General features: G+C 40.5%; 1 long non-coding RNA gene across 1 annotated transcript; it reads right to left on the reverse strand.

Annotated features, from left to right (window-relative positions):
• Window positions 1-4,396: 4,396 nt before the first annotated feature.
• On the reverse strand, window positions 4,397-32,057 carry LOC115271259. Its single transcript, XR_003899869.1, has 6 exons — window positions 31,976-32,057; window positions 26,009-26,104; window positions 17,951-18,023; window positions 10,975-11,041; window positions 7,592-7,709; window positions 4,397-5,254 (listed from the first exon to the last, which is right to left on the reverse strand). It is a non-coding gene; the product is annotated as an uncharacterized LOC115271259 (long non-coding RNA).
• Between the last annotated feature and the right edge of the window lie 40,032 nt (window positions 32,058-72,089).

Below are 72,089 nucleotides of genomic sequence, written 5' to 3' on the forward strand. Positions count from 1 at the left end.
ATCATTAATATTTACTAAATGTATGTTACTGTGTTCAGCATTGTTGGTGTATGTGAAGATTTGGAAAAGTCCATGGAATCTCCATATGAATCCATGGAATCTCTAGATGCATATCCTAAAATATAATGCCTTAGTGTTCCCTTTCTGATGATTGTGGGGAGGATATACCATAATATGGCTGGATCAGGCATATAATGTGGCAGGGTCTTCAGCAGCCTACTCTTAAGCGATTCTTGAAACACAAAGAAACAGGAACAGAGACTTATGGGGAAGATGAGAGAAGTTCCTGTCGAGTCAGTCTGGCTTGATGTAGTGAGAGAAAGAAGAAAACTACAGCTGTGGATTTTAACCATTACAAGCACTTAACCTTTGCAATCCAGCCTCGTCTGGCAAGGATCTGTACAATCCCTGTTTAGATAAGAGTAGAGTTTATGCTCTTTTTTCTTAGTTTTATCAGTTTCTTCTCTCTCCTATACAAACAGTATCTGGTTTAAATGCAACTGTCATTGGGATCAGACTGGTGAATTTGACATAATGGGCTCAAGTTTCATCTCTGTTTCAGAGATATCACTAGAGACAGCCATGCAGCCACACACAGACTCTCCCCAGTTCACTATCAGTTAACCCAAGAGGAACCAGGAAACTCATTGCTTCCTCTGATGTTAAATTCTCACTACACAATTGTAAAATAGGTGAAGTCTGTACCTGTGTTATTGAAATGGTGAGAGGAGTGGGGCAGCCACATTGATGGATGCTCCTCCTCAGGGGATGTGGATACTTTTGCAGCTGTGGAGCTGAAGCACATGGAACTGTAGGGAGGTCCCTGCTTATTTTTACCTAGGATTGGATCCACAGGGAAAGTTAGCTCCTTATATGACAACTTGAAAAATGAACTATATTGCAAAGCATTGCTGTCAACTTTATTTATTTTATCCTTCAAAATGTAATATGGATTTTGTTAACTATGCCTCTAACGTGCCATGGTATTTATTAAACACAATTTTCCAAATATAGGTAAAAATCACTTCTTGGAGAGTGGAAAGAGTTACCATATTAGTATAAACTCTGATCATGCAAAGAACATAATCTATAGAGTTTATTTAATATAATCTAGGAGTCTACAGTTATGAACACATTATTCACCATTAGGTGCAATTAAATACCAGCCTAGTGGCTACCTCTATATCAGTATGAACATTTCTACACCATATGAATTACACTGGAGAATTGAATGAGATTGTCTCTTTTCTCCCAGCTTTATTGCCATGGTCACAAAAACTCTTGCAGCAATGATTAGAGCAGAGCATATTGCTTAACAATGGTATAACAACTGGGGATATTCCTAATATAATATCACTATGTGCTGATGATATTTTGAAATCTATTTTCAAGGTCAGCCAGATTTTGGATAAAACATTGGATACAATTAAGGGACCTGGTTATTTACCTTGACTGTTTATTAGCTGCTCCAAATGGAAAGTATTTCCTTTAACTAATGTTATAGTGGAGAATGTCACCTTTATCTTCTAGAGGAGTCACAGGATACCAATTAAATATTTAGGGATTAAGATGCAGTGTAATGAACACGATGGGTAAGAATAGAATGTATTCGGTTAGCAAAGAAAATAAGAATTTTGGATCAAATCCAGTTTCACTAATCAGTAGGTCTAGTTTAATAAAAAAATTGAGAATTCTGTCTAAAATTTTATACCTTTTCATACCTTATACGAATGTTTAGTACCTCTTTTGCTTGAACAAAAAAGATTGAATACTATACGAAGCATGTTATGTTTCCATGCACAGAGAGAGAAAAACATGTACTTGCAGTTATTAATTATTATTATTTATGTTTTGGATTTCAATAGCACTGAAGAGCCCGTTATGTTAGGCATCTAAAGTGACTTATCTGAGATTAAAATAGACAACAATCAGAAAGAACAAAAGTAAAGTCTCAAGGAGAGAGCACAGTATCTCTATCTTCTGTTGCAGGCTGTCTTGAGAAGAAAGCTCTCTCTCCAAGAGGGAGAGGGATAGTCTCCATTTAGACATGCAGTGTACCTTTTCATTGCTACATATTTTACAAAGCAGACCCAATTTATGTTGTAAGGATATCCTCAGATTAAGTTTGCTCTGTAGCAAAGAGGGTGTTTGCCTTCATGAAGTTTAGAACATATTTTGGCTAGCCAAATGAAACATGCTATATAACAATGTGACATAATGTCACTGTCACACTGTCTAGAGTGGTTCATGACTGTGAATGCCAACCTTAAGGCAGATTGTCAGGAAGCAGGGCAGACACCCCAAACTGGTGGTATGTTCTATGATTAGATTTCACCAATCCCATAACAAATGTGAACTCCTGAAGCACTATAACAGTCTTACCATGGAGTCACAAAAGTCCCCTTGGGCATTCCAGTCTATCTTGCCAGCTGGACTTAGTGATAGCTGGTTGCTATATATACTAAAGATCACAAAATATTCAGGTTGCTTTCAGTCCCAAGAGACCAGTCATTTACCCCAAGTCAATCTGTATCTTGGATTTCTCACCAAAAACAACATTTGTAGCAAACCTCTAATAAATTAACTAAAGATTTATTAACCAGGAAAAAGAAATTTGAGTTTTATTATACGGTTAAAGCAGGCAAACGTATATACACAACTGAGTTACAGTCTGTGGTTTTAAAGGGTGACAGAATTGTAGTAATCTGTCCGCTCTGAATATCTTTTAGGGCTAACACAGGTTCTGCTTCTGTTTCATAAATCCAGCCCTAAGAGAGTCCAAACAGCAAAAGAGATGAACATTTTTATTGTCAGTTATTTTTATTTCCTTCTTCCAGGATTCAAGTTGATGGGACAAGCACTTTTGCATGTAGTCTCTTCATGGGTGTGAAAGGGCAATTCAAGTCTTTGTATTATGATGTCCCACAATGGCCCATTTAGTTTTGATATGCCTTCTTGAGGGTTAGGAGATGATCCCTCCTGACTGGGTTCACAATTTCAGAGCAAACATTTTTTTTACAGTCATAAAGCAAAAACTTAAATATTACCTTGTAGCATGTGATAAAGATATAAGTGAGATTAATGCATGCAGCAACTTACAAGCATTTCATAAACACTAAACACGTTGTTATAAGCTCAATACCCATCTTAACCATAATAACACAGAGATGAAATAGACTGGTTTACAGCAATGAATTGGTAAATGCTCAGCTGAGGCACTTGGCAAGAGCTGGCACCTGGTCTGCCAGCATGAGAGTCACTACAGATAGGCAAACAGGTTCAGTGGAAATAGGAACTGATCTGAGTCTTTTCCCATCCCTCAAAACGAACTGAATCAAACCCTTGTTGACATTCCAGTTATATTACTTCCTGCTTCATCCTACTCAGGGGTGTGCTAGTCAAAAAGGGAAGAAATAGTCCATTGTCACCTTCTGCTGGATTGTGGACTTGTCATATGAGGAGGCAGAAGTGTGGGCATAGGGAAGGGCAGTCTTCCTCAAGAGTAGGAGTGCTGATAGAAGCAGGGCATGGTCCTTTTCCAAGATACATGGCAATCTAGAGGTAGGGTGCAATTTAGAAGCATCCCCCAATTTGGAGCAGGGAGAAGGCTGAGAAGGCTTCTGACTAGAGGAGTGGAACCGGAGGATGTGGGGGCAGGCCTCTCCCCCAAATACAGTATTGATGATGCCCAGCTTCCCTTGAAGAATTCTGCTGCTGCTGCCACAGGGAAAGAGGAAGCCATGCCCACAAATATAGGTGAGGTCAGCTCCACCAAAGGTTCACTTAGGCCAGGTCTACACTACCGCGGTAGTTCGATGGCTGGCAATCGAAGTTCCGGGTTCGATTTATCGCGTCTGGTCTGGACGCGATAAATCGAACCAAGAAGTGCTCGCCGTCGACTGCAGTACTCCAGCTCAACGAGAGGAGTACCGCGGAGACGACGGGGGAGCCTGCCTGCCGCGTGTGGACCGCGTCTGAACCGCGGTAAGTTCGAACTAAGGTATGTCGACTTCAGCTACGTTATTCACGTAGCTGAAGTTGCGTACCTTAGTTCGAATTGGGGGGTAAGTGTAGACCAGGCCTTAGTTTGGATAAGCTTCAGATAATCAAAACTATAAAGCTTTGTAAGTTCCTTCCTTACTAATAACAATCTCAGTACATTTAATATATAAACATTAGACCTGGTTTGAAAAAAAACAACAACAAAATTCCATTTTTTTCAAAATATTGACAACTTATTTTGAAAAGTGCAATATTCCCATTGGCTTTAATACAAATAAAATAAGAACTGACATCCTGCAGTAATGCATCTTTTTATCCCTATGGGAAAGTGTTTGATTGGAAGGGTACCAGCTTCTCTATGATTATAAGTGTATTTATCATTTATTGAAGATTATTGAATAGCTAAAGATGAATCATCTGTGTGTGTATCACTGATGCCGATATAGGTTAATCCTCATCTCCCAATGAGTTTGAGAAGGCAGAAATTGAGATTTAACCAGATGAACTCTCATGATCCAAGAGTAGTATATTAATAACCTATTGTGTCCTCTCTCTAACAGCATATTAGAAATATTGTATTAAAAAATTAAGAAAGACTTGCCACAAAAACTGTATTAATACAAATCTTTCAGAGAATGACAGGTGGGAAATGTGTAGTTTGTGCCCAGAATTGAGAAATAACTAATTAGATTTATAAGTGAGGGGATTCTCCCTACTAATTGGGCAATGCAATAAGCTTTACAAGAGAAGAGTAATTCCACTGAAGTCATTAGGACTCCTCATGAGAGAAAGGACAATACTTTATTTGTATGCGTAAGAGCTGCAGATTGGATTTGAAGGGTTAGATCCTGGTCTGCAAGTCAACGGAGCTACAGCAGTTTAGACCTGCTATGGATCTGGCCCTTACATTTATATGGAAACTAAAAGTGGGCCTAAATTAGAACACCCTAGCTAAATAACCTCTGGGTAAATTCAAAGTTAGAGTAGATTCCATATCCAAACGTCACAAATCAGATCTTGAGGACAGATTGGCAGTTAAAGAGTAGCATTGGAAGTCAGCAGATGTGGGTTCTGTACCCAGTTCTGCCTCAAACTTTCTGTGTGACCTCAAGTGAGCCATTTAACAATCCGTGCTTCTGTTTCCCAACCTACAAAATGAGGATAGTAATACATGTTACTTACCTCGGGGAATGCAATAAAGGTTCATTAATTGATACTTGTAACATGTTTTGAGATCTTCAGATGGCAGGTACTATAGAAGTACAAAGCATTAATAGAAACATGATTTTAAAAGTTGTAAAACTAACAGCTTGATCCTACTATGATTAAAACTGTGGGGAAAATTCTCGATTTCACTAGATGCAGAATTTGGCCCAATATGAGGCAGGATCACAGGCTTAATTGCAAAAAATAAATCCCAGATCTCCATATATACAAACATACATAAAGCATTGTAATACAGTAGGTACAGAGTATACACTAAAAATGCAAATAAACATGACTTCTAAATGACACCCTTATTTAAAGTGGTGCCCCTAGATGTCATATAAATATTGTTACTTTTCTGCATACTGTTAGGAATGCACTTATACATAAAGTTTTTGGAATGCTGTGGTTAATAATTTTGGTTTATTACCAAAATGAGTATTGATTTATCGCTTTGAAATTTGGTTTATTACAAATTAGTACTAAAAAAAAAAGATGTTGAATGTTCTATTTTCCCTGCTTTTCTGTGGTAAGCTTGTACTTTGTGATATTAACAAATACATTTAAAATGTTAAAATTCACACCATTCAAACTGCAGGTATGAATAGGTACAGCTTTAAATCTTTTCCTTGATCATTACTGACATTAATTTCTCTTGTAAAAGATAATGAACTCCAGGTTTTTTTTTTTTGGTCATCATATTCCAGTTATAATTTAACGTAGTGCCCTAATGATTGGCTTGAAGCAGGCTGCAGAGTCCCCCCAAGCAGAGACTTATTTCTCAGTAAGTATGCTTATATATGAAGAATTTTAGGCAAATTAATTTTCTATGTAGAACTGCAATCCAAAAGGTCTACTTAGTGGAAAATGAGGATCAATAATTCTAAGCAGAAGCAAATTGGTTTATGGCACCACTTCAATTTTCTAATGGTTCTAATGTAATAGCTGAATAACAAAGTTGTTTCATATTGTGTATTGCTGTATGTTCTCATTACAGTGCACTGTTCATGTTTTTGCACCATTGATTGCTGACATCAATTCCAGGGGACATGTTACACCAAAAAAAAAAAAAAAAAAAAAAAAAAGGTCATGTGATAACTTCTCATACATTTTACCAACATTTCAGGAGGGATGAAGATCCATTATGCTAACTGAATTTATGCCCTGAATTTAAACTGATGCAAACTGATAGTAACAACAACACCTATTACCATGCACTTCATTGGTGTTATTGCCATTCTATTAATACTATTCTGCAGCATTGTGTGGTGACAGGAATGTATTGGGGTCAGCACTGTAGTTATCATGAGCTCTTTCAGAAGACTTCTCTATGTATATATAAGCAGAGCATAATTTTTCAAAGAATTCTCTTAATATTTTACTATGTTGAGTATGAATAATTTAAAATTTAAAAATACATTTCCTTTTGTTATTATCAAATTATCCAGTAAAAGTTTTTAATTTTGTTCTTAATAGTTTTCATGGTTTAGGAATTTAATTTAATCAAACGTTCATTAAAACAATAATTACAGCAAGGTTCATCAGCCAACACATAGGTGCTGCCGAATCATCAGTGTGCTGTTCCTTCAAAATAGTTATGCTTCAAATTATGATGCAGACATTTCTCCAGAACATCCCATATTTTCTATAAATCTGCATTTATTGGTCTGTCAGTCACAGATGCAATGGAAAATTATTTAAACATCTCTATCATTTTAACTATATTTTAAATTTTAGCTCTTTTAAAAATGGGTTAGAAGTTTCAACAGATTGATCTTTTGGTTATTAATTCATCCACAAACAGTCAGTTCCTCACAGAATTAACTGAAAGGACATTCTTGTTATCAGTGGGTCATCTCTATTGCCTAGAGAAGAAAGATGGTCCTGTGGTTAAGGCACTGGGCTAAGATACAGGGGAATTAGTTCAAAACTCTGCCACAACTTCCTGTATAACCATGGGCAAGTCATTTTATCTCTCTGTACCTCAGGTCTCCATTTGTAAAATGGGGGTAATAGTACTTGCCTTCTCCCACAGATTGTCTGTCTTGTCTATTTATATTGTAAATTCTTTTGGGCAGGGACCATTTGTACTGTGCCAGCACAATGTGACCCCAATCTTGGTTGAGACCTCTAAGTTGCTAACATAATAGTAAGAAAGAAAAATAAATAACTAGTAATCTGACAAGAGAGACTGTAATTTGCTTTGGATAATTGAAAAACTACCGACTGGATATTCAGTGCTCAAATCAGAGGGGTGAAGAAAGACAATAAAGTTCAAATTCATTCTTGCTGAAACTCCAAGGATAAAATTGGTCCCATAACTGCCAGCTCATTTTATATCCCCACTTCCCAAATGCTCAAGACTTATGGGAACATGTCTCACCCATGTTGTTGTATCGTAAAGCATAGCCCAGGGTGCTCTGGGACATCTCTCAGCCCCAGCATTAGAGGAGTCGTGGTATTAGAGTACGTTGGGAGCAGGATTCTTTCATTTCCTGCAGCTGCAGAAAGTGGGTACAAACAGGCTGTTCATAACCTGGCAGATACCAGAGCTGGCCTTAACATACTTGCCTAGACATTCCAGAGAAGAAGGAGACCCCCCTGGAGGCCTCTGAAGAACCCAGGAGGGCATATTTAGCGACACTTGGGTCTCCCCCTGAGAAGACAGCTCAAGTCAAGTGGGGAAGAGGGATGGAGTATCTGGGCACTGGGTACATTAAACTTTCAAATTCAAATTTCAAAGTGAAGCTGGGGATTGTGAAACCCAGTATAGCAAATTTGTCTGTATTAATCACTAATACTCATCCAAGGAAAACCCAGTGTGTTTGGTGTAAACCTCCGTTGCACCTCCAGAGTACTGCACTGGCAGGTCTGTCAGTATTTAAAATACCATCTCCTTTCAGGGTTTTCTAACAGCACTATTTTAAATAGTAAAGTAGAAACTTCACACACTAGTTTTCTTTAGCTCATCCCTTGTCAAGATACCTTGACCAGATACACGGCAAACCATGCATTGAAGCACCACAATGTAAGAGAAACTTGCACTACCCAGACACCACATAGAGACATTCTTTGGCTCTATGTTTTTTGTTTTTGTTGCTATGAGTCAGAACCACTAATTAACAGCAGTTTTTACTATTTGAGATGTTTTACAGTGTTGCAATGCTGTTTTTCATCTTGGACTTAGTGTAGTACAGTGCCAGCCAAGAATAACAATTTGCTACTTAACATGTCCAGTTCTTATTTGAACTGGAATGTTATATCCGTTTTTCAAACAATGGTGACAACACCTCTATTAAAAATTGGGGCCCAAATCAGTAAAAAGGGTCACAGGCATCAGCAGTAAGTCAACTCACTAAGTCTTTCCCTTTTAGTACACTCCTAATACCATTCCGCTACCTATACTGAACAAGGTGCCAGAGTTCAGGTGTACCCCTGGGAAGTGTGCCCATTTACACTCACAACAGCTATGGTATAGAAGGAGGAATCTCTCTCTCTCTTTGAAAAGCCACATGAAAATTCATGACCACAGCGTTACGGAGATATTACTCATTGTTTTAAAAACAAACACAGAAGAATAAGCTGCCATTTCAGAGCTTTGAAAGGCTGGATAATGGCCACAAATATTAGGTATCATTAATTAGGTTATCAGAGGGGTATCTATTCTTTCAGTACTGCAGAAGAATTAAATTTAGCTGTTCTTCCCTCTTTGTGTACAGGATTAGCACATGCAACTCCCACTGGCATTAACAGGAATTATCAAAGTCATGGGTTAACCATCAGCTTTCACTGGACTTTTCTTTCTGTATATGCATTGTGTAGCAAATGTATGGATCAGATGTACAAAATATCATCCGACTTTTAGTTGGGAGTGCAGGAGGAGAGATGGGGGCAGGAGAGGGGCCAGGTAGGAAAGTGAGAAGTTGAGGTTTTCATTTTTCTAAATTGCAATACCATGGATAGAGAATAGCATAGAGCAGAGCCTTAGGCCTTCATATTTCTGTAACCCTGTAACGTGTCAGATGAGTCAGTCCCCACTAAATGAGATACAACCAAAGGAAGCTGAGCCTGCTTAATTCAGCTTCCAAAAAACACACAGAAGACTAAAGGCAGAATGGTTTTCTGAAGGGGAAAAAAATCTTCACTGCTATGCTTTACTGGATCGTGCGCTTTCTGACAAGTGAAGCTCACACTGTTTGTAATATCAGAACAGAAGAAGTATAGCTCTTCCTGTCCCATCCCCTTGGAGACCACAAAAAACCCCACAAACCCCACTATGAGTTGCTCAGTAACTTCTTTTATATGGTTCAGGAGCACCTGGTGGCCAGTCACTGACTAAAGATCATTAGCGGGTACTTTTTCACCTGTTCCTCTTGCATGTCCTGAAAATTTCAGCTTGTCCAATTACAACATTCTTACCTATCCCCTACAGGCAGAGCATAATGCAACACCCCCTTCCATTGGGGAATTAACCCTTGAGTCACTAGTTTTTTCAGGCTATGTCTTGGAAAGCACTAGATTACTAATAAAATGATATTTCCTTCAATTTTTGTTCAGATTGCATTAACCTCCCATGTGATCAAGATGGCTCCCTTTCCTAGTGGAAAGAAGACATGCAGGGGAGAGAGGGCAAGCAAGAATATGGGAGAGGGGAAGGCCACAGAAAAAAACCTAATAAATAATCTTCACCTCCAAGAGGCAAAATTCCAGGTGTCTTCTGAAAACAACCTTCCAAGAATGAACTCAGCTATTTTGCGGTATATTGTTTTGAAAGAAAGGGCAATTTCTGGGAAATAGGTAAATGCAGGGAATTTGGGGAAAGGCACTGGAAATAGTGTGTATGTGTGGGCCACAGAGAGAGAGAGTGACTGTATAGCCCAGTGGTTAGGGCACTCATGTAGGCTGGGGAGAGTCAGATTCCTGCTCTAATAAGTATTTAATTATTTAGACCAAGTGGAACAACTTCAACAGGAGAAATTGAGACAGTCTCTCCCCACAGTAGCCTGTAGCCCAGTGGTTAGAACACTCCCCAGGGGCATAAAAGACCTGGGTTCAAGTGCTTGCTTCAAATCAGGCACAGTGGGGATTTGAACCTAGGAGGAGCAAAGAGGAGTGTAGAAGGGGACAAGCTTGAGATGAAGTGGGAGTGAAATTTTTCTAGGGTCTTGAACACAACAGGGCCTTGAATTTGATGTGGTAAAAATACCCCAGGAGGCTAATAAAGGGATTCAAGGAGAGTCTTGATGTCACTGGAGAGACAGCGCAGAAGATGACTGCAGTGGTGTCCTGTATAGAAAGGAAGTTGGGAGAAGAGGGGAGGAAATTATAGCAATCAAGAGGTGGCGAGAGCATGGGCAAAGGGTTTAGCAGCTGCAATACAGAGATGAAGATGGATGTAGCTGACATTATACAGGTTGAAACAGCAGCAAATAGATCAAATCTTCCAAAGACCCTGTGTGAAAGGGAAACAATGAAGCAAAGCAAAATACAGCAGCATTAGCCTCTTCTTTAGTCGCTATTCACCCGTTTCATTCTGAGAAGAGAGTTCATTTACTACATTCACCAGTATCTGCTCAAGGGATGAAAGTGATGTTTCTTTAAGAAGGCTTTGTGGGCATGTAGGTAGCATCAGTGCACTGCTCCCCTTGAAAAGGAAGGATTTAGTGAATAGCACAGAGGCAAATCCTGTGTAGGCTTAATCTTCCAGTTTTTTGCTCCCCCCCCCCCCCCCCGTTCCAGGGAACAGGAAAGAAAATAAATACATACTTGCTTGAGGCAGGAATGCCACTTCTTGAGCCAATTCCTTTCTTATTGTCCTCAATATTCATCCAAGCTGTTTATGTTGATGAAGAAGTTGGATAAAATGGTCAAGGGATTTAGACAAGAGAAAACCTGCTTAACACATAATTTTATACTGCATAATGTTTTTCCATAATCACTGTGCTACAGGGGGAAAAAGGGTTGAGATGGCATCTATGAATCATAACCACTGTACAGCAAAACCTACATGTTCACAGGGCTTGGAGTTTTGAAATTGTTGACTCCAGCTCTAATTCCCCCCCACTCCTTTGTCAAAAAGATATATATCTGGATCTGGTACTCATGAAAGGGGCCAGGCTAACAGGGAGGAGAGCAAAGTCCTTCATTTATCTACAGGACAGGAACAACACAGGCAGCAGCAATAAAAGCTTCCCTCACTGCCTTGCCAATATGCTCCAAGCTCCAAGTGAAGGAATAACCTGTTGTGGTCATAGGCTAGTTCTCTATGATGGTCCGTGGCCTCTGTGCTGAGACGGTAAAGGCGATAATAAGTGCCAGTTGCTGCGGTGGTATCTTGTAAAGAGAACAGTTGTGCACTGGGAAAGAGATTGCTATTTAAGCTGCAAAATGTAACCTCTTTATAGCACTTGCTATACAAGTCTCCAAGCATCTTTATTTTTATGAAATATGCGACAATTATTTTATGGAAAGGAAATGCGTGAGGGAAGAAAATGGCAGAGACATGCTAGAAACAAAAACATTTGTGTTACCAATATTTTTTGCAGTAGTTTTTTTTTTAAATGCCAAACACGGTGACATTATGTTCACATCAAGCCTGTGCTGTAAAATTGTACTTGTTCGAGTATTTCATTTGGCAGGAGTGCAGAGGAGGTGATACTGAGCCAAGAAATATTTTTCTCCTTTATAAAATAGAGAGCTCACGAATAAGTGCTGTGGCAGTCTGTTCATTCTGCTATAGTCACTATGTGAGAGACTGCCAGTGTTTCCAATATAAACCCCTATTTTTCAGATGGTTTTATCTTAGCTATGGGCATTTTATTAGGGTTGCTTAGGCATTTTTAAAAAAATGGTCATTTTCTAGTTCTATGAATCCAAGACCAAACCCCCTGAGGATACAGCCGTGCTTCCAGTAGTGCACTGCTACCCACAGGTTTTGTGGACTAGACTAGTGTCTGTGTGTGTAGTTAAACCTAATCACAAATCTGGAGGTGAATCTTGATCCACGCTACTTAGATTGTAATTTCTCTGGGGCAGGAGCCATCTTTTTTGTTCTGCATTTGTACAGCACCTAGCACAATGAGGCTCACTAGGGCTCTTAAGTACTATGGTAATACAAATAAATAAATAATAGCTTTCAGAACATGTGACAAATAACTTGTGAAACCCCAGGATAGATCAATGTATCACATGTCTTTGACTGCCTTACCTGCTCTCTGTACATTAATCCATTTCATATACCTGAGCAGCTTCGTGGTTGCCTTTCTTTCCAGAATGGGAAAGATTCAGTCTTGGATACAGTGATAGCTTTTGAGTATAAAGCAGTGACACTAACTTTGAAGTCTGATATCCTGCGGTGCTGCAAGGCTAGTAATGTTTATACAGTCTGACACTCCTGCATTCTAACGGGACACACAACACAAATGGTAGCTGCTTAGCAGGGGGACTTCCTGCAAGCACCAGGGAGTCTCTACTCCTGCTTTGCTTCCTACCCAGATCCTACCAGCGTACTCTAGCTGTCTAGCAAGGGCCCTGCTGCAAGCTTTACCTTCACAACATTTTTCTCACACTGGTGTTTTGTTTTGTAATCTAGCCGATCTGCCATTCACCCATGGCTAGCCCTCTCTCCATCTCCATGGACACCTCTACACCTCTTGTACCACTATTCCTAACCTTACACTATCCTTTTCCTTCCCCCCCATCTCCCTTCCCTTGCTATCTCTGAAACACCCACTCCATCTCTAATAAGACCACAGCCATGCATGACCCCTCATATCTCACTCTCCAGAGCTCCTAGCCCTCACAGAAGTCTGGATCCCTTTATCTGACACGGCCTCTGCAGCTGCCCTCTCTTACGATGGGCTCTCCTCTCATATCCCCCATCTTGGATCAGACCATGGTGAGGTCATTGGGCTTCTCCTCTGCTGTTCCTGGCTCTTCCAACCCCTCCTTCCTTCCCCCTCTTTGTAACAGCATTGCACTTGACTCATCTCTTTTCTCCTCTCCTTTTCCCCTCCATGTTGCTGTCTACTATCAACCCAACTTCTCCCCATCAGCTTTCTTTTCTGATTTTGACTCCTGTTTCTCTCTCTTCCTCTCCTCACAATCTCCCACACTTGTCCTCGGTGATTTCAGCTTCCATGTTGATGACCCATCTCACCTGCACATTTCCTCTCCCTTTCTCCAATAGGGCTGTTCACTTGATTTGGTCTTGGCCAAGCACTGCTTTTCCTAATCTGTGTTGCTGAGTTCCCCCTCTCTGCCCATCACCTGGTCTCTGCCAGCATCACCCATCAGCTTCCTTTTTCGTGTCCTGTCACTCAGTCTTTTTGTAACTTTCAATCCCTCAGCCTTCATCTACTCTCAGCTCTCTCTTCCCTTTCTTTCACTGACATAGTTGTTGATTCTTTCTATGCTTTACTCTCCCCCACCCTTGACTCTTTTTCTCCTCTCTCTCACTTGGGAGATCCTCTCTGATGACTCCCAGCCCTGGCTCATGCCAAACATTTGTTTTGCTCCTGCTCACATGCTGCAGAGCATCTCTGCTGAAAATCCCATGACCAGGTTGACTCCCTCCACTACAGATTTGTTCTCTCCCCTTTCACTTCTGACAACTTCCTTGCTAAACAATTCTACTTCTCCAACTTAATTGAACCCCATGTCTTCAGTCCCAGACAACCCTTTGCCTCCTCAAATCCTCCCCTTTTCCAGCCTCCATTTCTCTCTCCACACAGGACCTTACCAATTTCTTCCAAGAGAAAAATTGACATAATACTTTATCTTCCCCCTCCCTTGGCTCTTCCTTCAGCTCTGTCCTTCTTCTCCCCTGTCACAGACACAGAATTTTGCCTTCTTTCCTCCTCTAACCCCTCTCATCCCATCCCATCCCATCCTCACATTTACTTTGCACCCACTATTATCCCTCTGCTTTACTCTTCTCAACTCTTACTTTTCTCTGGCTTTCCACCCCCCACCCCCCACAATACAAACATGATTTAGTCTCTTCCATCTTAAAGAAACCCATTCTTGACCTCACTTGCTTCTTCAACTACTGCCCCATCTCCATTCTCCTTTTCATCTCTGAGATCATTGCCCTGTTCAGAATCACTGTCTGGAATTCCTCTCCTCCAATACCATTCTAGACTCTCCCCAACCCAGCTTCTGCCCCTTGCATTCCACTGAAACCAATCGTACAAAGTCTCTAATGACTTCTTCCTAGCCCAAGTTCAGAACTAGTTCTCCCTCCTCATCCTCACTGAAACGTCACACTGCCTTCGACACAATGACCTTTTTCTTTTTCTTGAAACCTGCTACTCCCTTGGCTTCCATATCTGTATCTTCTCTTGGTTCTCCTGCTATCTCTGTAATCGCTCCTTCAGCATGTCCTTTGGAAGATCCCCTTCTCTTTTCCCTCTATACCTCATCACTACACAATCTCATCCAGAAACACAAATCTAACTGCCATTGCTATGCTGATGACTCTCAGATCTTCCTCTCTACTCCTGACCTGTCTCCTGTCTAAACTAACGTCTCAGCCTGTCTCTCTGACATCTTCTTGTGGATGTCTAGCCCTCAGCTAATGCTCAACACAGCTAAAACAGAGCTCTTAATTTCCCCCCAAGCTCTCCCTGCTACCTCCTTTCTTGATCACTGTGCACAACACCAACATCCTGACTGTCATTCAGGTATATTCCGGGCATCATCTTCAACGTGGACCTCTCTCTAGGTTCATACATCCAGGCTATATTTAAATCTTTCCAATTCTTTCTGTATAACATCTCCAAGATACAGCCTTTCCTATCCATCTACACAGCTAAAACTCCCATCATCTTGACTTGCGCAACACCCTTCTCTCTGGCCTTGACAGTGCAATCTTGCCTCATTTATATACATTCATAATATCATGGCAAACATCGTTTTCCTACCTGCTGTGAAAATTGGGTTGTATGGAAGCCAGCTCACTGGTCACTTAGAACACCCAGGGCACTGGATGTGTTGAAGACAGAAGGGACAATTTATACCTGCTAGTAGCCTAATGAGTTAATAATTAGCTTACCATCTGGAGACCCAGGAGGGAAAGTAGACAGTATAAAAAGCTCTCCCAGGGAGCAGAAAGGGGCTGCTTGTGATGTTGTATATGGTTGTATTGTATCTGGAGCTTAAGGAGGCGATGAACAATAAACACATGTGGTGAAGGTAAGTTGGTGTATCTGTGTGCTGTTTAATTCACCAAGAGGGCTTACCAGCCAGGGGTTTCCTGGAGAGGAAGGGGGAGGTGTTCACACTGTCCTTTTGAACATACCACCATTCTCCTTGTATCCCTCCACTGGCTCCCCACTTCCTATCACATCAAACAAAAGGTGCTTGTCTTCAATTTTAAGGCCCTTTATTAATCTTTCCATTATGCTTAAAAAACTTCATAATGGTTAGGCCATTGGTCTGCTGAGAACACTAACTAGTGTGTAGATCAATATTGTCTCATTGTTTCCATGTACTATATCCATTTGTTGTCTTTTGTTTGATACTTGGATAGTAAGTTGTCTAGGGCAGGGACTGACTTTTTGTTCTTTATCTGTACAGTGCCTGGCACAATGGGATCCTGGACCATGACTAGGCTCCTAGGCACCACTGGAATACAACAATACATAATAATAATTCTAGACTTGGAAGTTCCCAAGATGGTGACATTTTTGTACATAGAAAACCTCTTTAGATCATTTTTAGAGGTTTTGCTAGCTCCATCTGAGCCTTGTTCCATTGGATTAAGGGTAACTAAGGCTTCTGGTTTTATAGTCAAAGGGATATGAACAATAGACTAAAAATTTTAAAACTCTCTGACATATCTAAAATGACACGTGGCCAATCCGGCACACATGATGATGGGGTGTGGTAGAAAGGTTAAACTGGCACTCACTTGGGATGAGCTATGTAACATGCTTGTGGCTTCATCACTCATGAGTAATGCACCCACCCCTCATGCTCATAAAAGAGTGAAATTCTGACTCTTTTGAAGTTAATGGTGGTTTTTGGTCGTTCTACTACCCCACACCATCATGTACTACCTCCGTGAAAATAACCAAATTACTTTACATAGAAATTCTGCCACTTTCCATTGTCAACAGTTATTTCACAAAAATGACAGAAGTATTCCATCACCCAGGCTTCCATATGGGGTGTACACAATAGCACTGACCACAACATAGGGGTTTGATCTTGTGCTTCTTACTGGAAAAAAAAAAAAGGAAAATCCTGCCCCTGGAGATAATTCTCACCCCTACTCCATGCCCTTGATGTAATAAACACCTCGATACTGACATGAATAATCTGGCTGTCAGAGAGGCATGAAGTAAGACAATGGGTACATCTCCCTGCTCATTCATGTGGTTCGTTTTGCACCATTCACTGACCTCAATCTTCTAGTTTACTGCTTAGGACGTAAACTGTTGAGCAGGCTGCCTGCATTGTGAATATGCCTTATACAGCACACATTAGTTACAAATCCCAACTGAGCCACACATACTCCACAAAGGAGCCCAGGATTGTTTATGATTGCTATTGTATTCATTATACCTATTTATAACTATCATCATAGTAACTGGGCATAGTTGACGTGGGTTTAAAGTTAGGCCAGTAAACATTTCCAAAGCAGTGAGGGCAAGTTAGGTATGTGTGGGTATGTGTACATGTACACACGAGGGGGTCCACTGGTTTAGTCAGAGTACTCTACACTGTCAAGTCTGTTATCTACAGTACCAGGATCTAAGTGATTGTTCTGTGGAGAAGGTGCATTTCCCCCCTCTAATTTTAAATGAAGTCTGGCTCTTGCTTACATGCTCAGGAGCTGTTGTGAGTTCATTGTGTTCAAGGCATATTCAAGCAGGCCTGATTTTCAGAGATGCTGAGCACCTATAACTCCCACTGCAGTCACTGGGAACCAGAGGCATAGCGAGCGCCCTCCGTACCCTCCGACCGGAAGGGGGCCCCTAAAAGTGGCAAAATAAATACCGCATTCCAGTTTCTGCATTGTAAGGGGCCCCGCCCAGACATATGTTCGGAGGGGGCCACCGTTCAGAGGGGGCCACGTTCTTTGTTGCTACGGCCCTGATGGGAACTGCAAGTGCTCGGCACCTCTGAAAAATGTGCCCACTTCTATAGGAGTTAGGTATATGGGGAAGGACTGCAGGATCAGGTCCTTATTTACTAGAGCTGGGCAGAAAATGGTAATTCTGTTTCATGGAAGATTTTTAGATTTTGAAATTTGGTTTCAGTTCAGAATGAAAACTAAGTTTCCAAATTCTTTGTGAAATGTAATTACTATTCTCCATCCATCGCTACTGGCAGCCCCAGCAGGCTTCCCCAGAGCCAAGGACTTTGCAAGGGTCTGGGAGCTCAGGTTGATGAGGAGCCATGAATCAGGTAACCAGGGGCTCTGTAGCTCTCAGCTCCCTGTCATCCTGCCAGGCAGGCTATGGAGAAGTCAGGAGGACAAGCTGGCAGGAAACCAGGCATGTTTCAAAAACTACTTGGCAGGCAGGGTTCCATCAGAAACCTGCCTGGTTTCATTGGAATTTCATTGAAATTGACATGGTCCTGTAGAGCATTTTGATTTTGACGAATCAGAACATTCTGACAAAAATGTGTCCTAGAAATTTCATGGGACAGCTCTAATATTTACAATTTTGGGGGCATTGGGCCTGACACTTCAAGACTCATTGGTTTGCATTGCATGCTTAATGATACTTACCTTTAGCTCCTTCTGTGTGAGATTTAAACACCTTTGCAGTTTTCCAGATATTTTGTACGGAAGATTACAGCACCTGAGCAATAAAATCACAGTAATAGTTTCTCACTGGCCTAGAAGAAACATATTACTGTTAAAAAACAAAAGTAACAGTTAAACTGCTTCTATCCTATCTAGCAACACAGGCTCATTATAAATAAAGACAAACAAGTGCAACATAAAATAGCCCCCAAACATTTATTCTTTTAAAATTGATTTTAAGTCTGTTTCTAAAATTGTTGACAAATCTAATAAAATTAAATTAAATGAAAAGAAATGTCAAGAAGGAAACAAATTTAAAAGTTAACAAAGCCCAATATAAATTTGCAATTGCATGTCCATTAAAGGTCTTAAATAGGGTTAATTTTAGCATGGAAAGAATTAACACTATTGGAGCTTTAGCAAGAGCAATTATTATCATTGCAAATTACTTAAACTATTAAACTGAGAATAATTCAGAAATATCATTAGCAGTCAAATTACTTAAAAATCCTTGTTTTCCTTCTCCTTTGTTTAATTTAAACGTAATGTCTGCTTATTCTCACACAACCAGAAAATGCTGATAAATAATTCCAGAGCATGCCTAAACATCTCCCTTCACAGCAAGCTTCTAATTTGATCTCGGGAGACCCTTTCTTGGTAGCTGAATAAAATATTTTCATTTATTCTAGGAGAGGCTACATCACCATTCGTTTCTAATCTCATGTTGCTTGGTAATGCCACTAGATGAGGTCCTTAGCAAATCATTAAACTTGTTCAATAACAATGTTACAAAACACAAGAGATTTGCCGTTAGTGAAACAAAGAAAATTTTCAAATGGGGGATAGATGGGGGGGGAGCCTTTAATAAGCTAACTTGAGTTTCTAGGGCAGTTTCAGAGATTATTTAACATTTTAAACTTTCTAGCATGCACAGTGCAGGATCAAAGACTTCAGTGCATATGTCAGAATAGTTTGAAAGGGCCATACTTTCATATTATGGAAGAATACATTGCTTTGCTGCTAGAATCAAGTGTCAGCTCGCTGTGCCATTACATGCTCCCTGCATTTGAACAAAATGTGGCCTTTTGAAATATTCAAAAATTTAATTTAGCAATATTCATCTTTTAATAAATATCTATATTACCTAATGATCAGATAAAGTAAATGACTTTGCCATGAGATTCATGAATCATCAAGACCAGATTTGATGAGAGGAAATTAAACACTTGATACAATTAATCTTTCTTATTAGGCTAGAAATTCACGATTTGCACTCCTAATAAATATGATGTTAGATTGCACATGAATTAATCACGTGAGATTAGTATCTTTTATATAGCAAATAATATTGGACTTAATTGACCTAGACTCTGGCTTTTCTGCTCTAGCAGGGGGTAGGAGGTTGTGGAAGTGGAACACTGTCCTAGGGGATGAAAGACTCACATTGCTCGACACTCATCATTCTTGTTTTGTTGGTTGATCACATTTCTTCTATATCTATCGAACAGTTTGCTCTCTGAAAAAAGTTTGTTGGGTCAGATGTTTAGAATCAAATCTAAGACCCCCTCATGCAATAGTAGGTAATAAGACTGCAAAGAGGTCAAAACTGGAAGTAGGCACTTGCATTAATTCCAGTCTGCTAAGCATTTTAATGCCTTTGAGTTCAGGAGAATGTTTAATTGAACCTTGCAATTTTTGCATTTCATAACACACTGGGAAAGGAGAGCTTCATTTGAGGTTTTCAGTATTTCATATACTAACTTTCTTGCTATAAAATAATGTTTTTCACATTTGTACTCAAGCAAAGAATGCAGCTGATTAGAAATGTTCTTGCTGCTGCAAATCCATCTTCTGCACTGATAGTCTTAATCTTGAGCCATTCTTCCTAGAGAGTCTTTGCCCTGAGCACTTCTTGTCTCTCCACCACTCAGCATGCAATTCCTGAAAGATCTTAAACTGCATTAAAGAAAATGGTCAGCACAGATGTAGCTCATATAAAGGAGATCTTCTGCTAGGGTGAGTGGGTGTTATTAGCCCATACTCTGCAATCATCTCAATAATTACCATATGAAGCTGGAGAGTAGCTGACATGCCATGTATGTATTTGGAGTTTTCTGCTAAGCAGGCAATGCAGCTTTTGTGGCTATTTTTTCACTGAATATTGAAACCAAATTTAATAGGTGATCATATATAAATAGTGAAACACATACCTGGCTGATTACTGTATAAAATATTATTTGATTAATTTTTCCATTGTTTGCTGAATAACATATTCAATGGATAGTATGATGGGGTATACAAACTCCACATGGGGCAACACGGTTATTGTGAGCTCAGCCAGCCCCACCTCACCTGTGAGAAACATCAGACCTGAGTGAGGAGCTTAAAAAGGGAAAACATCTCACAGTTGGAGCCCAACCAAAGAGGAGAGCACCCCACTAGTCTTCAGCTCCTGGAGAGATGGATGGCTGAAGGCAAGAGATCCTTGGATGACTTCTGCCTGACAGCACCTCCCTGAAGGAAGGGAGGGCCCTTACCTTTATTGGGACTATTTTTTTTATATTAGCCTGTGAGCCCAGTTGGGGCCACAATTTAACAGAAGTCCTCTGAAGAAAGAGATCCTTAGCTCATGTAAAGGACAATTAATTTGTGTTCATTTCTTTTTTATATTTGTTGGCAAACCAGGGATGGGTTGACTGTTCAGGGCTCAGCCAGAGGGCTGAACCTTTTGCAACTGGACAGACATGGTGGAACACCCAGATATTGTACAACAGAGGCTTGGGTGAGTGCAGGATCTAGGGGATAAACCTGTGGAAGGAACGTGGTGACATGTATTCAACTAGCTTGTGTGTGTCTGTGTGAATGCACGCATGTGTTCATTTGAGCGATGCTTTCATTTTGAAGGCAAATATCACCCCAGGCTGTTGTCTCATCAGATTTTACAAGCCAAGCATAGTTGAATCTGGTCAGTAGTGGGTGACTTCCAAGGAAAACCTAATATGCTGCAGCAGGTGGCATTGGCAATTCATTAGTGTTGCTTCTTCCTCAGAGTCAGAAATCAACTAATGTAGCAGGATAGTGCTAAGGGACACATTGTTATTGAAAGTACTGATGTGAGGATGAAACATAAAATGGAAGCCCTGATAAGTTGTAGTAATTAAAGACTGTATTGCACATTTTACCATCCCAGCCTGGGTAATTACAGTCTTACCTACTGAAATGAAATCCCTGTTTCATCAATTGGATAAGGTTTCTTCTTCTACTCTCTTGTGTACTGTTGCTGATGCAATCATCTGAGTGCCACAACCCACTCCATGTCCATTTCAGTGGTTGTGAAGAAATGTTATTCTCCTATTTAATCATTGCAATTCTGTAAATGATTTGAAGCTTGTGAAAGGTGCAATATACAACATTACATTATAATCATTGCATTTCAAAATTTTCAAGTGAAGCAGGTGTCAAAGCTTTTTTTGCCAAGTAGGCAGGTAATGGAATATTAGGATTGCCATTGGGCAGTTATATAGGACAGTGCTGATTTCACACAGGTCATCCCACATCCTGCCATGAGGCATGCTACAAGTCCAGCTCTCTTCAGCATTTATAAATCACAGAAATCATGAATTGTTGGAGCAGATTTGATTATCTGATATATTTTTTTAATTGAACGGGTAACAGAACTGATTCACTGCAATATGTCCCTTGCACAGAAGACATATGGAATTACCTTAGTTTTGATCAAGAGAGTCTACAGATAGATGGTATAGCCACAATTATTTGTGATTAAAATGTACCAGAGAGAGAGAGAGAGATCTGCTCAAGATAGTGATAATTGAAATCATATTTCCCTTTGAAATGTACATGCAAGTCTTTGAAGCTCCTATACTAACTGCACACTGATTGTTACTGTCATCTGCCAGAAGTGTCTCTTCTTGTTTTACTCAAACAATTAACTAGGTTTCATTCTTAGGATCTTGGATTATCACCTGTCTCCCCACCCCTTCTGAAAAAATGGAGGGAGCAAATGTGTAAGGAAAAATAGTATTCTGTATACTTCCGTGGCTAATCAACTGCGAGAAGCATCTCTGCACAAATTACTTTTATTATTGTGGTAGCACCAAGGAGTCATGAACAGAACTCAGTTGTGCTGGGCACTTTACAAAACAGATAACAAAAAGATTGATCCTGTCCCAAGAAGCTTACAATATAAGACAGGAGACAACAGGTAGATACAGACTGAAGGGGGAACACAAGGAAACAATGAGACTAGACTGGCCAACATGACAGGCAATGCTCCATGGACACCAGCTGTCTAACTGTTGTCAAGTTTTTTTGTAGGCATCACAACAAAGGAAATTTTGAAGGAGGAACTTGAACATGGCTTTGCAGCTGTTGGGACATCCTGCCTTGGGAGCTCCAGTACAGTTCTGGGGCCTGGCTGGACTTTGGAGAAGTCTCTACACATGGCAGACATGAAAATTCCAGAGCAAGTTGCTTTTACAACACAGCATTTCTCCACCATAGGATTTTCAGGTTTGGTACTTGGTTTTCCTGCAAATTACTGACCTACTACCAATTCATCTTTCAGGAGGCCACTAATAATACATCTCCGGGGGAACAACTGATGCAAGTACATCATTTTTTTGTATAATATTTTGTGGGAGTTTTTTTTTTCCAGGGGAAAGGAAGATCTGTGCCCTAGTGTTTAGGACCTTTGATTTTAGTCTGAATCTGAGGGCATAATTTGTCCATTAATGGAAACACATTGTACCCTGTAACTTTTGAAGATAACTGACACCAAGAGCTCAACCAGTGGTATACTGAATGGGACTTGCACACTGGTCATTGTGTTCCTTGTACTTTGTTTGATATAGCTATAAGAGTATGTGGAGATGGTATTTATTGAGCTGCTAATACCCTTTTCTTTGTGAACTGATTAGCTATGTCCTTTCTGGTTTCTTTTATATGTAAAGAGTAATCTGAAACTGCTTTACAGCAGTTCTGCTCTTTATAGAGCCATTACTATCTACTATTTAAAATAAACCTGGCTAGTTAAGCTTTAGTTCAGGCCCACGTATCTTTTACACTCTCTTTTAAATTAAAGCAAATCCTGAGAAGTAAAAGTGATGAGGGCATATAGATGGAGATTCCCTGTAGTTAACCTGGCAGTTCTGCTGAGCTTTAGCTACAAGGCATAGTACAACACTTTGGGTGGGTTCTTTTTTGAGACACTGCCTATAACACTGCCTGCCAAACAGAAGTTTCAGACAAGGGGGTGGGCACCTAGCAACTTTCATCTTGGAGGTGCGAATGCAGAGGCTGCTAATTAGTGAATACTTTGTATCAACTACATGTAGAATTCCATATCTTGCAGTTTGAAAAGTGTACATTTCCTTTGTGCCAAATTGGACTCCATATGAGCATTGGGTAAATCCAATTAATGTCATATAACCTTGCATATTGTTTTTGTACATACTATAGCATGATATGCTTAAATTAGGCCTCTTTTTCAGGAGATGTGCTCAAGTTTAAATGGGGGTGAGATAACCCACATGCTTTTCATCTGAACCAGATTGAAGCCTTATTTTATTCTAAACTAGATTATTCAATAAGGATATCACATGACCTCAGCTGGCTTCTTACCTCCTTTATGATTCACACATTCCCCTCCAATCTCAGTCACCCCTGGTTCCCTCTGCTCACTACCTAGCTGTGACAGCTTTCTGGCTACCTGCTACCTTAAAATGCCTTGTGAGGTTCACTTGCTTCATTGCAATGAAATGGCCTTAGATATGCCATTTCAGCTGAAGGTGAAGTAGATGAGCTGCTCCTAAAAAGCTCAGCTAAGCACTCAACTTCTTGACTTTTAGCTGAAGTAAACTACACACCCAAATATTGTGAGGTTCTCATTACTAGTCACAGGTGAAGGGAATTGTTTTTTTTTTTATCAAAAGACAGGCATCACCAGGCAGAGATTAAGACATTCAGTTCATCAGTCAGAAAACATCAAACATTATGGTGCCAGCAAGGGTGCAGATGCTCAGTTTCTAAAGGAGACATGATAGAATAACTTCAGCAAACTTGGGATGAAAGCTGGTAGCAAAGTGGATTGATGTGAACAGGTTAATCACATGCAGAGATTTTGGTTCAGATTTGGAGGGTTACTAATTGTTTAAGGAATGCTATGTACATACAGAGATTTACAGACACTCGTGCATGGTATCTACCCAAAGGCACTGTTACTCTTATTCAGACAGACAAATATGATACATAGGAAAACAGTGCAGACAGAATATAGCAAGGGAATGTAATATTAGAAGGCTTCATAAAATAATAGGATTTCAGCAAGGAGAGAGGGGACACTTGGAAATGAAGAGGAAAACTGTTGCAAACATTATGTGTGGTATGAAATAAGGCCCAAAGATGAGTGTGGGAAGGAGAATGAGGGAGTATTAGAGAGGACTTGGAGGATTACAGGAAGTGCACAAGAGAAAGTCGTAGGAAGCTAAGAGAGATATGGCTGGGGGGAAATTCTAAAGAGCTATGAAGTAGTAAAAGATGGGAAGCCAATGGAATTCAAGAAGGAGGAGCAGGTGATGTGGCTGTTGAGGAGATGATGTGGTTAGAATAATAGCCCAGGAAGATAATTTTAGCATCAACAGTTTGGAGAGATTGGAGAGAGATGTGATATACAGGAAGGCCAGAAAGGAGGAGGTTATGGTAGTCAGGGTGAGAGAGGACCAATGGAAAAAAAAGATCAGGACTGCAGGTCCTGCAGCTCAGGACTGAAGAGCACAGCAGGAAATTCCAACAGTACGTGTCCACCTTCATCTTTGGGTAGACCACCGGTATGGGAAATGGAAAATTAATTCTCCTGTGCTACTGCTCCTGCTGCCTGACTCTTACCTCTTGACCCCTGACTCTGTGTGCCCTCTGGCCTGCCTCAGATTCTGCTCTCCTGATATCCAGACTGGGCCTGCCTCCTCACTCCCAACTCCTGCTATGACCACTAGATCAGACTGCCCACATCCACGTCATGACAGTCACAAAGCTGCTTCACATGATGTGGCAGCTGTAGGTCTAAGCATTCAGACACAATACATTTATGGGGGTTGGGGGGATTACCCCACATGAATGTACCCATCAATGAACCATTACTAGCAATCTGATCCAGTTCCCACTGAAGTCAATGGAAAGCACTCATTGGTACCAATGGGAGCTGGATCAAGTCCTAAGTCTCCTAAATCTGTGTGACTGGAGAGTGCTTGAGCAGACATTAACCCATCTGGAAAGCTGCACTTAGTTCTCACTTTTGACTTTCCAGTTTATATAGAGGTTACCAGTGGGTACAAGAGTCATCTCTGGTTTATACGGTTCACAAGCAGGCAGGAGGGGATGTTATATGTACAATGAGCTGGGGAAGGGACTTGGTGAAAGATGGGAAGCTGATGTGGTGGGCAGGAGAAAGAACAAGCTTCTGAATATCCTTCTTTGTGTAATTCCTGTAAAAAGCTGAGCCCTTGTTTACCACGCCGAATACAACAAGCGGGTGTTTAATGAATGTTCCCTGGGCCATATACATGCTATTATTCTAGATATCCATACTACAGTTTATGAACAAAGAACACCGGATGGGGTTAAAGTAACCAACGCTTGAGCTGAACATATTTCAAGTAATTCAATAATTAAAAAGGAAAGACTATGAATTTGGTAATTCCATAGTCCTTGTGATTTATCTAACAGTTCAGGTATTTTAATATTTATGCATATATCTCAAGTTGTTAAAAATAAACCCCTCTATTCATATCCTTAGAAAAAAAATCAAGTCAGATAGGTCAGGTCTGTTTCTGTTTATCATGATTTATCTATCTTTCAGTGAGCCCTTCGGTAGTTCTGACAATAATCCATTATCTCTACACCTTTCTGAACATCTGAAGTCATGAAGTGACTGAAATTTGAAAAACGAGCACAGGGAAGCATGCGACTTCCATCCTGCATGAACCTTAAATCACTATATATGCCATATAAAGTGATGGTACTTACCTTAAATGCTGTGTTCAGTGTTGGTCATCGCATCTCAGAAGGATATAGCAGTAGAAGAAACGGTCCAGAGAAGGGCAGCTAAAAGGAAGTCTTTTCCTTATGAGAAGAGATTAAAAGGATTATGATTCCTTAGTTTAAAAGAGGAGGTTAATAAGAAGAGACATGATAGAGATATATAATTTAATAATGAAGAATAATACAAAGGGTGCTAATATTACCAATTTACATCTTGGTCTTTATTCTACAATTCTTCTTAACAAGCTGCCATGTGTATGATAGGAATACAAAATGCCAGCCAATTTTCTTCTCCAAAAGTGACTATGTTAGCAACTGGTGAAATGATCCCTGTATACACAGCAAATCTGATTTTAAAAGTTTCTACCCACTTTTATCCCTTCTACCTGTAGTCCCCATTTTACGTGTATGGGATATTTCTCTCACCGACAGAATCATTATAAACGGAAGGAACTTTAAAGGCATGACACTATATAATTCTATAAAGGATTTCTGGATCTTTTGGTGATAAGTTATTATATACATTGCTGCTGGCTTTATTTTATTATTATGGGCCAAATTTCTCAGCAAACTAAATTCACTGACTTCAGTGAGATGTGTGCCTGGTTGGGAACTATGGCCCTAGTTCAGCAAGATACAGGAGATATGAACATTCTTAACTACCAGGATCTGCCAGATGTGGCATTTGTGGGGTGAAATCTTGGCCATGTTGAAGTTAACAAGAAAACTCCCTCTGACTTCAGTGGAGTCAAAATTTCATTCCAGGTGCTTTTAAAACCCATCTGAAACAAGTCTTCCTTAAATGGCATTACTTTATTAATAACTTGTTCAATCTGTCTTTTCCTATGGCTAATCTTAGTTTGATTATTAATCAGAGCTATTCTGGGAAAGAGCGATCATCTTCACTGTTTGTGGCAGCAAGAGTATATTCAGGTAGATTATGAAAGCTGCGTCTATATTTCATAAAGTGAATTGAAATTCTGTAGAGGTTAAAGATTTTGTTTCTTTGTCCTTTACAGTTACAAAATTGAACATGTTCCATACATTTGTGCTATAACACTCTTGGGTATGAGTCCTGATTTTTCACGGCTTTACATCTTGTGTATTCTATAACACACATAAAGAATGCAGTGTGAGTATAAAATGCTACTATTCTAATTTGCACCCACTGCATATGTGCATAGGTGCAAAGACAGTGGAGAATCAGGCCCTTGTCTTGTTAATTTACTACAGTAGTTTGGTATACTAACTGAATGATTAATATAGATCGGCACTTCAGCATTTCAATATAACTGCAGGTCTTTTAAGCTTCTTGGCAGTGCTGTGATTCATCTATTAAAGGACTTATTTCAAGAACGACAACACTGAATATTTTGTTATAAAATCATATCAGATTATAGAGAGGGCTACTGGGACATCAAGTTTTTTAGGATAATCAAATTGCTTGTCTCTGAAATCCTCATTAACACTTTTTTTTGTAAATATGAGTGATGTGTTTCTCTCCTGGACTTGACCCACGGTTCAAGAAAAGAAAAATAAACAAACTTGGAACCAACAAAACACTCATGCTAAATTTTACAACTCAGTCTGTTATCTTTTGTTTCAGATCATCTCATCATTCCACTATACTTCAGCTATTTAGGATGTAAAACTCTTCAGGACAAGGATTTTTCTGCTTACATTCTGTAAATCACTGGTGTGTGTGTGTGTGTGTGTGTTTGTGTTCTTTTCTGGTGGAAAAAATTGATCAAAATTAGGGTTTTCCTCTTTTTTTCTTCATTTTGGGGGGGTTTTCCTTTTAAAAGAATTGTTGTTTCAAATGGAAAAGAATGGTTGTGTTTTGAGATGAAAACCTGAATATTTTTTTGACAAAAATGGTAGTCTCTCGCAGATTTCCCATTTTGTCAAAAGTGCAAGGTTTGTTCTTTTTGTTTGCTTGGTTTTGGCAAAAAAATTTGGATAGAACATTTTCAACCGGCTATAGCCTGTGTTTTATTTGTACAAATTCAAAAGAAACAGATGGTTTTGTGATTGAACTCAGCACCACAAGCTCTGGTCAAGCTAGAACAAAATACTGCCTGTGATAATATTATATTGTAGTTGTTTGTTTGGAAAGCACCCAGAGATTTGCTAGTATTAAGCAAGTACTAACACTGGTATCCATGTCATGTGAAAGAGAAATTTGAAGAGGATTTTCCAGGATGTTCTCAACTGGCAAAGATTTAACTATCTTTTTTTTTTCTTTTTAGTTTGACCTTTGAAAGTAACATAGTGGGCAATAACCATTAATTACTCAAATACAATCAGCACTGACAGAAATATTTCATCTTTTTAAGATCATGAACAATCGCTGACAAAACTTGGAATCCCATTAAGATTATACATTTTTTTCCCCACAAATGTTCAGTGATAAGTATGATGAGCTGTGTCTTCCACCATTGCCCTGCTCAGCTAAGTGTTCAGCTAAAAAGTGATCAAACTGACTAACGTGTACTATAATTCTAAGAAATTCATCATTGGGTGGTGACCCAGTTTTTTCCTCATTATCAGCACCTAATGCCAGGCCCCACTGAGAAATAAACAGAACTTTAACCACCCACTTAGACAATTTTCTGTAATATGTACAGTGCTTCACTTAATTGTATTGCTTTCTATTAATCCAAATAATTCAGGTTAACACTGAATTTCCAAAACTGAGTGTTCACTAATTAAAGCAAGATGTGTAAGAAGTCTGATTATGAGGACACTGCAGATTACTCAAAAAATGCAAGCAAAGAAAAACATGAACAAATAGAGCAGAAACTATGTTGTAGATTTGTGGGCCTGATTCTTTCCGTTTTATACTGGATTCTCTGCCAGCTTTATTATTTATTATATGTTAGAGCAAGTTCATTGTCTTGAATTATTTATTCCTGATTTACACCAATGTTATTTAGAGGTGAATGAGGTCTATAGACTCACTGTTCTAAAGATTTCAAATGACTACAGAAGGCAGGATGTTATTCTGGCAAATTGAAGGCTTCTTTTAAATGCAGTGCAGGGTCACCAGTTCATACCGGGAAGCCATGTTTGTACTGAAAGACTTGATATTATGCATAAATTGGACATACCGTTGCTTTTAAATATAGCCATATCATTGGGCTAAGCTATAATAGTAGAAGCTCCCTAGGCTGTTTTGGGATTTATCACCATTTGGATATGTTACTTCTGATTTGACTGCCTTTCTGTGTTGTTAGGAATCTATGTGTAATATTATTTTATGTATCAAAAACGGATGAAAAGATGGACCAGATCCTTAGACCTGGCTCCAGCTACTCACTGTGATGCAGCTGGAAGACTGCCCTAAAGCGGCAGCCAAAGAATACCCCTGACCGAAAGGAATCCTTGAGAGGATTGTAGCTCCAACACAGGTGACTCTGCCCTATGAACTCCTGCACAATCTGCAGAGAGAGAATGTTGAGGGGCTGTTGGGGCATGCCAGCTTCACATGATAGCAGGAATGGTGCACATGGAGCTCTCCCTGATCACTGGCTGTTGCAGCTGTCCCCATGAGACTACCTCTGCCCTCATAACTTAGAGCATTCCTTAGGCTGTTCTACACTACAAGAACAGCCATTTCAGCCACTGTCTGGCACAGCATCAGGGGAACAGCAAAGTGGCTTATGTACTGTGACAAGAATAGGGCTCTGCAATCTGTAAAGGGTTAACAGGTTCCTGCCTGTCCTGCTCGGGAAGGCTATAAAAGGAAGGCTATAAAAGGAAAGGGAACAAAGGGGAAGGAGTGTCCTGTTCCCTCCTGATGGTTAAAGCAGAGAAAACCACTGGCCATTATTGCACTGTGTTCTTCAGTTGATTTGATTTTTATTTTGTGATGTACTTTGTGGACAATAAAACTAGCTATGTGGAAAGGGCCTTAACAGACCAATGCCTGAAGCTTTATTTCCCTTCTCTGGCTGGTGAAACTGCCCTCTAGCTTAGAGGTATCCTTCCCCCAACTCTCATTAGCTGCACTGAGTGTAAACTTGACACAGATGAAAATCAGACTCATTATATCTAAAAACATAGTAGACCAAACCCAAGCTGAACTCTACAGTAAGAGTAGCCTTACCAGAAGCAGTATAAACTAAAGACCTGCTAGGTACAAGTTCAGGTTCTGATTTGGCACTGGAAAGGCCAGAGGAGTGGGCATTAAAACTGAATGGTAGCCTGAGGGTGTTTTTTTTTTTAAATAACAGCTGCTCTGTTTTTTCTCTTACTGCAGTTTTATTTTCGTTGCATTATTGTACTTTCATCTTGATAACATGGCTATTATTTTATAGCAGTTTCAAGCAGTTAATTAATGAACTGCACACAAGTGACATGACACCACTTTGCCCAATTATCACTGGCATCTAGTTTTATGGTACAAAGTACTGCCACTTTGTGAATTGTCTCAGATTGCAAACTGGCTCTGGAAGCAGTTATTTTAATAGCCAAAACAATACATCAATAGTGCTTTAGTGGTGACATGCACCAACAGCAAATTACCATGCCTGATCTCATGAAATTCACCAAAGAACTGTGAGACATCTGATAAAACTCCTTCGTTCTGTGGTTAAACATCTCTCTTTTGTGTGCCACAAAATCTCATGAATTGCCACACTAATGGAATCCCATATTAACTGGCAATCACTGTCTGTATGTTAGAGCATTAGGGAGCAGAGAATGAGGGAGGCCTAGGATATGAAAAGATATAGGGTCAGATTCACCTAAGGATTGTGCTGACTACATAACAGGAAAATATTGTTAATCACTAGAAACCAAACATGGTAAAAGAATAATATTTTAAGGTCAGATTGTGGCTGTCACTGGATTTTCAAGGAAGGGAGAGGGTACAAGGGGCCCCTTACAATCCATGCCTGGACCTTGTGCATATATGGAATCCTAGCACTCAGAAAGTACAAAGACTGCAGGACAAGTGCTCTTGCCAGTGACAGCTACCCTAAAAGGGTGGAGAAGGATGTGAACAAGTGGGTAGGTCCCTGGCCCTGCCCTTTCTGACTCCACCAAGCAGAAGATCTAGCTGACTATGGAGGACACGTTGCATCTGCTTGGAAGCTCTGGGATGCACTGTGTTCTGCACTGACCCTATGCATGACTGTGAGTTAATGCCACAATGTGACCAGGTGTCCATCTCAATCTGCTGAATACAGTCCCCACACTATGTGAAGTCCAAACTCACCCCCTTCCTGGGGTTTGGCTTCATTTAAAAAAAATCAACCAACCTGCTAGCATACTGGTGAAATTCACCTCAAACCTTCTCCCCCAGGTTGTCAGCTACTAAAGTTCTTCCATCAGGACTCCTCAGTCCACAGCCTAGATCCTCTCTCCCCAGAAAAGCTGTTGTAACTTTCACCAGTGACTCAGAAAAGCACACTTACCAGTTTCCAAGCAAGATGAACATCTGCGAATAGTGTGGGGGGCATTTCAGGCAAATGCTCCCAACTTGTTAAATTCACTTTAGATTCCAATGCTCACACAATTCAACTCTTAGCTATGTTTATATTTATTATGCTGTAAATGCAGCACATTATCCCCACCTTGTTATTTTTATGTGCTACATTACAAATACAACATCAGCTATTTACTTCCAGTGTTCATGGGAAAGTTCCATCAACTAAACTGGATAGAAATATTGCTAATTCTCTTCCTGACACTTTATTCTACATGTTTAATGAAACATATGTGTTTTCTTTAATTAATTTCAAACAAGTGCACAAATTACCAATTATAAATGAGCACAGAATATGCTATAATTGAAGAACAAATTTGTCTCCCAAATTGTAGTACATATACACACAGTATCTCTCTCTCTCTCTCTTTCTCTCTCTCTCTCTCACACACACCTTTTCCTATATGAAAAATACAGAGCTGAAAACAATCAAGGTTTCTGTTTTGAAATTAAGTACTTACATAAGCATATCCTTATTGTAACATGACTCTGCATGTCAGCATTGTCCGTATGTGAAGAAAAAGTCAGATGAATTGATTTCACTGAGTTTAGCAAGCCAACACCCAAAGCGTGCAGTTCAGGGTTCACCCTTGATAAACATCCAAAAGTCCACATGCTTTTCTGAACCTTTAACAAATTTCTGACCAACCTGAAGAGCTCCTGTTCACAGCCATGGAACCTCTTACTCATCAACATTCTCATCCAGGCCCACAACAATCTTATTCCTCCACTATCACCCCCAACCTAACAAAACTCGCCTTCCTGGTGATACTTCTTTATATCTTTGGACTTGTTTGTTCATACAAACATTTAGCTTGTGGCAAGAAGAGGTGTGAAACCACCCCACTGTAGCTGACTGCAGACCAACTGTCCTTGTGGACCTGGGCTGCCATGCATTAACAGTTTGTTAATGTACAGATGGGGTTGAGGCCCAAAGAGACTTAGGCCTGGTCTACACTGGGGCAGGATCGATCTAAATTACGCAACTTCAGCTATGTGGATAACATAGCTGAAGTCGATGTACTTAGATCTACTTACCGCGGTGTCTTCACTGCAGTAAGTTGATGGCTCATGCTCTCCCGTCGACTCCGCCTGCACCTCTCACTCCGGTGGAGTACCGGAGTCAATGGGAGAGCACTCAGCGGTCGATTTATTGCATCTAGACTAGACATGATAAATTGACCACCACTGGATCGATGGCAGCTTGTCGATCCAGCGGGTAATGTAGACATGCCCTTAGTAACTTTCCAAAGTCATACAGGAAGTTTGTGGCAGAGCAGGGAATTGAAACCAAGTCTCCTAAGTTTCAGGCTACTTTTCTAGCCATTAGACAATCCTTTCTTGTCCCATATAGCTTTCAGGTTCCACACTTACACGCCAATTTTAAAGCTTAGCTGAAGTCAGGTTGAATCTTGGCTGAAACTGAGTCACTTTGTTTTCAAGTTGTGTGTGCCTTGGTGTGCAGTATGGTTTGGGGCACATCAAGGGGCAGAGTGAGCAATAACATAAGAATAGTAAATAAGGAGGCACTGGTGTTCATCAGAGATACAGCAGCACCTACAATTAATCTTTAGAGGGAGGGAGAATCTCAAAGGCCTGGAAGACAATGAAAAAGATGATTAGAACTGGAAGAGGGAAGCTGGAGACCAGGAAGAGAGGCCAGATAGCTCTGTATGGAACTGGATCTTGGACTAGGGTAAGGACGTGACATGGGGGAAGAGAGATGGAGGCTGTAATTGCTCCTGGTCTATTTAATCTTAAAAATAGATTTGAGTGTTTTTATGGATACAGAAGACCGAGACCAGAGAGTCCCACCACTTGGAATGGTGCAGCATGCATCCCTCTGTGCTTTTTTGCTGTCTCTCTTTCCACAATGTACTTGCACAGTGGCTTGGCAAAATATTGCTCTTAAAGGAGACTGGTCACTTACCCAGTTTAAAACAGACACCCCATTAGGATTAGACCTCATACTTCGCAGGATCTGAATACGTTACACAGTTCCTCTTTTTATAGGGCTGCTCTGTGATTTTAGTAATGTTAGGTTTTAATATTAAATGATGTTTATTTGGTGGCAGAGAGAAAGAGGTCAAATCTTGCAAGTGCTTGGGGAATTATGATCAAATAAAAGGGATAATAGAAGCTCTAAATCTGAATACACCAAAATAATTCTTAATTCCCAATTGATGGCATATGGAAAGAGCATGCAACTCCATAACCAGTTATCCGGTGGAAGTGGAATTCATACAGGGACCCTTTTTGAAGAAGAAATAAACACATGCATGACTGTAAGTGTTTTAAGAAAAAATAATGATCAGAATCTGCTCATAGTTGTGCTTCTAATGCAATTGTTTTAAAATAGCAGAAATACAGGAAGTATATATGCAACACATCTGCTCAAAAATCCCTGCTTTTCAATATGCTAATTCAATTCAGATGCTCTAAATTACTGCTATGTTTGAAGTCACAGTTATGCAGACCTCCACGTATCTAAAACTAGAAAGTCTATTTCAGCCTCAGAGATTTTTTTTCTTTAGCTCCTTATTTAATTTATCCTAGCTGCAAAAGGACTCGATTATTATATAGTTGTGCAGCTATGCCAGAAGGACAGGGGACACTGGATGTGGTTTAATTAGGCTGCAACTTTATTCCTAAATGTCAGGGAGTACCTGGCAGATAAAAGTGTACAGTACAGGTAATAATGATCATAATCATTTACATATACCTGGGGTGTGGGGCTGCTGTCAACCCTCCCCCTTTACCCACCCTGGTCCCCAGCCAACATGCTGCTGGGATCTTTCCACCTGCTCACCCCAAATGAGACTAAAGAAGGTGGGGTTGAATCCATGCTGTACCCGTCATAGAAGCCCCAAATAGCCCCATTCCCCCAGTTTCCACTCCTTTAAAGAATGTCTTTTAAATCCTTTTCCAATCCATTTTATCTGATCATTGTATCCCTTCCCCATGGAGTACATGCACTGGACATCCACCACAAGGAGGTGCTAGCAATTAGCTTGGCTGCCTTTCCCCATACCTAGCCTGGTTCCCAGACATCTGCTAATGCTCCCTTTAATAACTTTTAATAACCCTTTAATATTCACCTGGGACTTTCTTAGGAACAAAGCCTAGGGGAGAAACCTACAAGTTCTGTATAGGCAGATGATTGCATGGCCCTGCTAACCTATTTTTTAATTCTTGTATAATCTTTTCTTTACAATATGATCCATTTCCATGAAGGACTTCACATTTTTGGACAGCGCATGACTTCTTTCCCCTGTAAAGGAGATCCAAGACCTCGCAGGAAACCCATCCCACAAATATGCACCATCTATTTTGTTAGGGTAATTCCAAAGGATCACCCTTAATACCCCCAGCTTAATTGGAGATGGTGCTCTTGTCCAGCCCCCCCATTTGCAGCTCGCCTCCCACATCATGTCTTGGCTCCTGAACGCTGCCCCCAGGGGTCTGCAAGCAGCAGCTAACTTACCCCCATTCTGTTTCCCGCGTGTGGCCTTCCCCGACTGCTGTGGCAATTGAGGGCTGCATGGACCCCAAAGCACATTTCACAAGCATGCTTAAATTTGCAGATGCTATGAAAACAACCACTTTCATTAAATGCCAAGCAAATGTCATTATGGGCCTCAGGAGGGTTTGCTGCAAATGAATAGGCCACTGTCAGTGTGAAATCCAGGCCCCGTTGGTGTCATGCAGTCTAATCACAGCATACATGATATGTCCCTCTGGATCCCAGGTTGTGTTGCCACCTCAATCTAAACTGTTCATCATAGTTAAACCAAACCAGACCCCCACAGGTCTTATATGTTCTCCTGATTATATCCATATATTTGACCAATACTAGGCTTCTTCTGGGTAAGCCTCTGAAATAATGCCTGCATAGATCAGGAAGGCGGCTTCCCATTTTTCCCATGTTCTAGCCACCCTTGGCCACTTGGGCATTTCATTGCCCTACTTGTTATTCCCCAGCTTACTCTTTGTCAGCACCTCCCTGTGCAACAGTAACGATCTGGCTACATCTTTAGTAGTACTGAGAAAGTGAACTCTCATTGGGTCACTCACTCCAGCATAACCATGCTCGTGACTGATCACCGGGATACTCTCAGTGCCCTGTTGGCCCCCAGCTGCTCCTGAGGCAGAAATTCTATCCCAAAAATTCACATTCCCTGTCAGTGGGTAAGTTGTAGGATGCTTTTAAATTAAGAGCTCCTGCCTCCTGTCTCCCATACTCCAGTCCACACTGGGTATCCATTATTTCCACTTCCAGATCCCCCACCCATGGAGGCTCCTAGCTACTGCAACAACTGAAGGTTAGCTTGCAACAGCTGTGTAATGCCATTAGCTTCTGTAGAAGGTATGTGAGTCCCAGACATTCCTGACACAGATCCAATGGCAACAGATCCTACCCAGAGCCTATTTGCTAGTTCCGCTATCCTGTTAAGTTTGGTGTCTCCTGCCCTCCATGGGAGCGGGGAGGGATAAATGACCCCCTTAGTTCCCCACAGGGTCACCGAGAGGAAAAGTGGGCAAGTTCCTTGAACCCCACCCAAGTCCCCTGTACAGACACCTATTACAGCACTGGATGGAAGGGACTCACTTTCATGCCCTGCCCCTACAACCTCCCTCAGGTGCCACTCACACTCCTGTCAGCCATGTCAATCTCCTGTTCTACAATCTGCTTGTTCCAGTGTCCTGGCTCTGAGAAACCACTGCACCTTGTAAGCCTTTTAGTGCTGAGGAAACAATTTTGGAAGCAATTACCCAGAGGTCTTGAATTAATTCTCTGTTGACTTCCCCACCCTGAATGCAGCTAGGTCACCACTGGGAACCTTTGCTGCCCCAGGATTCATGTTACTTCCCAGCAGAGGAGAATGCATTTCGTAGATAGTCAGACCACCCTGGGATCCATCCATTCTGGTCTTGAACATGCAGTGAGGATACCCACCCCCACCCCCCAGTCACCCATAGCCCCACTCTGTCCCCCCTGAGCTGGGTTTGAAACTCCCACCACTGTCTGCTCTGACATGCATGCTATGGCCTGCTGGAAGCAGAAAGATGGGGGGACACTCCTCCTGTTCTCACAGGTCTGCTATGGCCCCACGCTGATTAGTTTGAAACTCCCTTCTCTTCCTCTTCTGATACAAAACACCTGCTTCTGCTCCCCCCACAACTCGCCTGTTATGGTTCTGAGCTGAATTCAAAACTGTGTCCCCTTCCCCCTCTGTTACCAAACACCTGCTTCTCCCACGGCCAGCTACAAGGTGTCCCCCCCATTCCCTGTTCTTACCAGCCTGCTACCATGGGGTGCCATGAGAGACTGTAGTCTGCTGTGCTGCTGCTGTTCCTGCTGCTCCACCTGGCCCAGGTAAAGAGGGTTTTTCCTACACTGGTGTGAACCTAAATATTCCCCCCTCTCTTCCAGTCACCTGAGAAACATTCTGTTAGCTTACCTCCTCAGTGAAGGATACAGGGGGGTCTCTTGGTACCTGTAGATATATCAGAACAGTCCTCTTTTCCTTTGTGTAAACAGAGTATCTCTGCTGATTTAGAAATCAACAATAGAGGGAAGCCTCAGTGTCCAGATAGATCACCACTGAAGTGGAGTGACTCAACAGGGAGATCAGAATCTGTTACTCCCTGCCTGAAAGGAGCCTCTCCAAGACATATCATCTCCTTGTTACTGCCTCCAGGACATAAGTTTTAGTCTAGACACATAACTCCTTAAATATTATCTATCTATCTATACATTTCACAATGATTATGTTGACCAGCGGGCTACTGGCTTTCAGTAGAGACCTCACATGACAGCCTTCAGCAAATGCATATATCTGACCCAGGGGATTGCTGTCAGTTCCATGTAGCCCTTGTGCCCTCTGCCAGTTGATACAAAGTTGTTCTTAGGTCACGCTGGGGGAACAACATAAGAATGGAAATTATCTTCATAAGGCAAGAAAACATCTAACACTAGTTAACTGTTTAAGGCAGAACTGCTGTCTACCTCTTCCATACAGATTCTTAAGTATCAAATACAAATGTGCAGAGAAGTGATTGGTCAAACTCAAAAGGTTCAGAGGGTTGGTTCAGATAGGCACTCAGTTGTTGAGATTCTTCATGATCTTTACCCAGACTAAGAACTAAACCCAGAGGTGATGAAAGTTATATTCTCTTACACTTACATACACTCCTTTGCATTCATTCAGACTCAGCAGGGCAAATTCAGAGGGGATATGAAAGGGGAAAGCAGCAATTACAATAGTGTTAATATGAGTGAATCTAAGACCATAAGTCTAAGATAGTTTAATTGAGTACAGAGGGAGGAAAGAAGATGTAAATTGTCTCCTCATATTCCCTATATAGAATCACTTAGACTCACCATTGAATTTATCTCTATAGCCAAAACTCTTGAGTCTGAAAAAGTGAGCTGGAAGTGTCGCATGCATGCATTTTCCATGTTATTTCTCATACTACTTTTGAAGGTCAGGACAGTAGTATCAGGAGAACAACCTTTCCTTCGATATTTTACCATTTCTACTCCCAGTCTTCCCATTTGGGAACCTGGAAGCGTAAGGGGGGGGGGTTGACAGACAGACATTTTGTATAAAAAGGTTAACTGAAGATATCTGAACCTGAACAATTTAGCTTGGGTTGAATGAAAGGTAGAGGTTTGGGTTGGGGTTTATTTTATCTGAATGAGTGTATTACTAGTGCTTAGTTGAATATAAGAATTTGGTAAGGGAGGGTGGCGGAAAATGAGGAGAGTGAGAAGTGGATTAAGCCCCATGATGGCATGTATATTGCCAAAAAAGAAATATCCTACTTTGAGCAAAAAAAGCAGAAAATAAGCATAGAAAAAACAATTCTTCAAGTCTTTGGAAAATGTAAAAAGTCACAGATTCAAGATTATTCAAGTTCATACACAGAAAAGCTTAGATAAGATCAACCGGATAAAAACCTGTGATATTTGTCATTTTAATTCCGGTAGTTAAGTGCTGTTCTAATTCTATTTGAGAAGGCCTCAGTGGGATTATATTAATGACATAATGATGGAAACAAAAACGAAGAAAGGATCAGAACTGATACAAAAAGACAGGAGATTGAAAAAGTCATTAGACACATGCAGTGGTTATCTTTAAAAGGTTAAGTTTTGCCAACTATTACTCTAACATAGAATAGTGTCCAAGGTGTCACAATTACCCCATGTATTTCAAGAAAGGAAATGACCATAGTATCTCAGATACCACTTTGTGGTAGCCATTGGAAACCCTTTATAATAATTGTGACAATTTTCTTAAATGAAACCAAACTGTCATACTAGAGTGAGGACTCCTGGAGTGACATATCCTTTCTAGAAAACCATATCACTTCCTGCATTAAGTTCTGTGGTACTTTACTATATATCACTGTGCCTCATTTTCATATCATTCTTCCCCTACAGCCTTGTTGTATTGCCATCTTTGCATAGAACCCTCCCTGTCCCATAAAGGGTGTAATGTGTAGGCCTTATTAAGATACACATTCATGGAAGAACCCACAGCTCATTAAAAAGACAAACTTGTATTGGAGCACACTGCGATTCTCAGAGCATTCACAAAATACGAAGCAAATATTGTACTTGTAATTGCATTTTAATTGAGCCAGATCTGGCATAAAAGATAGTTGTATATGGACTGTCAGCTTGAATAATATTTCAAGGTACATCTTTTAATTTTACTGCTTTTATTGTTACTATTACAGTTTGAGAAAATTTCCCCACAGCTGTTTTTATTTTGTGAAAATCATTCATCCCATGAGCATGACTGTAGCTGTAAGCATTATATAATAAATTCCTATGATCATTAAACACATGTAGTTAAGGACTGTTTTGCATCCATACATGTTTCATTTCCTTGTTTTTTTGTTTTAATTTTTCAGTGTCTCTCCTTATTAATTCAATCTATCAACTACGGCACAAAAGGGAGATCCAAGAATTAGCCCAGTCTGCTGCTCCCCGTGTCACTTTTTGTTCTTCCACAGCCTCTTGGCTCCATCCCTGATCTTTCTTCTTCTTCTTCTCCCCCTTGCATATAGCCCCTAGTGACTTTCCAGTCATGCCCTGCTTACACTGCCTGTGCACCACTCTCCCACACAGGTTCCCTGACAGCTTCCTGACTCCCTCACACCAACTGCCTTTTTCTCCCTCTGCATAGATCCCAGTCATTTCACCTTTTCCTCCCCTCCACAGAGTCCCTAGTGGTTTTGTCTCTCACATCTCCTGCTTCCTTACACTATACAACGTTCCTACTAGCTTTTCCTTGCTCTATCTGATCCAAGCCTGACTTTCATTCCTCAGATAAAAACTGGGGGATTCCCTCCTGCCATCTCTTCTCACACAACTTCTTTCCTTGGCCCTAGAGTGACCAGATAGCAAGTGTGTAAAAGCGGGACAGGAGGTGGGGGGTAATAGGCACCTATATAAGAAAAAGCCCCAAATATCAGAACTGTCCCTATAAAATCGGGACATCTGGTCACCCTACTTGGCCCCAATCTCCTTTCTCTCTTCCCAGTCTCTTAACTGCTCTTCTTCTCTTCCCAAAGTCTCTAACTGCCATTTTGCCAAGCTTCATAATGAGATTGATATTTAGATGGAAATAACCCACCATCTCTAAATAAAAGAGAAAGCTGCCAAGCTTCACCTGGTTTCCACATCAAAACTATGCAAAACAGTATTTTTTCCTGATTTCAATGTAAACCATATGTTGGCCAATAGTTGCCCCAAACTGTGCCTAAGTTCTCCTGTAAACCATGGAACCAAACAAATTGTTCTATGAATTTGGACTGAGTATAAACTAAATATGACATTCAGAAAAAATTGTGTCGTTTCAGATTCTGTTGCAAATATTTGGTTTAGATTTCACTAATTTAGCAATTAGCATTTAGCAGCCCGAATGTCTCCTCCCAAACCAAGGACACTAGGGCAAAAAAATATCTTTTGATCTGTAAGCTCATTGCAATCTGAAAGCTCCTATAACTAAGCTTCTCTATTCTTATCATTTCTGCTGATGCAGGAGCAAGTCAAAACTATGCTGCAAGTGGAAAACCTCCCTCCCCCCAAACCTGCACAATGCTTTCCATTCAGACATCATTTATTGTGCTGTAATTTGTTCCAAGACAATGAGGGAGATGCAAATTCTAGAGAGGCGTATTAATCTGTAGGTCAAACAATAACAAAATATTGAAAAACTGTCTTAATGTTTTTTTACAGTGCAGTGGAACAGCACATAATTCCACAGAGGGGGGCTGGTGATCCCATAAAGCTGAGTGGTTTATTAATGCCACCAAGGCACTGAAACGGAATTTGTTTTATGTCATGTACAACTGTATCAGTGTTGATTATGTGTAACACATTCTTTATGTTTTTTAAAAGGTCTCCATTTTAAGCCCTCTTCTGATGCTCCCTGCTTTTTCCCCACTGGTTTTTAAATGGCAATTGTATTCCAGATGCGGTTTTAGATGGCACGTGCAGGCAGCTGCGTTAGCTGTTGCCTTTCATTTTTTATTACAAATTTTTGTCTATAATATTCACCACATTTTTCATTGAAAAGTAAAAGTTAGAAATCACTGACTTCTATGGGAGGCAAAGGTGCTCTGTGCTTGCCAGGTGGTGCTCAGAACCTCTTAGGATCAGGCCCTGAATGCTGGTGAAGTGTGGCTAGTTGACAGCGAGTACAGCACCGGCAATGACGACAGTACAAGCTTTCTCATGCAGTCCCAGCAGTGAGCCTCAACCCCAGCTTGGGGCAACCATCTCTCTGGCGAGGGACTAATAATAAACGCTATCCCAGCACCAGCCATCACTGATGTTCTTTCGGTGTGGGATAAAAAAAATGTAAGTTATCATCACACGGGGCCAGATTGTGCAATGCCTTGGTGCACAGTGGTGCAAAAGAGGTCTCCCTCTGTTTGCATGGTTTAGGGCTTGTGTACACTGGCAATTTACGGCACTGCAACTTTCGCGCTCAGGGGTGTGAAAAAACACCCCCCCGAGTGCAGCAAGTTTCAGCGCTTTAAAGCACCAGTGTAAACTGTGCAGCAGCGCTGGTAGCTACGCCTCTTGTGGAGGTGTTTTTTTAGAGCCAGCGCTCTGCCATGACTACACAAGCCATATTAAAGCACTGCAGCGGAAGCGCTTTAGCGTTGCCAGTGTAGACTAGCCCTTACACTTACAGGAGCAGCCCTATGTGGCTAAGCCCTAGGATAAATTGCCTAGGGAGGTTGTGGAATCTCCATTACTGGAGATTTTTGAAAGCAGATTAGATAAACACCTGTCAGGGATGGTCTAGATAATAATTAGTCCTGCCTTGAGTGCAGGGGACTGGACTAAATGACCTCTCAAGGTCCCTTCCAGTCCTATGATTCTATGTTCTAAGGCAAACAGAAATAGCTTGCTGTTGGCTTCCTCCCTGGGAATTTGATGCTGAAAAAGGGGCCTGGAAGAGACAGAGGTGAAGTCATAGCCCCATCCCTCCTTCTCAGTGGCTTGCAGAGCAGGGCTGGTAGAGCATGTGGAAACAATCCACTACAGTCCGGTGGATGGAACTCATTGTTTACTCCCCATATGTACAGAGCAGCACTGGGAGAGGTTGTGCCCAGAGGCATCTCCGCTCCAGTGTTCCCCCAGGGCCAGTGAAGTCTCACACTGTTTCTTATGCAGGGCTATTTCATAACTGCCCTCCCCCAAATAAATGGAGCATAAATCTCAACAAAAAGCATCATCAAATACACAGTAGATGTGACTTTAGCCCTTTCTTTAAAAATGAAGAGTGGTTGACTAATCTCCAAGTGCGTTTCGTCCTTTTCTGCTGAGACTGACAAGAAGGATGACAATTAGTTTCAGTTGTGATAGTGGTTTCTGTGAGTAATGTGAGCACCTGTCCAGAAGGAGCTGAACTGAGAGAGACTTCCAGTTCACTTCACAAAGGCCCCTGAACAGCTGTCATCTGGTAGCTTTCAGACCAGCCAGGTCCAGATTCAAAGTGGTGGCCAAAAAGTGAAGGGCTCCATCTAGATCCCATTAATAAATTTCCCCAAGCTACCGAAACCCCCTGAGATGAGAAGCTCAATGTTAACCTTTTAAAAATGTATTGTTATAGGCTTATTAAGGAAGTGTTGACATTTTTAAAATTATTTACAGTGGTGACATGTTTTCTTATAATTGTTCAGTACCGGTGCTGAGCGGCGATAATTTTATGAAATACAATGACTTACAGCAGAATTAAGCTACTATCTTGTGCTGTATATCTAAAATATTACACAGAGTGTACCCAGTAAGTTTCATGAATAAGAATTACTTAATCGGTAGCTTCCCCCTTCCCCCACCTCTCTCTGTTATTTAACCAGACTCAACTACAAGCTGGAGGTGAAGGTTTGGGGGAGGGGGAAGGGATAATGCAGTTAAAGCTAATTGTAATCAAGTTATTCCATAGCTGTAGTAATTATAAAGAAAGCTATTGTGTAGCAATAAAAGGGAAAGGGGCTTCTGAAATTGTCTCCAACCTTACTGATCCAAGGTTTATATATCCAGAATGCCCATGGAAAAGATCAGGGTAAGGTGGTTTGTACTGGCAAGAGGTCAAATAAGTTTTGCTCAGTATTCCTTCCCCCTGTCATGTCGTCCTTCATAAAAGAAGCCTGAACTTTATTTCTAGAATGCATGGTGTCTTTTTGTACAATATACATCTTTATGTAAGTGTTTTATGTAGAATGAATACACCAGATTAATTCCCCCACTGCCTAGCTCAAATATTTTCCAAGAGGGAAGGATCAATTCCCAGCTGCAGCAGAACTGTTCCACAAAAGCTCTGCAGTAGCCTCTGCAGTCCTAGTGCTCTCTGATTTTCAGAGTGAGGACAGGAAGATCTGCACAGTGGAGGATTCTCTGGCCTCTCACTTACCCTGCTTTAAACACCCCCTGTGCAATGCCACACAGTGTGCCTCCAATGAACTGTGCTTCACACCTTGCAGGCAGGGCACACCCTCCTTTACACATCCCTTTTAATCCTTATCTTTCTCCCCCGCAACTAAACTGCACCAGTTCTGCTGCCAGCAGGCCCTTTGCACCTAGAGTTGAAGGAAGGATTTGTCCCTGTATGTATATAAATTTCATTCAGTGCTTATGCTTAAATTTTGAAGTGGTAGTTGCTTGCCATTTTACTTAACACTTTTGTGTGCTTAGCAGCAGCAATTACCCGCCCCCCCAAAGGTATGTGACCTATTAAAATGAAAGATTGCCCATTCATGTAATTACAAGTAACAGGAAGCCTGTTGGTGCCTTGTTTGTTAAATTCCACTGACCTCTTTTTAAAAAAAATTGCACAAAAAGTCATACTTATTAGTACATCTAGAGCTAAGGGTCCTGCTCTCTGCACATATGTTAGTCATTTACTACGTTTTTTTCCCCTTCTTGCTAGAGCTGCAGTGAATTGATAGCCAAATATTCAAATTCAGCTTAAATCCCCTTTGGGCTGGCTTGAAAGAGTTTACTAATAACTAACCGCCATTCTCCTCTTAGGCTCAGGCTCTGGGCCACCATGAGATTATAAAGGGCCTATTTCCGTTCTTTTGGTCATCACCTGCACTGATAAGTGCTACCTTAACGGCAGTGGACAATACTATCTGTGACTCACAGATGATGGGCGCTGAGTAGCATTCAAGTATCTCATCAAGCCTCAGGAAGTGCCAATTGGCTTTGGAAGGCTGAGCACATGGGAAAGATAGTGGGACCCCTGCTGGAGGAAATGCCATCAAAGGCAGAAGAGTAAAGTCATAGGTTAAATCATGGATTTAACCAACAGCTGCCACAAACCAGAGGGAAGGCAATGGGAAGCCAGCCTCAGCTCTGATGAGAGAAAGCATGACAGAACAGAGGCAAAGCATTGATCCATGTGTGGGGGTGCCATGAGATCTCCAGGTCAGAAGGTGCAACAAATTGTACTCCTTGCTGTTAAGGAGTACAGATGGCAGTTATGATGCTGCTATATCAAATCCTTTGGGAAGTACAGTGCCTGTTTGCACCAAGGAAAAGAATGACCTGAAACTTCGTAAACAAATCAGAGTAGGAACATGGACGGTGAGGAGTATGCCTCAAGGGAATCTCAGCATTGTGACCAAAGAATTGATAGATGTGATGAAATAGTAGAGGTCATTTTATGATGATGGATGGATATACAGTGTACTACTCAGAATCCGAGAAAATGGGAGATATATTGAGTTGCTTTTATCTTATCCAAGGAGTTAACAAAGTGATTGCTTGGACATAACCAAATCAGCAATAGAATCATCACAATTCATCTTTTAGCAAAGCTAGTCAATATATTGATCTTACAGGTTAACTCATTTGACATCAGCTGATGACGATGCAATTGATGAGTTCTCTGACCAGCTTGAAGAGACACTTATTAAAATACCAAGCAATACCCCTTGTAATTGGGGACCTGAATACAAAAGTTGAAAATGTAACTCTCAAAGAAGTAATGAGAAACAATTGTTTAGATTTACAAAATGAGAGAGGAAGAAGTTTAGCTGAATTCTTCTGCTCTAATCAGCTGGGCATTACAAACACAGTTTTCATCCAACATCCTAGACAAAGAACCAAATCAACTATGCAATGATACAGCAACATTGGAGATTGAGTATCCAATGGACAAAGACTTGTTTCTGAATGCAGACTGTGGGTCAGACCCTTAACTACCAGCCTCAAACAAAAAATTAAAACTTAAAAAGACAAGATATTTGGAAGGGCCACTGTTGCTAGATTTGTCCAGAATGGGTTTGAGGCATTGTTACAGGTGAAAGAGGAGAATGACCCAAATGAACTCTGGAAGCCACCAAAGCATACATTGCAAAAAGTGAGCATACAAGGAACTGAGAAGACAGATCCAAAGGTAGATGAGACTACAGTGAATACATAAAAGCAAAATGCGCAAAACTTGAGAATTATGAAGAGAGTAATAATAATAATAATATGTTTACAGTGGTCAGACTTCTTATCAAAAAGTTTTTCTCATGATCAAACAGAATAAAAGATCATAATGGTAAAGTTTTCAGTGACAATGATCATATCATATGCTGGTGGAGAGATTGCTGTGTCAATACATATGACTCATTAGAGCCATCTTACAATGCTGGATGTCAGAGAAGAGTACAGATCCACAGCCATCAATCTTATGAGAGGAAGTGGTGCATTTTATTGTGAAAATGAAGCCTGAGAAAGCACTGGGGTACATAAGAGTACAGCAGAATTATTAAAAATGATTGGTGACCATGGTATTGATCTTATGTGGAAAATGTGCAAGGATGTATGGATGACTTTACAAAAGACAGGAGACAGGACATATCTTCCTGATATCACACATGAACAAAGTTCTGATCTCTACAATCTGTGATCACATGAAGAGATGACAGAAGCAGAGTGGGACAAGGCACACTTGATCAAATCATGAAGATCTGTCACATCACTGAAAAATGCAAGGAGGATAATCACCCATTGATCTGTTTCATTGACAACTCAACAGTGTTCGATACCATCCAACATGACTATTTTGGAGGATATTGGCCAACATGGAGATTCCAAAGCATCTCCTCAAACTCATCATTAGTCTTTATTGTCAACAGCAGACCATAGTGTGAACAGTACGTAATAGCAAGTGGTTTTCCACTGGGTACGGTGTGAGACAAGGGTCTATTCTGTCCCTGAGCTTTTTCAACATATACACAGAATTTATTATGAGACTAGCCATGGAAGGTTTTCACAATGTGGGTGGAGCTAGGATTTCCATTGGTGGACAGCTCTTAAATGACCTCAGATATGCTGATGACAAGATGCTCTTTCTACAACCACTGTTGCAATGCAACAAATGTTGGAGTCTGTTCAAACACCTAGTGAAGAATATGGACTATCCCTGAATGAGGCAAAAATGAAATGCATGCACAGACACAATTAACAAAAACCTGAGCAAGCAGACATCATTATTAACAGTCACGTTGTAGATGAATTCAATTATCTGGGATCACAGATATCAGATCAAGGAGGTTGTTCCAAAGAAATCAGAAGACTAGGAGTGGCTTAGCCATGGACACATCATTGCTGTGACTGCAAAGATAAACTGAAAAGAGACAGGTTAATGGAAGTCAGTGAAGCTACTCCATACAAATGATGTAAATGAGAGTACAACAGTATATATGTTTTATTAAATAATGTGCCTGATGCTGAGAAGCACAAACGGGCACATTTAGAAATTTAGTAAATAAATAAATAAGATTAAAGGTAAGTACATCGATCAAGTTTGGTCCTAGGTGGTTACCTAAGACAAAAAGGATGTTACTCCCTCAGCAGATGGTATTTCAAAGGGATATTTTTCCCCAAGTGAGCTACATCCAATTCAGTGAGCTCCCAACCTATGAATGTAATTCTTGGATACATATGTACAGGCAATGGCCTTTCCAAGAATGACCTTGCACATGTATTGAAACACTTGATTTACTGTGCTGCTCTTGTAAGTCGTAATGGTTTCATGCTTGGAAACCCCAGCTGCATGAAGTTTCCTTTCCAGGAGTAATATATAATACTAAATTAATTGGCAACGCTTGCCCCATTGGCTTGAAACACCATTGTGAACTTGGAATTTGGGAGGTTAGTCAGGCTGAAATGGAGGCACAACTATTCCATCTCTCTCTAGGAAATTGGCATTCATATCACATACAATGTTGTCTTTAAGTCAACTACAGCATCCTCCTGGGTGCTTGTTGCTAATGGATTCAGAAATACCATTGTAGTCTGGATTTAATACTTTCATATCCATCAAGTGCACTATTTTCTCAGCAGAAGTAGATATTTAAGATTTCTGGTGACGTTTGACATACCATCATTCATAATGGAGGGGTCTTACTTCTAGGGAATGTGCACATATTCTTGTGCAAAATTTGGCAGTGTCTTGTTCACAAATGGATAAACAGCTGCTATTTAAAAGTATAACCTTCAAAAAGCAAAAACCCAGTGGCATCATGTGAGAGAAACTGTCTCAACAAAACTGCTGTTGTTTCTCTATATGCTGACTGTGCTTCTTACGACCTTATAGCATACCAATCTGTTCCCTCTTTCCCCTTACAGCCAATAAACACACACACATATATATTGGAGTTAGGGTGTTTGCTTCAAGGCAAAACATTATGGTGAAAATTTTCAAACACGGGGAACCTAAATTAAAAACCTCATTAACTGGCCTGATTTTAAGAGGTGCTGAGCACCTCCAACAACTGTTAAATTCACTTGCGACTGTGGGTGTTTTGCTCCTTTGTTAATCAGGCCACTTATTTCAGTGTGCAATTATGGATTTAATTGCACCTACATTTGTAATAAAGTGGTCTCTCTTTAGAGCAATGACTGAGAAACAGAAGAAAGAAAGACAAGGTAGGTACTTCACCTACTTTGTGTCTCTCATAACATGGACTAAAATGGCTACAATACTTCAAACAAACAGAAAAAGGTAAATGTGGGTTCCCACATTCACTGAGGTGTATGTGCGTGTTTGTGATAAAAACAGCATCCCTGCACTGAAATTATGACCAGTGAGAAACTGAGAATTAAATGGTATTGTGATCTTTTGAAATCTCTCCAGGGTCAAATTGTTATCATGAGCCACTCATTTTGTGTGGCAAACTGATTTCCAGCATGAAATATAAGCATGCATGCATTTTATGTGATCAGATCAGATCGTGGGCACCCAACTGCACAATCTGAACACACAGATTTGCATGTATTTTGGGAACACAACTTGTGCATAGACACTTTGGTCAGTGCAATTAGTTGCGTGTATGGAAATGAGGATACAAACTGGAAACTGCCTTAAGGCTGACTGAAAATATGACCCACAGCACAGGTGAACAATACTGTTTTCAGAAATATATAACCCTATGGCAGAAACATTATAGAGCTTTTGGAGATTTGAGAGGATGAACAATGCATCAATGTTTATAATGGATAAATAGGGCCAGATACTTACGTGATGTAATAAATAGTGCCAGATACTTACGTGATGTAAGTTGGTTTAGCTCCACTGGCTTCAATAGAGCTAACATTAATTTAGAACAATATCTGAGCTAGAATTCATTTACACCAGCTGAGGATCTGGCCCTTACGTTTTAAAAGCTCCAAGAATGTTTTCAGAACATCCAGGGCCAGACTGCGCAACCCTTATTTACCTTGGTGAACACTTACACGAGTAGTCCCACTGACGTAAACAGTCTGTCTTGTGTGGGTGTTCAGCAGTGTGAATAAGAGCTGCACAATCTACCCTCTAGAATTTGTAGAAAAGTATGTTTTCATTTTGAAAAGGCTTCTGCACATCTGGAAATGCTGGGCTTGTGCTATCCCTGCTCAAATCACGTAAGACTGGAGATGGCTGGGTTCTCAGCCCCAAGCAGTCCTTTTAAATGTTATTGTGCCCGAACAAATTCTGACCATTTCTTTTTTCCTTTTGTTTTTTGCACTTATGCTCTGGGGAAATTCCTCCTATTTTTCTCTCTGAACTTCTGCCCATCAAATGAAAAGATAAAAGAAATTCTTTTGGTTGGTGCACACAAAGGCCAATTTTTGGATCTATTCTGGTCAGGTAAACGTGCTGCTGCTGCTCCCTTTCCATTCTTAACCATTCTGTGACTTTCACTCCCTCTCAAGCCATCCCTGAGTAATTATTCTTTTTGCAGCTTTTCCTTTGGCTCCCTTGTCCCTTGGAAGATGGCGATGCAGCTTTTCAAGCACTGACACCCGTTCCACTGCACAGATAAGCTGCCAGAAAGTTGCTGGAGCAGCACCACCCTCCAGAGACTGGGCACCTGACTGAGTTTTGAATGCTTTCTTACATCCGAAGAGCTATCCTGTGCCTCTATGATATAGGCAGTGCCACTGAAGACTGCCTCTACACTGGGTCAGTTCTTGTTTGTAAATCGCTTTGCTTTGTTTGTCCTAGCAGACGGTATTAATTTTGTATTACCTCCAGATGAGTCTGAGGGGACAGAATAACTGAGGTAACAGTGAGACAAGGTGAGTCAGGTAATAACTTTTAATGGACAAACTTCTGTTGGTGAAAGAGATATGCTTTGGAGCTTACACAGAGATCTTCAGTATCAGTTAAAAACGAATGCTGAGTATTTCCAGGATTGTAATGATCTAGTATAAGAGAATGACTGAACCTTTATATCTCACCTCTTCAAGCACTTATTATTATACACAAATGATCCTACTTGAAAATTTAAATCACTTTCAGTCCTTTAAAAATAGAGATGGCCTCAACCAAATCCTCAGATCCGAACACCCGAACTTTAGGACCGTTCAGAATCCAAACCTGGATCCTATTCTGAATTTTGAGCTCTGCCTCATCTCTAATTAAAATAAACAAACAAACAACCCCCCATCACAATTCACTGTCAAACATTTTATGGATTGTTCCTCTAAATGTCTTAATCCTTCAATATTTTTTGATTTGTAAATGACACAAAACCTGCCATAGCAGTTCCCCTCATTTGCACATTTAAAAAGCTGCATTTCCCTTTCTCACAGGGGACTTAAACCTTACTCAGATAGGAAACTTAACTCAAAGACAACTAGAAAGACACCAGAGATATACAAATAGGACTAATTGGTGTTTGGCTTATAGCTACATGCTGGCAATGATTAAGCTAATTACAAGGAATACAGTGCTAAATTACTAGGTTTTTTATAAGTTTAGTGTAAGTGAGAAAGGCAGAGAGGTTCTGGTTCAAAGTCTGATTGTGCTAAAGAAGAATCCTGTTGAGATCACTTGCAGAGTTGTCAACATACATAGAGAAATTGAATTAAAAAAATATTTGAGACTGAGAGAGACACTGATGTTGCTGTGCTCTGTTAAACAGTTGCTTTATTTCACCCCAGAGGTTGCTTCAGTGCTAAGCAAAGTGATTCATATATATTTGCCCAGCATGTGCCCTCTACAGTTCCAAACCCAAACTCATGGGAAAAACTAGGAAGCATTTGCCCAGTAAGAAACAATACCTCCCACATCATCCAGGTATGTAGGAATACGACCATTGCTACACCTCTTAAAGTGGTGCAGCGTATGCTGTCCTGGGTGGCCAGCCAACTCTTGTGGCCAGTGAAGAGAGGGGATGCTGCCCTGCCCCTTGCCACAGCTCTTTTGCTGTGGTTTGAATCGGGAAGTGCTGGCAGGAGCAGTCTCTGTGCACAGGACACACCCAGGACCATGATACGCTAGTGAGAGAGACTTCTTCCACTTCCCCTTCTCTTATGCACTTCACAAGAGTCTGGAACAATATTACATAAGGGGAAGCCAAGCAAAAAAACATTAGGCACTTAGTGATAGCAAAGAGCTCTTTCTAGAGCTAGTTAGAAAATAAGGGTAAAAACTGCACCAAAATGTCTTTCTTCCACCCTTTTTGCTGATGCAGGCGTAACCCATGTGCCTAATAGGGAGATATCACTTTAATAGACCTATTGGAGCATGGGGATAGAAATGAATTAGGCAGAGGCACAATTAGCACTCGACACTCAGAAGTTTCTGGAATTGGGTGTGGTGGTTTTGGACATGCTCAGTAGGTTCCCTGTAGCTGGGCAGCTGCTTTACAAAAGGCCATGTGACCCTGTGGGTTGGAAGAAGTAGAGCCACAGGAGCAGAAGACAGGCTGTTTTCCTTAACTCAAACATTTTGCAGCAGTTTTAAAAAAACATCTATATACTTAAACTGAGTGGCTGGTTAGTTAGCTAGTGATTTCAGCAGAGTAGGAGGAAGAGTCTGCATGGATTCCAGTTGGAGGTTTCTACAAGCAAAAGGAAAGAAGATGTTGCAATGCTTTTGACTGAGCAAACTGTATAGATTTTGTTAACCAAAGACTTTAACTGAGAGGTAGGTGAACTCAACTTTAGCATTTGGGAACTCTGAGTTACTTCTCACTGTGTGTCTGTGGGGACTGACCTCTTAAGATTTTAGAAAGTTATAAAATATTTAGTTCTGCTTCACTTCCAGTTTCTTGGTTGGCTCTTGTTGTACCTAAATCAATTGGCCTGTCCATAGATCAGCCCACCAATCTCATTGCCATTTGCAACAACAGCCAGAGCAGAACTAAGACACAAACTGTGCCACTCACCCTCCCACACCTTCACCCTGGTCGCCTGCAGCAAACTGCAGTGTCTGGCAATAGTACAGCCAGGCATGCCAAGTCCTTGTATACAATGTCAGGTTAATTCTAATAACAGCTCCTACGTGAGTATGCCAGCCTTCATCACTAAAGTGAATTGCTGTTCTTTCTCTCACTGAATGCAGTGTGTTCTGCCTGATTTCTGTTTGTTAGACAAGAGCAATGTATGGGTATGAAAATTATCCCTTTTCAGCCTAATTCCAGACTTGTGCATTCATGGGGAGTGTTCAGCAGTGTGGGAGGCCAGCCTCAACAAATGGTCAAGTGTTCACAAACTGGGTCAGATCTTCCACATTTTTCATTTCCGCTGATCTGCTTGAAAAATGTAGGATGCTATTTGGCATCACTGTCTCTTGGCACATTTACAAAATGTTAAACACAACAATATATAGTAAGTGTGAAATCCACAAAAGAAAGGACTGACTCAATAATTAAATGACAAATTGAATACTCCCTCCTCACCTCACCATGCAAAGAGCCTGTGAGAATATAAACAATTTGCACCATGCTTTGGAGATGGATGAATTTGGGTCCTTCTGGGCCAATAGAATGTGTGCATTTTAGAATTATGGGATTTCATTGCAGATCACCTGGCAACACCAGCCAGAGTTTTGTGGACCAAGTTCACCCTAGCTACTGAAATCAATGGAGTCACATCAAGGATTAAATTTGGCACTGAATCTAGAGGCTTTTAGCTCAAGTGTTTCAGCTGATCTCAGCTGCTATGACTGAACACAAGGAGAGAGGTGCCCCCCGCAGACTGGTGTTTTTCAATAATACCATATTGAATTGCTCCCGGCAGTGAACAGGAAGCCAGAAAATCCTTTGGAGCACTTCCTTACCACTAAGGATGTGGGCCACCACATTCTACATGGGCTTCATGCAGAGAACATTGTAATAATTCAGTCTGCAGAGGCATGATCAACATCTTAATTGGCTGCAATTGTTGTGCCAGGCACAGATGGTAAAAAAAAACACCCCACTTCTGATGATTGATGCCCCCCTGGAATTGAGGAGCAATTGGAGAAGTGATCCTAGATTGCAAGCTTCTTTGGCAGAGAATGGGCACACCCACTTAACAATTGGGTAGATCTGAAACCTCCCATGTCCTTGGATTGCTTACTCTGGTCTAACAATATCACTACCATCTTATCTGGACTGAGATCCAACCAGCATGCCCTCATCTAAGCCCATCTCCAAACACTGTCCAGGTCTGATGGACATATTGCTATGAAGTCTGCATTTAAATACTATGCTGATGAAAGTAAGATAGTTTGGGCTGTAGTGTCCAGACCATCTCACCTAAAGATTTCACATACACAATGAAGATGAATATGACTGGTAAGTGAAAACTAACCCAAATATTCTACCATTGTTTATTATAGCTGATTCACAAATTGTGTTTTAATGGTATTTTCTTAACAACAAAGAGATCACTTTTAGAATGCTAGATTCTGAACATCTGTGTCTTAAAATCTGACCATTAGGGAGCTACAGCGTCTCTGTAGTTGCTGAGAAAACAATGACAACTCAAGCCAAAAATCAATTAAACTAAGGAGACTGTTCCATATCCTTGTTTTCTGGGAAGAGAACAGGTGTTTAATAATTTACATAAATTATGCAAAATCTAAAGCATTTACAGTAACTAAACACTTAGCAACAGACAAAGTAGTAATCTGGCTGATGATGTTCTATAAGACAATGGTGGCTGCTAGCACGTATATAGTTATGGGCCTATCAGGCTTTCCATTATAGACTTATTTTTCAGGGATTCATAATTCAATGCTAAAACCCCCTCTGATTTCCATCTTGGCAGACAAGGATCCTAGTCTAAGACTAGATTTTCTTTTTTATTCGGTTGTGGAAAAATGGCAGTTTTTTAAGTTATGTATGTATAAAAATGGAATTATTCATTTCAGACGCTAGTTTATGGTGCTACAACTCAAGAACTGCTTTGTTTTTTTAAGGAGAAATTTTACAAGCCATTAGTCTGAAATTGGATTAGTGCATTACAGAAAGCTGGAAAAAAAACATTTAAAATCCCTGAATTGTTACCATTTTATAAGTATGTTTCCTCCATGTGTGCACTCATGTTTTCAACCAAACTTTCCTTGGGATTCAGGGCCTTGTTCTGCCGCCAATTATGTAAGATTAAGTTCACACTTTTGTGCATTTTACATGATAGATGAATGACTTGGGTTTGTTATGCAATTTACATGAAAACTGTCGACTACCTTTCCACAAACCTTATACATTCTTAAAGAGCTTGGCAACTGAGGTGAGTGCTGGGGTGAATGGGTAAAGTTCCTAGGAAAAGATCAGCAGTCTGAACTGTGCATGTGAGATAATAAAAGCTAACCTGACCTTCCAAAGGAAACTACCAGTATATGTACAGAAAACACTGACCTTTTTGCTCACTAAGCTTCCTTTGTACTATCCTATCAGGTGGCAGGATTCATCCCTGAGAAACTGACAAGAGTTTCCTTCCCTTCGCTTGCAAATCTCCCAAGATCCATAGAGGCTGGGCCTAACCCCATAGAAGGCACCCAATGCTTCTACACTGTTTCCTGAACTCTATGGTGACGTGCCTCTCTGCATGTCACTGTCCCAAAGCTCTCTCCAGGGTAGGCAGAATTCACTGTATGTCTACATTATATATGATAATACTAATCCATTTAGCATTACCTTATGTGGGGATTTCCCAGGGGTGGGATGGTGTGGAAAGTTGTTGTTTACTCCAACCCTAGGACAGTCCCTTCCAAGTCAGGGATCCCAGGCCTCTGTTTAAAACAGACACAAACACAAAGCAGCTTCTGTAGAATCAGCTGAAAGGGGATATTAATGGCACAGATCCAACACGATGCACTAGACTAGTTTCACTGGAGCAGAGTCACTCCACTTGTGGAACTGTAGGGATGATCGATATTTCAGTGTATTTAGATGCCTAAGTGGACGTTTGCACATGTACACACAGCTACTCACACACAGGATCAGTATCACAGTAACTATATCCACAAATTAGACATAAAATTACATGAATGCTTTTGCATGAGGCTCAAGGTGCCTGCCCTTATGGAATTGCCGTCCTTCCAAATGAGCAATCCAAGATCAAGCCACAGTCGTGCAGTTGTAACTTTACTTATCCAGTAAGCTACTGGAGGAACTCTTTTATTTACAGAGCAACAAATGCCTTAAGATTTTACTGCCTGACAAATCTCAAAACTCGTTCTCCAAAATGAAACAAAGTTCAAATTACAACAATAAGAAGACAAATTTTCAAGTTCAAAGCTGATGCAGAACATGTTAGAGTCTAAGAGAATACCTTTACTTTTTCACCTTAACTATGAAGTATAAACCTTCACACAGCAATGAAGTGGAGGTTAAAAGAACAAAACTGTTTATAATACAAACATTTGATTGCAGTATGTGCCGGCATACCTCCAAGTATCTGAAGGACAGAGCACACAACCACCCAGGCATGTAAGGTGAAAGTTGACTGTAGACTGGCAATTTTTTTGGGGGGGGAGGGAGGGAGGGAAATAAAATGAGCATTTAATCAAATTGTTGCTTCAGCAGTTCTGCTTGAATTGTATTCTACCTACACTTGCCGAAGGCTGAACAAGCCAACAGAGAAGACTGCCATACCCATCAGGCCTGCCTTGTTAGGGCCACCTAAGGCAGAGTAAATGAAGAGCATTTACTCTGACCTAAACAATCTTATTAGGGGCTGCAATAATGTTCATTAAGGAGAAATGTTTCTGCAAATATATGGAAATTTCCCCAAATACAATAGACTGTCTGTAGAGTGATGGGAGCTGAGAAATGCAGAGCATTTCTGCAGGTCCTAATGGCAATCGAATAGAGATTTCCTTGATTCCCCGCAGCATATAGCTGACTTGGCAAATCCCTAATTGCAGGCCCTGCAGGCAAACTGTACTTTTCAGCTTCCTGTACTGGATATATATGTGCATAAAAAATTCAATGATTCCCCCAGGGTTTAGAAAAGGGTAAAGGTAAATGTCATCTGAATACCAAAGGCAGTAAAGAAATATCTAGTTGGGTCCAACAGCGTTCAACTCTCCAGAAGCTCCCAACCCCCAACAATATTGGTTTAATATAGCTTACATGTAATTCTCACTGTATCTTGAAATACACTATTGTGCAAACATTGTGTTATTGCATGGTATTCTCATGTACTACCAGGAATTGGTTCTGTAGTTCGTCTCAGTGAAAAAGAGATCATTAGCAGGAGGAGCACCTGTATTATCTTAGCATTATGCATTTTGGGTATGTCTACACTGCAGTTAGATACCAGCGGCTGGCCCATGGCAGCTGACTCGGGCTTGCAGGGCTCAGACTATGGGGCTGTTAAATTGCCATGTAGATGTTCAGGCTTAGGCTGCATACTTCCAAGTATCTAAAGGACAGAGTGCACAACCAGCCAAGCTCCTAAAGTGAACATTAACATTGAATGTTCAGTGGCAATTCAGTGGCAGTTCATTCCCACCTCTGAGTCCTAAAGCCCAGGCTCCAGCCTTCGTCTGATCATCTACAACACAATTAAACAGACCTTAGCCCAAGCCCTGCGAGCCCAAGTCAGCTGGCACAGGCCAGCCGCAGGGTTTTTAATTGCAGTGTAGACATACTCTTTGTGTTTCTCTTTCCTCGGCCTTAATTTTCTAGGTACCAGTATATTTCTTCTAGTTTCATTCTCTTTTTCATGTTTGCTTCTCTTCTTCACTCTCTCTTACTTATCCACCTCAATCACTTTCTCTCCACTCACATGATCTGTCTCTGCTGAGTGCAAATGGTCATAGCTCCATTGATTCTTATGGAACTTTGCCTTGAAGTAGGGAGGAAGTGCTTTGATATCTAGCAATTAAAAGGTTTATGAACATGCCAACTAGTATATATGTGGACTGTATGATGGTGTGGTGTGTTGTAAAGATTTTATCTACTTTAGTCAGCAGTGGTGACAAAGGTACGGTGCAGGCTGTCCCAAATGAGTCTGTAAATCCTCTATACCTCAACATATCATGTATTCTGGCTAGAAGGACCCATTGTGATCATCTAGTATGACCTCCTGTTTAACAAAGGCCATAGAAGTTCCCCAAAATAATTCCTATAGCAGATCTTTAGAAAAAAATCCAATCTTGATTTGAAAATTGTCAGTGAGGGAAAATCCACCACAAGACTTGGCAAGCTATTCCAGTATTTAATTACCCTCTGTTAAAAAATTTATGCTTTATTTTCAGTAGGAATTTATATAGCTTCAACTTCCAGCCACTGTGTTATGTTATATCTTTCTTTGCAAGATTGAAGAGCCCATTATTAAATGTGTTCCCTGTGTAGGTACTTCTAGACTGTCATCAAGTCACCTTTTAACCTTCTCTTTGTTAAGCTAAATAGATTGAGCTTTTTGAGTCTGACATGTTTTCTAATCCTTCAACTGTTCTCAGAACCTTCTCCAATATTTCAACATCTTTCTTGAATTGTCGGCACCAGAACTGCACGCAGTATTCCAGTAGTGGTCAAATATGGAGGCTAAATAACCTCTCTACATCTGTTTGAGAGTCCCATATTTACGCATCCAAGGACAGTGGTGCTGGAACAATTTTCCTAGTCGGGGTGCTGAGAACCATTGAACCAACTGTAAACCCTGTATATAATGGAAAACACTTCAAGCCAGATGGTGCAGCAGCACCCCCAGCACCTCTAGTTCCAGCACTTATGTCCAAGGATCACATTAGCTTTTGACCACAGTGTCATGCTGGGAGCTCATATTCAGCTGATTACCCACCATGATCCCCAAATCTTTTTCAGAGTCACTGCTGCCCAGGATACAGTCATCTGTCTTGTAAGTGTGGCCTACATTCTTTGTTCCTAGATGTACATTAACCTTTAGCCATATTAAAATGTATATTGTTTGTTTGTGACCAGCTCACTGTGATGTTACACTCCATATGTTTTATGAAAATGTGCTTATGAACGTGAATATGAAGTAACTGGAATATGCTTTATGCAAAAGGTCTCTTGTAAGGTATCTTTACAAAGCTTATAATCTACTGAGTGTGTTCATCCTATTTGTATGCATATATCATTCTTGTATCTGAAGCTAGAAATATGAAGTATAACTCTGAGGACCTATTGTAATTATGCAAAGTGTGGGCTATTAATGGTGGCTTAGAATCTTGATGGTTCCCATTGACTAGGACAATTGGTTGTGAATGGGTTTATTTACCTGCAAGCCTTCCTGTGTATGTGTAGGCCAGCCCATGGGTAATGAAGAATGAGGTCTCACAGGACATGTGACCATGTCACATGATACTGGAATCCATCTTAAATCTGGTACTTTTAAATTTAGAAGAAGGGGTGGGGACCCAGAGAGACAAAAGATTCCCGTCTTGTGCCAAAGCTATAAACAGGGGTGGAACAGAACAAAGGGGGCTGCCAGTCATGAGAAAACCCTGATTTTCCACCTAAGATGTCTGCTGGAACTAACAAGGACTGTACCAGGGGAAAGGATTGGGCCCAGACTAGGAAGGAGTCTAGTCTGTGAAAGAAGCTTATTGAAACATCTCTGAGGGTCAGATTTTACCTGTAATCAGTTTCTTAATGTATTAGGCTTAGACTTGTGTGTTTTTGCTTTATTTTGCTTGGTGACTTACTTTGCTCTGTCTGTTATTACTTGAGACCACTTAAATCCTACTTTTTATACTTAATAAAATCACTTTTGTTTAGTAATGAACCCAGAGTAAGTGATTAATACCTGAGGGAGCAAACAGCTGTGCATAACTCTCTATCAGTGTTATAGAGGGCAGACAATTTATGAGTTTACCCTGTATAAGCTTTATACAGAGTAAAATGGATTTATTTGGGGTTTGGATCCCATTGGGAGCTGGGTGTCTGGGTGCTGGAGATAGGAAACCTGCTGAGCAGTTTTTAGTTAAAGTCCACAGATTTGGGAGCATGAACCAGACCTGGGTCTGTGTTGTAGCAGGCTAGCGTGTCTGGCTCAACAAGGCAGGGTTATGGAGTCCCAAGCTGGCAGGGAAAACAGGCTCAGAGGTAATCTCAGCACATCAGGTGACAGTCCCAAGGGGATCTCTGTGACTGAATCCATCACGCTCCCCAAACAATCCAAGTGGCTATGTATCAGTGACCTGTTCTCTTCATTATTTACCACTCCCCCAATTTTTGTGTCATCTGCAAACTTTATCAGTGATTTTGTTTCCTTCCAGGTCAGAAATAAAAATGTGAAATAACATAGGGCCAAGAATGTGGTTGATCCTGCAGGACCACTAGAAATATTCATCCCATGATGATGATTTCCCATTTACAATTATATTTGAATCCTATCAGTCAGCCAGCTTTTTATCCATTTAATGTGTGCTATGTTAATTTTATGTCATTTTAGTTTTTAGATCAAAATGTCATGTGGTACTAAGTCAAATGCCTTATAGAAGTCTAGATGTATCACACCAACACTATTACCTTTGTCAACCAAACTTGTAATCTAAAAAAAAAAAAAAATCAATTTAGTTTGGCAGGATCTATTTTCCACAAACCCAAATTGATTGCCATTAGCTATATTTCCCTCCTTTAATTCTTTATTAATTTAGCTGCTTCATTATCTTGCCTGGAATCAATGTCAGACTGAGAGGCCTATAATTATCCAGGTTATCCCATTTACCCTTGTTAAAATTCTTGCATTATAGAAAATATATTTTAGGATGATTGTAGTTTTTTTTTAACTGAAACCATTTTTCATTTCCCTTTGCTTGGGAGGCCAGCTACCTTAATTACAATGAGCCCACCTGCACAGGGTTCAGGGAGCCATAAAAGTATGGCATTAATCCATGCTTTTCTAGGCATGAACAAGTCATAATATTAAAGCCTGTTATTTTGGAACATTCCAGGGCTAGAAGCGAGTGCTGGAAATTTCCCCTTTTCAATGGTTTAAAGTTCCTACTTTATAACTCTGTAGTTCATGAGACAATGAACTCTGAGGTCATGAGTTGCGACTTTTTCTATGTTTAGAAAACCTTCTCCTGATCTAGGACTGAGGGAGAGATTTTCAAAAGTGTAAATCGCATTTAGGTACCTAACTTTCATTGATTTTCTTATTGTAAGTCAATGGGAGTTGAGCACGTAACTGCCATTTATGCTTCTGAAAATCTCCCTTTGAATCTTGTCCATCCTGAGCATTGGACAGGTGCAAAACGGGGGTGAAGGAGGAAACAAATTCTCTAGCAGATTGTTTTTTTTTAAAAAAATTGGCTGCTGATTGAGGCTGGTTTTGGGGTTGGGATGTGAGAATAAGGCAAGTAGAGAGGAATTAGTTGACAGTGTATTCTGCTCGCACTGACAGTGCTTTTTAGTACCAGTGGGTGAAAGTGATTAAATTAAATAAGAAATGGTTAAAGTGAAAGTTAGTATGGTCCAGTGGACAGGACTCAGGACTCCTACTGTGTGACCTTGGACAAGTCACATCTCCTCTCTCAGCCCTTCTACCTTTTGTCTGTCTTGGTTATTTACCTGTTCCTAGCGGGGACTCTCGGGGTGTTGTATAGTGACTAGCAGAATGGGGCTTAAATCTTGGTTACATAACACATATTCAAATAAAAAAATTGTAAGAACATTACTTGGGAACCACATTATTAATGCTTTGAAAAAATTTCACGCAATTTTTGTTGTGTTTTGTTTACTATTAACTTCACTTTAAAGATCTCAGCTTCACCAGTCACATCTTCTGGCCTCAATATGGTGGATCATAAACTTTAAAATTGCTTTGAAAACATATGAATAACTCTCTGTTCTTCCACACTGACTGTACACCATACTGATCTATTCAGAAGAACAGTTGGCTGATGTACTAAACCAGTGTTTTTGGCCCACTGATGGCTATTATAGTTTGAGGAACGTCAGGATACGTTAAGATTTCCTTTTACTTTTTGGCAAGCCACTGCACTCCATTCATTAAGGCCAACAACTCTCTTCAGCCAAAACTCAATTAACAATAATATATTCCCTTAAATCTAGATGTGCCTGTGATGGGGTGGACTAGGCCCTGAGGCCCCCATGCTGGAGGCCTTGTGACCCTGCCACACTCCACCCCAGAAAAGGGCAGTGGAGCGGGTCCTCCAAGATTCCTTGAGTAGCTGTGTGGGACCAGCCAATCAGAAAAAGAGGCTGCAGAGAGCAGGCAATCAGGTCTCAGCAGGCTTGTATGAAGGGAACTGCAGGGCCAGAATGAGTTCAGTCTGCTGGCAGGGATTGGGGGAGCAAGAGGTGCTCCTGGCTGGCTGCAGGAGCTGAAAGGCTGGACAGAGCAGATCCTGGCGAGAACCAGGGGAGCAAGGAAGGAGTTCCTGACTGGCTGCTGGGACTAGACAAAGATAAGGGCCATTGGAAAGTGGCCCAGTGAAATGCAGTAGTTAAAGGGACTGGTTGCTACTTATAGGGCCACTGGGCCATGGCCTGGATCCCCTCCTTTCAACAGCCATTGGGGCAGTGGCTATGCCCTGAGAGAAGGGAGCTTAGATAGGCCCAGGGAAGGGACTGTATTTGGAACTGTGTTATCCCAGAAGGGGGCTGAAGTGAGACTGACCCAGCTGAGGTCAGAGGACTAAAGGGCAGGGAGGAAGCCCAATGGGCACTGCTCCACCCCAGAATAGGAATCTTTGCATGTAAGCTGGCCAGCCAGGATACTGAGATAATTCTCAGTCTAACCAACAGAGCTTGAGTCTGGAGAGGGCTACAGTGACATTGTGCCAATTGATGGGTACCATGATTGGCCCTGTTGGATTGTTGAAGGACTGAGCCTGGGGAGGACTGCAGAACATTATTGAGGGCTTTGAGATAAGCCCAGTTGGACAGTATATCCTGGAAGGGGTTTGTTTTGCACATGGACTGTGTGTGACTCAGCCAGAGGATTGAGTTACCAAAGACCTACTTGATGAGTGCTGAGGCTGAAAGGGGGCTCTGTGAGTGGAGGAAGTTGAGAAATAACTGCAGTCATGCACACACTCTACCAGGGGGCTCTCACAAGAGGTGAGTGCATCCCATACCATTTTGAAATACGCAGAGATTGCTAGGTCTCCTGTCATCTACAAACATTTATTGCTGATGTACAAACTCATATCTGTGTGCGCTTAGGAAATACAATGGAATTACTTTTGCTAACACCTTAAGCATGTTTTTACCTAGATGCCAGGCAACCACATTCAAACACTGCAAAATAGCTCCCTGGAACCATCCAGTTTTAAAATATATTCTTCTTAACACAGGTACCTAATATACACTCAGTTTCAAATGCACATGTATTGTGTCTCTTTTAGTGAATATATAAAACAATAACACATCATAAATAAGTCAAGAATTTACTATCATATGGACTACCATAGTGCAACTCTAGCTAGTCTACTCTTTTTTATTGTAGATAATTTAATATTTAGATAATTTAAATGCCCTTTAACAAAGAGTAAAACCATAAAAATTAAGTGTTTTCTCAGAAGGAAATGATAATTTTAGAAGAAAAGCCGAAGTTATGAAAACATCAGGTCTTTTTAAGAGCTCATGACCATACTGCCTATTGGATACTATATTGAGCAGTCAGTCGTCTTTTATCGTTTCAGCTTGTGAAACATGCATAATCAGGGGAACATCTATGAATTGCCAATCTGCATGAAACCCAAGACCCATCTCATCCAATATCCTGTCTGACAGTGGCTAGTGCCTAATACTTTAGAGAAAGGTGTCAGAATCTCACAGTAGGTAGATGTGGGACAAATCTGGTCTCCACATACATTTCATCCTGATCCCTAATAGTCAGATATTGGCTTAAGCCCTAAAGCACAAGATTCAGTATCTCTTCCAAAATTTTTGTTAATGATGATAACCCTGATATTCTTGGTATCAATATAAATATCTTATCACATTATTTAAGACACTTTTCACAGTGAACTATAGGAACATTACATTGCATACTAGACACTAGGGATGTAAATACCGTTTAAAAAGTTAACCGTTTCAATGATTAAAAATGTTGTCTAAACGGTTAACAGTTTAAGCGGCTGGGGCCCAGCTGGCCGGCGTGGCAGGGGCCGCTCCAGCCGGGTGCCACGGCTGGGCCCGCTCTGGCCAGGTGGCACTACTCTGGCTGTGTGTCACGGCTGGGCCTGCTCTGGCCGCTGGGGTTAACGGTTAAGGCAGTTAACCGGTAAGACAATGCTTACAAGTTAACTGGTTAACCTTTTCCATCCCTACTAGACACTTACTTAAGATTTATACTCATGACATTTCAAGCTGGGCTACTGTTGGATTCTTGCTCTTCTTCCCACTCTTTTCAGTACTGCTGCCTGTTTGAAGTCATGCAGGGATGGAAGCCTTCCTGCCCTCACCTCCAAAACCACAATCTGTTTTGTAAGCCCTGTACATTATCAGTTATTTTGTGGAACAGATGCTTTAATCAGAGTTGGGAAGACTTATTTAAACCAAAACCCAACCCTTTCTCCTTGTAAACCACGACTCTGTCATTCCAAATGTTTTATCTTCAAAATGCTGTAGAAGACTCCTTTTCCAACATTATTTGAAGTACACATCTAGAATGTAGTAATGCACATTCAGTACAGTTCATCCACTTTCCCTGAGAAGTATTTACTGTTACTTTAAGACAACTAGGCCTGAACCCATGAGTTCTTGCAATGTTGCTAATTATATAGTAGATGTGCAAGGGGAGGTCATGCGTGAGAATAAATAAGATTAGACGTTGACCCACTCCTCTTCATTGAGTGGTAGTAAGTCTGATTATCTTTTCTCTGATGTCCAAATGCACATAGTAAAAAAAGGGATGAGAATTAGCATGTTTAAAGAGACATGTGGAAGCATGAGCATCATGTTACTGAGATGCTTTATTCAGCTTTCTGCTTTTAGACTTGCCTCCTGTTGCTAGGCAGTAGTTTGTGAGCTCTGGAGCAGTGCTCATTAATGTCCTCCTTTATCCTGTCCTCTCTTATCCTGCTTATCCTTTTTGATCTTCTGCGCATACATGCAATGCTCCACACCTGCACCATACAAGCTCACACCTTGCTGTATAACAGGGGTTCTCAAACTGGGGGTCGCGAGCTGTCAACCTCCACCCAAACCCCGCTTTGCCTCCAGCATTTATAATGGTGTTAAATATATTAAAATGTGTTTTTAATTTATAAGGGGGGTCACACTCAGAGGCTTGCTATGTGAAAATCACCAGTAAAGTTTGAGAGCTACTGCTGTATAAAATATGCTTCTTGGTCACTACAAAAGATTTCTCTTTACATGCACAGTCATACCATAGATGGATTTACATGAATGTCTGTATATTCATTCTTTCATACTTCACAGCAATTGAGAGCAAAGGCCACATGAACTTTATGCATCAGCACACACTGCTAGCTCTAATTTTCTCCCTGCAGAACTATTTCCTATCAAATTTCACTTAAGCTGGAGAGATGATGTGAGCAGATGGTTGTAACTGCCCACTGCAATAGGGATATAGCATACAGACATAAGTGTATGCACCAATCAGTATACCATGATATTCCTGAAAATAACGTCAGATGCAATAAGGTGTCAAGATTATTTTACAATAGTTTTTGTAGCCTATCCAAGATTTCAGGCTATTATTTCAGTAGTGCCTAAAGGCATCTGTAGGTCAGGACCCCACTGAGCTGGTTTCTGTACAGACACAGTAAATAACAGTCTCCACGTCCAGTAGCTTCCAGTCTAATCGAATTATAGAATATGCCAAGATTTTCAGGAGTGATTGGTGATTTGGGGTATCTCAAATTTTGGGTGCCTAATGTAAGACACGTTGACAGGGGTCTAAATTTCCAGAGGTGGGTGATAAGTTAAATCTGAAAATTAAGGCCTTTTAAGGGGTTTCGAATTGGGCACACAGAAACACTATTCATTTTTTAAAATCTTGGCCATGAACTCCTATTTAGTTCATTTCTTTCTTTTGGGATTTTACATTGCAGAAATGTTAAATAAACCCAGAGTAGTCTGACAGACCACAAAGAAAACATAGTGTACAGTGTTTGCACAAAGTAAGTAAAACCCCCAGTTGTCTGGTTACCTTCTGTGCCTCCTCGTGGCAGGGCATGGTGCTGCAGCCATTCTGCCTCTGTTTCCCCAATAGAGTTTCCAGATCACTCTGATGCCTTATGGCTCAGCCCCCTGGCCAAGTCACTACAAAAATTCCATCAACCCTAACCCGTTACGGCGAAGCCGAAACTAAAGTTACAATTCCAAAACACATACAAAATAAAGAAGTATTTATCCTAGTTTAGTTTAGTTCTGAGCCCCTCTGAAGTTAATTGTCCTCCCAACCTCTGGAAGCCCTTGAGAAACTCAGGTAGTCCAATCTCATGGCTGCTTTTCTTTTATGGAGGCTCTGACTGAATGATGTCTCCCTTTCTCAGCACCTTCCAACAGGTTTGAAACTCACTATCTGTATAGCAGTCAGAGCTGATTGAACTGTGGTGAGCACATTAACCCTTTCCAACACTATGGGGTTTGCATATGCCATCACAGCCTCTCCAAGTTAATTTAAATTCTCAATGTATGCCTGCTACTGAACTTTTTTAAGACTCATTAAAGCTGTGTGTGTTTCTTGGAGACTATATTTTAGTGCTTACTTTGGGAATCAGATAGCAAACATGCCCAGTGTATACATCAACAAAAAGGAAGAAGTTATTCCAGTCCTTATGGGCAATGGTCAGAAAAGTAATGAGAAAAAAGCAGAATGACAAAGTTTAATATGCATCTTATTATTTCCACTTGTTTTGGTCATCTGTTTTGCTGACACTCCTTTGAAGGGAGCATTGTGGTTTAAAGGCATCATAGAAGAAATGTGTTTTAAATGAGCAACTCAAAGGAAGAGTTGAAGGAGACCTAATGGACCACATCAGAGAAGGAATTCCAAGTGTAGGTGCTAAGTGGGAAGGAATGAAGATAAGAATCAGAGAAGGAAATAAAGGATGTGTTTCATAGTGTGACTATAGATACCTAAACTGTCAATTTCAGGTCTGCATCCTAACTTTCCTAAACGCTGAGATTCAGATCCAAAGATTTGTTTCTGAACCACCTCAACTATTATTTCAAAAGATACAGACATATAATTCTGGCAGCAGAAGCAACCACTGTAGTTATGGTTGAAATATAATTTCTGTTATAGCCTTCCTTATTCAGATATCCCCAGCTTTCTCAATAATTCTTTTTGGACCTCCGCATTTTATTCATGGTTTTGCCAACCAATAATTCTTTTTGGACCTCCACATTTTATTCATGGTTTTGCCAACATTTTTTGGCCATTTTCAGTAAAATCCATTTAGCCATTCTTGAGCTCTGAAAGTGTTTTAAAAATTGCATTCATGCCATTAAGTCCCCCACAACCAGAAATTTTGTGCATGCATAACTAATTTTCTTCAAACTTGGTTTGTTTTTCACCTCTCAATACAAATTAGTCAAGCCAGGTTTGACGCATGTATGCACTGTGCTGTTACCTATTAGGCCAATATTATAGATCATAAGAACATAAGAATGCCATACTGGGTCAGACCAATGGTCCATCTAGTTCAGGATCCTGATGTCCAACAGTGATCAATGCCAGGTACTTCAAAGGGAATGAACAGAACAGGGTAATCATCAGGTGATCTATCCCCTCACATCCAGTCCCAGCATGTGGCATTCGGATACCCAAAGCATGGGATTGCATCCCTGACCATCTTGTCTAATAGCCATTGATGGACCTATCCTCCATTGTCTTATAATTTTTTTTTAATCTAGTTATAGCTTTGTCCTTCAACATTCCCTGACAATGAGTTCCACAGGATGACTGTGCATTGTGATAGTACTTCCTTTTGTTTGTTTTAAACTGGCTGCCTATTAATTTCATTGGATGACCCCCTGGTTCTTTTAATATCTGAAGGGGTAAAAACCACTTCCTTATTCCCTTTCTCCATACCATTCATGATTTTATAGCTTCTATCACATCACCCCTTAATTGTATCTTTTCCACTCGAATAGTCCCAATCTGTTTAATCTCTCCTCATACGGAAGTTCCATACCTTTAATCATTTTTGTTGCCTTTTGCTGTACATCTTCCATTTCTAATATCTTTTAAGATAGGGTGACCAGAACTGCATGCAGTATTCGAAGTGAGGGTATACCATAGGCTTATATAGTGACATTATGGTATTTTCTGTCTTATCTATCCCTTTCCTAATAGTTCCTAACATTCTGTTAGATTTTATGACTGCCGTTGCACATTGAGTGGATGTTTTCAGAGAATTATCCACAATGATTCCAAGATATCTTTCTTGAGTGGTAACAGTTAAGTTAGACCCCATCATTTTGTATATATAATTGGGATTATGTTTTCCAAAATGCTTTACTTTGTATTTATCAACATTGAATTTCATGTGCCATTTTGTTGCCTAGGCACCCAGTATCATGAGATCCCTTTGTAACTTTTCACAGTCTGCTTTGGACTTAACTACCTTGAGCAATTTTATATTGTCTGCAAACTTTGTCACCTCACTGTTTACCCCTTTTCCCCAATCATTTATGTATGTTTACCACCACTGGTCCCAGTACAGGTCCCACGGGGACAAGGCTATTTACCTCTCTCCATTCTGACTATTTATTCGTACCCTTTGTTCCCTGTCTTTTAACCAGTTACTGATCCATGAGAGGACCTTCCCTCTTATCCCATGACTGATTACTTTGCTTAAGAGCCTGTGGTGAGCGACCTTGTCAAAGGCTTTCAGAAAAAGTCCAAGTACACTATATCTACTGGATCACCTTTGTCTACTTGTCTACCTTCAAAGAATTCTAATAGATTGGTGAGGCATGATTTCCCTGTACAAAAGCCATGGTGACTCTTCCACAACAAATTGTGTTAATTTGTGTGTCTGATAATTTTGTTCTTTACTATAGTTTCAACCAATTTGCCTGGTACTGAAGTTAGTCTTACCAGCCTTTAATTGCCAAGATCACCTCTGTAGCCTTTTAAAAAAAAATGATGTTACATTAGCTACCCGTCCAGTCATCTGATACAGAGTGATAAGCTACATTCCACAGTTTGTAGTTCTGCAATTTGAGTTCCTTCAGAACTCTTGGGTGAATACCATCTGGTCCTGGTGACTTATTACTGTTTAATTTATCAATTTGAACCAAAATCTCCTCTATTGACACTTCAATCTGGGACAGTTCCTCAGATTTGTCACCTAAAAAGAATGGCTCAAGTGGTGGTATCTCCCTTAATCGTCTGCAGTGAAAACTGATGCAAAGAATTCATTTAGCTTCCCGCAATGGCTTTGTCTTCCTTGAGTGCTCCTTTAGCATCTCACTCATCCAGTGGCCTCATTGATTGGTTGGCAGGCTTCCTGCTTCTACTTTTTTTGGTTAGTTTTTGTGCCTATTGTTAGTTGCTCTTCAAATTCTTTTGTGGTCTGCCTCAATTATACTTTTAGACTTGACTTGCCAAAGTTTATGCTCCTTTCTATTTTCCTCGGAGGCAAAAAGACATCCTTTAAAAATAAGAAGGCAAATCCTACTAACTACTTTTTAGTCTGCTGTTTAGCCATGGTGGCTTTTTTTGGTACTCTTACTATTTCTTTTAATTTGGGGATATATGTTTAATTTGAGCCTCCAATGGTGTTTTTATTCATATTAGTTCATACTTTAAGATTAAGCACAATGGTTCAAACTTAAAGCCCATTGGGCATAAACATCCATGTTTGTATTTGTCAGAGTTTACATTGTTTGGGTTGATGGAAAAATGTTGCTATTATTTTTAATGCTCCAAGATGGCAGTGCTGGCTGATGTTCTTTTTTAACCATTACAGAATATAGTACACACGTGCATTATAGACGATAAATATATATTTTATGCAAAAAACAGCTTTAATGCAGTGCTAAGTTTAGGAAATCAAGAACTCCAAAAATCATGAAATGCGAAGTTCACTTTTAAGATGGCTCTAAATGTTTGCTTAAAGATATTGACACTTGGAAATCCTGGCAACCAATCAAGCTGAATGGAGAAACAATCATAAAAGGAATTCAAGGCTATCAGACCTGAGAAGCATAGATGGAGAAGACTCACCTTGTTATTAGTGCAGGAAACTTAGTATCCTCTTTTCTTTTTCCCATTACCTTTGCACAATATTTTTTTCATTAGCTGGTGTTTGAATTTGCTTGAAACAAATTTTAGATTTGTTTTTTGATAGTTACATTTTCAAAAATATCTTGGGCTCAGGATGGAGTAAATTGGCACAGCTCCACTGGGGCTAACGGAGCTACATTGATTTATACCAGGCAAGATTATGGACCTTTGTCTTTAATATCACTTTTGAAAGACCTCTTAAGAATCAAACAATAGCTGTTTTCTCATTATAGCATTGTAGTACCATTGTTATAGTTATGGTTGAGAAAGGACCTCCCTTATTTTTCAGCTGCCTCTAACTTTCTGAAGCAATATTTTTGAGCTGAAATTTCTCATGCTTGTTCTTAATCTCAGAGGTAAATGTTTTAGAAAGTTTTATAAAATTACTTTTCGCTGTTTTTATGAAATATCTAAGCATGAAAAATTGGCCAGTTTCACCAGTTATTATATTTGTTATTTATATCATAAGCTCTTCTGGACAAGGATTTGGTTTTATGTTACATGTATTTTACTGCTGGAAAATGCAGCCTACAGTTTGACACTTTATAAATAAAGTTTAATTTTTCAAAAGCTTTTTAATGATTAATAACTCAGTGGCTATTGTTTTAAACTTCATATTTGTGTTGGCCTAGTGGCTTTCATAAATACTAAGACAATTTACAAAATCCACCGTTTGAGAATAGTGGCCCAATAAGATTCTCAGTTGCACACGAAGAGCACACAATGACACTTAGGAAGGTGGGGTGAAGATGGCCTTTGAGCTCCAATCCTGGCCCAGCCATTTGCCATTCCAGTCCCTGGGATTAAGTCTGTTCTAATTCCTACCAGCTACCACCCGCCCCCAGTGGCAGTCAGGGATTGATGGGGATGAGGGGCACCCTAGCAACCCATCACCTTCCCAGCCTCTCTGTCAGGTTGAGGTTGAAGCAGGAGATAAGATGGCGTTACATCCCCAGAAGCTGTTGCTCCACTGCAGTGATTCTATATTGACATGAGGGCTGGATTAAAGCTCTTCAGATGGTGTAAAATGGCATACAAATCAATGGGGCTATGTTGCGCCATCTGGAATCTGGCCTTGTACATGTCCATTTAAATATTGAATTCTTTCCATTCTATTCAGTGTGCTGAAGCTGCACTGTCTCATGGTGTTCTCTCCTACCGCAGCCATGCCAAGAAAGGCAGCAGTGGTAGAGTGAGACTCCTCTCTGATTCCTGCAGTTTCCAATCCCTCCCTGCTACTTCTCCCATTTCTCCCTTCATATAGTTACCACCACCCCAGCTCCTTCGCCATTAACTTCCTCTCTGACACACTCCTGGCTTCCCCATTTCTATTCTTCAGTCACTGGGCTTCATGATTTCAGCTTTCATGTTGATGTCCCCTCTAACTTCTCCTCTCCTCCCCTTCACCTCTTCATTTGACTTTCAACGCAGGATCAACAATCAGTCACCAGGTCAACCACTCACTAGACACTTATGAATTCACTTTCTTCAACCATCACTTCTCCTTTGGCATTGCTCGCTTCCCCCACAGCTCTCCATCCTCACTGACCTGCAATAGCCATGACTTTTCCATCACTGAGTCCCTTCCGCTCTGCTTTCTCCTTATTCACTTTCACTGACAAAGAACTCAAGACCCTCCACACCCACTTTTTGCCCTCATCTCTTTTTATGTCATTCCCTGCCTTCTGTGCTTTGCTAACAATGCCCATCTTGCTGCCCCATTCAAATAATTATTCTTCTTCACTCTCCAGGCATGGTCTACCATTCTCATGATTATACACCAGACCACTACCTTCTCCTCATTCAAAATGTTCCTTAAGGCTTACTTCTGTTGTGATGCCTATGAGAAATTAGCCAGTTAATAATTGCTAGGTAGGAGAGAGACCGCGATAGTTTCTGCACATAGAAAGAAAGTGGGAGGGAGGAACTAACAATATGTATGCCACTCATCACCCTGATTGCTCATTTTGTATTCCTTTTCTTCACCCCCCTCAGTTGTTAGTTTGTCTTTCACCCTGTAAATTCTTCAGCTCAGAGACAGTGTCTTCTAATATGTTTGAAAAACACACTTCATATCACAGTAACACCACAATATGCTAAGTAAAGTCCTTGTATTTATCCCCTTGGAGCTCATCCTATGAGATGCTGACCAGCACCTTCAACTCTCATTGGCATGTCTGAAGAGAACGAGTGTTGAGACACTCAGGGATTCACAAGATTGGGCCATTATGCAATGTTTTATTTGGATGCTTTGTATCAACAACAGTAAAAAGAACTCAGTGTGTATATCTATATATTCATATATCCTCATTATTAGCTTCCATTTCAGAGTATTCTACACAATATGAGATTGCTTGGGATCCAATTACTTTAACTATTATGTTCATTTTTGTTACTCCCCCATCCGCTAACAACACACACAAGATTTTAGTCTCAAGGACAGTGTCACACTCAGGATGGAGGATACATATTTTTATGAGGTGTGGACCTCTGTTTGTGTGACACTGTTCCACAAGGGTTACATCCATCTTTATTAACTGTGAAGGCTAATTCAGCAGTAATATTTTCACAGCAATATGAGTCATCCATTGGAACCAGCAACTGAGATTTTCCAGTGCTAAATATTTAGTGCCTACAAGGTACTGAACTTTCCCCTATGCATATATGTTCAAGGAAAAATATGTCAAAGTCTTTGTTCATAAATACATCCTTTACCAACATTCTGACTTCAGCAGACTGGGTTACTGGTGACTACTTCTTCTCACTAATATTCTATATCACCAATCGGGACTCCTTAGTTAAGCAGCTGATTATAATTGCAGGACTAACTTTTAATAGATGCTTGTGAAGTTTTTTTGTGATGATTTTAAGTTAAGAAGATTTTGGTAGTGTTTCAAAAGTGCAGAGTATATAGGTCTGAAATGACATGACCCCTTTCCAAATGTAAATAACTCCGTTTTTGTAATGATTACAGGGATATCTTAGATGAGCCAATAAAAATCAAAAATCAAAACAAAGTCACTGCAATCTCACTTCACTTTTTAGGATGCTCTTTGACTTGTGGTTATCTAGGCACCAGTGTTTCCATGACTGGATTTTTGAAATAAGTTTACATCTGGAGTCTGGAAACCAGG

The sequence above is a fragment of the Terrapene carolina genome, unplaced genomic scaffold (assembly GCF_002925995.2).
Source record: "Terrapene carolina triunguis isolate 2854851 unplaced genomic scaffold, T_m_triunguis-2.0 Scaffold210, whole genome shotgun sequence".
NCBI lineage: Eukaryota > Metazoa > Chordata > Testudines > Emydidae > Terrapene > Terrapene triunguis.